Genomic DNA, 66,141 nt, shown 5'->3' with positions numbered 1-66,141 from the left:
TTTAGTACACATTCATAGCCCTTGGGTTGGACAGAGTCCATCATCACTCAATGGTGAAGCCTAATGGATGGATTCAGGGGACCACGATTGCAGGGTTCTGGAAGGACCCCTGGTGCATGGTCCCAGACTGTTACTGTAATACCGACCTCAAGTAAGTGAAAGGGGATGTAGAATAATCCCAAAGAAGTTGTGAAATTCCAAGCTCCTGTTCCAACTGAGCTAGAAGCCCAAAAGGGAATGGGAGGACAGAGTCAAGAAAAAGAAATCCCTCCTCCCACACACACACACAGAACTGGCTGACTAAGGGACACACAATGCCCCTCAAAGAGGTTAGAACAGGGCTTCCCAGACCTGTGCTGGTAGCCCCATAACTGGTTGGGTTTCCAGGTCATTCACAATAAATATGGCATGAGATTAAACTTAATTTAAGCACAACAGAGACTCAGCCTATACAAAAGAAAAAATAAAGATTTTTACAGAGGCTAAATCTATATAATCATGAGAGGACTAAAACGGGTAAATGTGAATCAGTTATTTACTCTTTCAGATAATACAAGAACTAGGGGGCACTCTGTGATGTTTGCAAGTAGCACATTTAAATCAAATTGGATGTAAAACAAATCAGATAATTTTTCTGTCAACAAAAAATTGAGCTCTGGAATTCCTGTTGCGACCGCAAGGCCTGCGGATCTCGATGTGCGGCCTAAGGATGGTGTTGAGAGCGCGGAAGCGCTATCGCTAGCTCATGGGAAAGCGTGAGCCCCTGGACCTCGGCATGACTCAGGGAGGAGCCCCAAGGCACTTCAAGGGAGGTGAGAGCATGCAAGCACGGACAGAACAGGAACAAATCAGGACTCGAACTAAGGCAAGGAACTCTGAACAGAAACCAGGCAGGCTCAGCCCTCCACTGGACCTACACGCATCAGTGTGACCCAGCAACGCAATGCTGGTCACAAGAGTAGCCCTCCGACCACTCGATAGCCCTTTCGGACCCGCCGCTTGGGAACGACGAGTGCGTGAGGCCAGACGGAGGCTGAAGGCAGGAACAAGACAAGACAGGAACTCAGGAACTTGGAAGACTTGGACGAAGACTCAGGATACTCAGAAGACTCGGACAAGGATTCAGGTTACTCAAAAGACTCAGACAAGGATTCAGGTTACTTGGAGGTCTCAGGCAAGGATTCAGGACTCAGGCAAAAGTACTGGGTGAGAACTGCATCACAGCACACCCTACACAGCCACCCATGGCTAGTCGAGGACCACGCTCAGCGTGAAGCAGACTCCAGGCGAAGAAGTGGAACTTGAAACTGGAACATGTCGAAGATTCAGTAGAGGCCTGCACCAGGGCGCACCCTACACAGCCGCCTGTGGCTGGTCACGGACCATGCTGAAGCGGAGCAGGTTGTGGCAGAGTCTTGGGCATGGATGGAAGCAGACACAAGGGACTCCGAAGTCCAGGACAGGATTCAAGACTCAGGATTCAAGACTCAGGATTCTCAGAAGCAGGCATTAAAAACAGAAGTCTTCTGGAGGCTTGCGCTGCAGACGAGAAGGAGGCAATGTGCCACGAGGCGCCCTACACAGTCCCCCATGGGCTGGTCATGGACCGCGATGGTGGCACACAAGGAAAGGTGGACACGAGGAATCTGGGAACTGGTTGCAAAGGCGAAGACGATGACATCAGGACCAGGACATCAGGAACACGGAACAACTGGACATCTGGATCATCAGGACTCAGGAACAGAACCACAGAACATCAGGACTTCTAGACATCAGGACCAAGGAACATCTGGAACATTAGGACATGGAACAGGTGATGAAGGAGCTCCGACAAAGGACAAGACCTGGAACATCAGGACGAGAAGATCAGGAACACGGATCAAAGCCATCTTAACAAGTTAAGACCACGGAGGACGTAGATCCGGCGAAGGGGATCATGGACAATCATGGGACCCAGATCGAAGTCCCCGAGGAACAGGAACTGAGCCCTTTTATAGGGCTGAAGCAGGAAGTGGACTGATACTGACATCTGGTGGGGCCGTGGGCTTTTCCTGCCGCTGGCCGTTTAAATCTGGTGAAGAGGGGCGGCCACGCGCCTAGAGGAGGGCCTGGAGAGCAAGAGTCATTGGCAGCGTCCTGCTGCATGAGAGGCCAGGCAGGCCGCGGCAGTGGCAGCTTCCCACCTCGGGAAGGCTTGGCAACAGCGGCTCCCTGCCGCGAGAGCAGAAGACATCGGGCGGGCTCCACCTGCCAGGAAGGACCAGTGTCAGCAGCGGCCTCCAGACCATGCAGAAGGAACTTGGTCGGCGGCCTCCGGGCCGTGTGAGGGATGGCATCAGCGATGGTAAGTCGGGGCCTGCTCGCGGGATTGCTCCACGAGCAGGATCCCAACAATTCATTGCCCGAGGATATGGTAAAAGCAGTTAGTGCAATTGGGATTAAAAAAAAAGAGTTGGACAAATTCCTGGTAGAGAATTGCATAAATTGCTATTAATGAAGTTCACTTAGGGAATAACCACTGCTTATTACCGGCATCAGTAGCATGAGATCTCTTTAATATTTAGGTATTTGCCAAGTACTTGTCTCCTGGGTTGGTCACTGTTGGAAACAGGATGCTGGATTTGATGGACCCGCCAGTATGCATATTCACTGTGAATGACCTGAAAACTCAACCAAATGTGGGGTCATGAGGTCAGCATGGGGAATCTCTGAGCTAGAACCTGAAGGGCAAGGAAGAGGACTCACAATTTTCCTACTTTCTCGTTTTAGTAACATCCTATTGTTTCAATGTCATACTGTTATATTGTTATATTGTTATACTGTATTTCCCAATTGAGTTCTATGTAAACCGGCATGATGTGTTTCACGAATGTCGGTAAATAAAAGTTTAATAAATAAATAAATAAATAAATAAATACTGAAAGTTATTTGATTAAGCATCCCGCAAGCCTCTCATTTGCATGTTTCACAAGCAATCAACTCTCATCTCTGGTGTCATTTTGTTTTGTGCCCCGTGTATGAGTATTTTTGAGTGAAGTTTTAGTGTATCTACAACAATCTCCCAAAAAGGTGAAGATCTGACTGTACGCTGGTCAGTTCCCGTCATATTTTTAAGTTTTACAGAAGCCATGATGGGCTCTCCAGACCCAGGCAGGACTTCATCACACCTTGCCTGGCTCTTTTGACTTAGGAGCTTCAATTCACACCTTCACAGTTCCTCTGACCCAGGTAAGGTCATATCCCTTCAAAGCTCTTCCACAGGATTTTCCTTGATGCTTAATTTCATTGCATGGATGGTAAGAGCGATGGCTAATTCAGGCATTTCTGCATTTCATCCTAAAAAGTAAACTGCTGTTGTCCTGGATAAAGTGCACTAACGCGGATCACTGCACTGACACCAGGACCTCAAGAGAGCAGGTGAGCACAGCATGAACTGGGCCCATGGATTGAATCAGTTACAGGACTTATTAGAGCAGTGAATTAATCACATGGAAGCACGATGAATTGATAATTCTCATCACGTTTTGGCCAAGTGCATTCGTAGGAAACACGTGCAACCACTGTCAGCTGTGCGGTGGCTGCTTCCTGAAGCCCAACTGAAACTAGCGAGCCAAGAACTGGATAAGGACTAACCTCGTGTGCGGCAAACTTGTCATTCCAGTGATGAGAAGCCACCAGCGACAAGTAGACCATCTTCTGATACTTTAAGATAACGGTGATAACAATGAACTCATTTAAAGAGATAATCTTAAACTGAGCAGGAAAGTGAATGGCCACAATTAATCTCCATCCTTAACCTTGGACAAGCATTCCAGTGAACAGAAGGAAGAAGTGAGAGAATCTACCAGCAGGTTCGGAGAAAAAAGCAATAACAGTTGCAAAATAAGAGTGGAAAAAAAAACAAAAGTGGCAAAGCACATATACAGTGGGAAATACAAAGACTCCAGCAATCACACTCGGATCAAAACCTGACGCAGGAATAGTTAAGGAGAAGCGAACTTAAGCTGAAGATGAGAAATTGATAAGAACATAAGAAATTTCCATACTGGGTCAGACCAAGGGTCCATCAAGCCCAGCATCCTGTTTCCAACAGTGGCCAATCCAGGCCATAAGAACCTGGCAAGTATCCAAAAACTAAGTCTATTCCATGTTACCATTGCTAATGGCAGTGGCTATTTTCTAAGTGAACTTAATAGCAAGTAATGGACTTCTCCTCCAAGACCTTATCCAATCCTTTTTTAAACACCGCTATACTAACTGCACTAACCACATCCTCTGGCAACAAATTCCAGAGTTTAATTGTGCGTTGAGTAAAAAAGAACTTTCTCCGATTAGTTTTAAATGTGCCACATTTTAACTTCATGGAGTGCCCCCTAGTCTTTCTACTATCCGAAAGAGTAAATAACCGATTCACATCTACCCGTTCTAGACCTCTCATGATTTTAAACACCTCTATCATATCCCCCCTCAGCCGTCTCTTCTCCAAGCTGAAAAGTCCTAACCTCTTTGCCTGTGCCGGCAGCCTATGCAACATAGGCTCAGTGCGTGCAGGGGGAGCTTGGGGCAGGTTTTTTTTGGGGGGTACGTGTGTATCTTATGCACGTACCCCTTTGAAAATCTGCCCCTATGTGAAGAGCTAAGTTAGTGAAAATTGCAATAAGTTTTTGCACTTTGAGATAAGTGCCAGACCTGTGGTATTTCATGCATACAACCACTGGGGGACCATGTGTGTGAGAGAGAGAAAGAGAGAGAGAGAGGCTAGCCATAATGCCCTCTCCCTAGATAATTATTTATATCCCTATGGGAGACCCACTTAGTAACTCGAGGTGAGGTTTAGGTATTAGTGTAGGGGGTTAGGGGCCACTTTGACATTCAAAGTGAGACGTACGAACAGAACAGTGGTCTCTTGTGAAGATTTGTTACCCAGGTAGAGAGTCCAACATTGCACAAATCTCATCTTTGGGTGAGTTTCCTCACTCTGAGGGTCATCAAATGTTCACAAGAGAGCACTGTTCTGTTCGTAAGTCTAACATTGAATGTCAAAGTGGCCCCTAACCCCTTACACTAATACCTAAATCTCACCTCGAGATACTAGGTGGGCCTCACATAGGGATACAAATACCTATCTAGTCAGTTTCTTTCTCTCTCTCTCCTATGCCCAGGCAGGAGCTTCAAACCTACTAAAACAGGCCTTTGAGAAGATTGTAAATCCCACCCCTAACTCCTCCTCTTTTTCAGATTTGCATCACACCATACAATATGGTGCTATCGCATGCGTTAAAGGGGCTTTTTGCATGTGATAACCCCTTAACACATGCGAAAATGCCTTAGCGCATTTTGATAAATGAGGGGGTTGGATTGGTGGTGGCAGTGATTGCCAGGGTTGAGGGAAAAGCAGCAACAGGGAGCGGCGCTGAGGAATTTTAAGTTCCAGCTCCTTACTCTGCACTCTTCTCAAGCAGCAAGCACCTGTGGCTGCTATAGAAAGCGGAGGCTTGCTGTGTCAAAGTTTTGGTGACACACTAGTTGAGAACCAATGATCTTGTCCATAATCTACTGCCCCTGTCTGCAATTATCAATTTCTCATCTTCAGCTTAAGTTCGCTTCTCCTTAACTATTCCTGCGTCAGGTTTTGATCCGAGTGTGATTGCTGGAGTCTTTGTATTTCCCACTGTATATGTGCTTTGCCACTTTTGTTTTTTTTCCACTCTTATTTTGCAACTGTTATTGCTTTTTTCTACGAACCTGCTGGTAGATTCTCTCACTTCTTCCTTCTGTTCACTGGAATGCTTGTCCAAGGTTAAGGATGGAGACTAATTGTGGCCATTCACTTTCCTGCTCAGTTTAAGATTATTTCTTTAAACAAGTTCATTGTTATCACCGTTATCTTAAAGTATCAGAAGATGGTCTACTTGTCGCTGGTGGCTTCTCATCACTGGAATGACAAGTTTGCCGCACACGAGGTTAGTCCTTATCCAGTTCTTGGCTCGCTAGTTTCAGTTGGGCTTCAGGAAGCAGCCACCGCACAGCTGACAGTGGTTGCACGTGTTTCCTACGAATGCACTTGGCCAAAACGTGATGAGAATTATCAATTCATTGTGCTTCCGTGTGATTACTTCACTGCTCTAATAAGTCCTGTAACTGATTCAATCCATGGGCCCAGTTCATGCTGTGTTCACCTGCTCTCTTGAGGTCCTGGTGTCAGTGCAGTGATCCGCGTTAGTACACTTTCTCCAGGACAACAGCAGTTTACTTTTTAGGATGAAATGCAGAAATGCCTGAATTAGCCATCGCTCTTACCATCTATGCAATGAAATTAAGCATCAAGGAAAATCCTGTGGAAGAGCTTTGAAGGGATATGACCTTACCTGGGTCAGAGGAACTGTGAAGGTGTGAACTGAAGCTTCTAAGTCAAAAGAGCCAGGCAAGGTGTGATGAAGTCCTGCCTCGGTCTGGAGAGCCCATCATGGCTTCTGTAAAACTTAAAAATATGACGGGAACTGACCAGCGTACAGTCAGATCTTCACCCTTTTGGGAGATTATGGTAGATACACTAAAACTTCACTCAAAAACACTCATACACAGTGCCCAAAACAAAATGACACCAGAGATGAGAGTTGATTGCTTGTGAAACATGCAAATGAGAGGTTTGCGGGATGCTTAGTCAAATAACTTTCAGTAGGAAAATTGCGAGTCCTCTTCTTGTCTTTTAGGATCTAGCTCAGAGCTTCCCAATGCTGACCTGGTGACCCCACATTTGGTTGAGTTTTCAGTGAACATGCAGAGCATAAAAAGGTGCCATACAGGTCAGACCAAGGGTCTATCAAGCCCAGCATCCTGGTTTAAAATAGTGACCAACCCAGGAGACAAGTACTTGGCAAATACCTAAATATTAAAGAGATCTCATGCTACTGATGCCGGTAATAAGCAGTGGTTATTCCCTAAGTGAACTTCATTATTAGCAATTTTTTCAGTTCTCCACCAGGAACATGTCCAAATCTTTTTTTAAACGAATGTACACTAACTGCCTTTACCACATTCTTTGGCAATGAATTACAGAGTTCAATTGTGCGTTGAGTGAAAAAAGTATCCGATTTGTTTTAAATCCAATTTGATTTAAATGTGCTACTTGCAAACATCACAGAGTGCCCACTAGAAAGAGTGCCCATCTGAAAGAGTAAATAACCGATTCACATTTACCCGTTTCAGTCCTCTCATGATTATATAGACTCAGCCTCTGTAAAAATCTTTATTTTTTCTTTTGTATAGGCTGAGTCTCCGTTGTGCTTAAATTAAGTTTAATCTCATGGCATATTTATTGTAAATGACCTGGAAACCCAACCAGTTATGGGGCTACCAGTATAGGTCTGGGAAGCCCTGTTCTAACCTCTTTGAGGGGCATTGTGTTGCACTTCCCGGCCGCGTTGGCTCCGCGGCTGGGCCTGCTTATCTGGCGCGACTCTCTACCAGCACGGCCTCGAGTTCCTGTTCTGTCCGACCCCGACCGCATCCTCCACGGGCGTCTCCGGCTTCCTCACGGCCTTCGGCATCGCAGCTCTCCTCGCGCCGGGGCTCGGCGTCCTCCTCAGTATCGGCCCTGCCCCCCTTAGCATGCGCACCCGTGCGAAATCAGACTGATTTAAAGTCCCAAGCGCGGGAAGCCCTCGGGTGGCACCCAAATCTGACGTCACTCATGCAAGGTATATACCACAGCCCGGCCCCTAGCTCGGGGCCTTGGCAATTGGGTCATACCTTGCCAAGGACTCGAGTCACGTCTGCTTTGAACAGCATTCACCCCAGATCGTGAATCCGGCTGTCCGCTCCCTGGGGTACTATTCCACCCGTTGGCCCTTCTCCTTGAAAGCTGGGATCTTGGTCTGGCAGGACTAACATCGAGTGCTGCCTCGGGTCATACACTCTGGTGTCTCTAGTTTGCCTTCCTGCGTTCCAGTGTCTTGCTCCTGTGTCTCCGGTTCCAGTCTCTCTGTTCCAGCGTCTCCTGTGTCTCCTGTTCCAGCTTCTCCTGCTCCTTCGTCTCTCCATTCCTGGTAGTACCCTTCAAACTGAACTCAAGATACTGACCTCTGCCTGGAACTCCGATTACTCTTGACTGCCTCCTGGAACTTGACCTTCTGCTTGAACTGACCACGCCCGGATTGACCTCTGTTACCGACCACGCCTGGCTGACCATTCTGGACTGATACATAAGAACATAAGAAATTGCCATATAGGGTCAAACATCGAGCCCAGCATCCTGTTTCCAACAGAGGCCAAACCAGGCCACAAGAACCTGGCAATTACCCAAATACTAAGAAGATCCCATGCTACTGATGCAATTAATAGCAGTGGCTATTCCCTAAGTATAATTGATTAATAGCAGTTAATGGACTTCTCCTCCAAAAACTTATCCAAACCTTTTTTGAACCCAGCTACACTAACAGCTCTAACCACATCCTCTGGCACATCCTCTGGCAACAAATTCCTTGATTCTCGCCATACACTCGGACACCATCTTCCGGCCTCCTGCAACTTCCGGACTTCTCTGTCTGAACACTGACCGCGCACCCTTGTTCGTGGTGGGCACTCCTTTGAACTTTCTCTCTCAGAGACCCTGCGAGGCCCTCCTAAGACCAGGCGGCCTGGGTAACCAAGGGCTCAACCTGAGGGAACCCCGGGTTGCTGTTGGTGAAGCTCCAGCTGCCTCTGTCTCCTCCTGTGCTCCGCCTCCTGGTGGCAGGCGCTCTCCGGGTCCAACCGGAGGGCCATACCAGTCCTGCACCAGGCCAAGGGTCCACTCCCAGCGCAACACATTGTATGTCCCTTAATCAGCCAGTTCTGTGTGTGGGACAAGGAATTTCTTTTTCTTGACTCTGTCCTCCCATTCCTTTTTTGGCTTCTAGCTCAGTTGGAACAGGAGATTGAATCTTTCACAACTGCTTCTGGATTATTCTACATCCCTTTCACTTACTTGAGGTCGGTATTACAGTAACAATCTGGGACCATGCTCCAGGGGTCCTTCCAGAACCCTGCAATCGTGGTCCCCTCAATCCATCCATTAGGCGACACCATTGAGTGATGATGGACTCTGTCCAACCCAAGGGCTATGAATGTGTACTAAAACCAGCATCCCCAGCCCTGGTCAGCCCAGGGAGCAGAAAACCTGAACTGTAAATAGAAGCCAGTGCTTCACACAAAGCCGCACACAGCACGGCCAGTGAGCCAGCAGGCTGGTCCTTTTCACCTCTTCTATATTGCACTTCCCTCTGTGTTATCACAGGCATTGCAGAAACCGTCCATAACCAGAGGTCACACATCAGGACTTCCTCTAGGACACACAAATAATAGGTCCTAAATCTAGCTGCTAGGTGTTGCCCTATGAACGCTGACTCCGTATCATCTCAAGCCCTGTCCCATCTGTGAATCAAACCCAGGTCTCCCATGTGCCACTGAACAACTGAGTCAGTCCAGCTACAAAGCTGCATGTGTGTGTGTGTGGGTGTGTGTGTGTGTGTGTGTGTGTGGGTGGGTGTGTGTCTGTCTGTGGTCTTTAATTCATTTAGCAGTTTGATTTTATCACACACTTGAAAACAGACTCCGTGGTTGATATCTTTATAAGCAGCTGCAGCTTTTAGATACCCATAGCCATATTTTTTCTCCTCTCTGAATGCTGAGAGGTGGACAACATCCAATACCGATTCCGCTGGCACCCTGAGTTCTGTAATAACTGAATTGCTGCAGGCTGAGAGATGAATCGATGCCTTCCCTTTCGGGTAACCTCCTTTCTGCTCTCCGTCCTTCTGGTGGGGCGGTTCCAGGTGGAGTCTGCCCCAAAAGCTGATGAGATCGTTGACCTCCCTGGACTGGACATGAAGTTGACCTTCCTACAGTACTCAGGGTATCTGCACATACTGGGGAAAATACACTTGCACTACTGGTCAGTGATGGCTTTATTGGTGTGAGTTCTTGAGCTTAATTGCTAATTAGTGGGGTTACAAGAAAAAATGTGACTGCCGTCAAATTTCAAGTTCCCCAAGGTGTTGGCTTTCTCTGCTGTTTCTGACTTTTATGCCTCTTGCCCCCAGGAGTTTGCTTGCTCAAATTCATCTTTCCAGTTTTATCTTTAGCAGATTAATAGTTTGTGCACTGGGTCAGACATCAGCAGAGCCGGATTTAGGATTACAGAGCCCATAGGCAGAGGACCAGGGGTGGGAGGTATCTCCCCTGGAAATCAGAGAGCAGCAGGCAGAATCCCAGGGGTTTTTTTTGGATGCCTTCAGAATTTGGCACCCTAAGCACATGTCTAAGTTGCCTGTGCCTAAATCTGACCTTGGACTCCAGGTCATGTCTCTTCCTAGCAGCAGAAGAGGCAAACATGGGAGATACCCCTGCAGTGAGGAAGCAGGGCAGAGGGATTCTTGTCCTAAAACAATGAAATAGTACAACATGGTCCACATGAAATGATGCTAAGCAAATCCCCACTGATTAATGACTTCTCACCGTATCCTACCAACCCAATGAGCCTTCTGTATCTTCTTTCGATACTTTTGGTGGAATAGGTGATGTTTGTTTTTAAAAGGAGGATGACTTGTTCCCTATGAGCACGTCATCCCCAAGGTACTGGTGAGCCTGGAGAGGTATAGTCCTTCCACTTTTGGGCATTTTTGGATTTCTTTATTTACCTTTCTAAATCAGAGTACAAAGCAAGTTACAATTGGGTACAGTAGATAGTCCCCTGCCGCAGAGGGCTTACAATTATACAGGGTCATTTATCATTTCGCGCTAGGGCCTTAACGTGTGCATTAAGATGTTATCACACGTGTTAATTCCCTAATACACCACGACAAATAATGCAACACAAATGCATATGCAAATTCCACATTGAGTATTCCAGTGGGAGGAGTTTGGGCGGAGTTAATAGAAATGAGGGGCATTAGCATCAGATGTGATACAGAAATGCATGTTTTAGCGCTAGAAATAACTACAGGTATTTTTCAGTGCATTGTGCTTGTGATAGTCTTGTGTTACAGCGAAAATATTTTTAGCGAATGGGGAGAAAGCCAGTTTTACACTCTCTATATATGTATCACCGTAAAGAGGCACTTTGAATCAGGGTGGGTTTCAGGAGGTGGGGGCAGGGCCGGCGGAACCACTAGGTGAGCTAGGCCTGTGCCTAGGGTGCCGAGATTTAAAGGGCGCCCCCACCGCTTGCGGCCACTTCAGGCGGCAGAATTTTGAAAGAGCAAAAAGTGCCCCTTCAAAATTCTGCCCAACCCCTGCCGATGACCCCCTGGCGTCCAGCGGAGGGCGCAGGAGCAAACTGCCGCTCCCGGGGCCTCGGCTGCCACTAACGAAAATGGCGCCAGTTGCCTTTAGCCCCTACCATGTGACAGGGGCCAACCAATGGCACCGGTAGCCCCTTTCACATGATAGGGGCTGAAGGCCACCGGCACCATTTTGATTAGTGGCAACTGATGACCCGGGAACGGCAGATCACTCCCGGGCTCCCCACTGGACCAGGTGTTTTGTGAGGTTTTTTTTGGGAGTGGGGGAGTGGCGGCATGTGATCCCTCCCCATGGAGTCGGATCTGCGACCGGGGGTGAGGCTGCGGGCGGCACGACGGGAGGGGGAGGGGGGCGGCGCAAGGCTGAAGGTGCCTAGGGTGCCCAATCCCCTTGCACTGGCCCTGGGTGGGGGTGTTTAGGACGATGGTGTTACAGAAACATTCTGAGGTATTCGTAGTAAAATTGACATCGCTAAAGATTTGTAGTCATTATAATGGATGAAAAGTATAACTAGAAGAGATTTGTGTTGTATGAATGTTTCTATAACATCACTCCCCTAAATCCACCCTGATTCAAATTGCCCCTCTAGTGGTATATATACAGAGTCTCTCTCTCTCTCTCTCTTGTATTAATCAGCTAGCGAAGTGATAAATTTATCGCACTTTGCATAAATTACCTATGCAATGTGGCAGCACAGGTAATTAACCTAACCACGCCCCTTTGTATCACGGGCAATATTTCCTCTGTATTTGCTGCATTTTGATAAATCTAGGGGTAAGTTTGCACCTGAAGTAGTGAAGGATGAAGGGACTAACCCCAAGATCCCAGGGAGCATCAGTGGGAGAGGCTTCCCTGGACATCAGCCCCAAACCTCTAACACCTACACTACTCTTCCACTTCATGCTCTTTGATCTATAGTCAGGGCACCCCCACAGTGATAATTGCATGGGGGATTTGTGTTACTTAGGGTGCCTTGAGATTCCACCTGAGAGGCAAATGTCACTCCATTGCAGTGGCTGCAGAGGCTTTGAAACTGGGACAGTCTTTGGTTTGTTCTCAAAAAGTCATTACCTATGTAAACAGTACAATCCTTACTTCACTTTCTTACTTTCTGGCAGCCATTTTAACTCTGTTCTATCATTGTTCATTTTATAAGGTTAAACTGTCAATAGAATGTGTGTACAGCTGGTTTTTGTACATTATAAGTAGGATAAATATGTACATTATAATATGTATATATATATATATATTTTTAAAGATGGCGCTGGCCGTCCATTGGATGGCTCGCGCCATTTTTAAAGATGGCGCCGGCCGTCCAGTGCTCCTACCATGTGACAGGGGCCGGCCAATGGCACGGTTACCCTGTCACATGGTAAGGGCAAAGGGCCATCGGCGCCATTTTTATTAGTGGCAGCCGATGGCCCGAGAGCGGGAGATCGCTCCCGGGGCCCACTGGACCACCAGGTAAGGGGGGTCGGGAGGGTGGCGGAGGCTAAGGGAGCGGTTTTAAAGGGTCGGGGTGGGTTTTTTGTTTATCGGCCGACAGCCCGAGCACGAGAGAATGCTCCCGGGACCCCCGCTGGACCACCAGGTAATTTTAAAATGTTTTTGGGAGAGTCGGGAGGGTGGTGGAGGCTAAGGGAGTGGCTTTAAAGGGTTGGGGTGGGTTTTTTGTTTATCAGATCGGGCGCAGCCGATAAAAGAAAAAATGATCGGGCCAGGAAAAAAAAAAATGCACGATTTGAATCGGAACCGGAGCCGAACCGATTCCGGTTCCGATTTATATCTCTACTCCTGTGTGCTGTTTCTAAAACAGGAGAAAAACTTGGTATTGTAGTGTGTAAATTTACATGTGTGTCTTTGTATTTAAAGGCAGAAAGAAAGCTGAAAGGACTTATCCATTTTATCTGAAATATATTCCAGATGGGCTAAATTTTTCTGAAGCATGTAGGGTTAAAGATGGTTGACAAACTCACTTTAATTATAAACCAACCAAACTGGAGAGCAGTTGTTATGTGGATCCACCAGTCTGAAAGCTGACTACTTAAATATACATCAGCAGAAAGTGTGTGCTGTAACTCTATTTTATTAACTTTCTTTTTTTTTTTAATACATATTTTAGCTCTTCTACTGGGAAAATCTCTCAGCAGACTGCAGGCCTCCTCTCCTGCTTTGCAGTTCCTGTCTTCCTGCCATAAGGGAGAAGTGGGATTAGCCCTGCTGATGCAGGGAAGAAGTGACCTCTTATTGAGGGGGTGGGGGAGGAGACGCACAGACAGGCAGCCCTGCTGGGACAGTCCGGCAGAACTGCACCCTCAGCCTGTGTGTCTCTCCTCAGGTTTGTGGAGTCTCGGGAAGATCCCAGGAACAGCCCTGTGGTCCTGTGGCTGAATGGGGGACCTGGCTGCAGCTCCTTGGATGGCCTTCTCACAGAGCACGGCCCTTTCAAGGTCAGGGACTCTTCATGGCTCGGACGTTGCCATATCAAACCTGTTTTGTAGTTCTCTAGGGCTACAGTTCTCCACCCTTGCAAAAGAGTAACAAGAAGTAGATCAGCTGGAGTCCGGTTCCCTCTCTTCCTCTCCGTCCAGTGAATATCTAAATGCTCTGAACTCTCCCATTTTCCTTTGGGCAGGTCATAGAAACAGACTGTAGAGTACATACTAGGGATGCCCCACCTAACCCTGGCTCCCCCTAGATATATAAGACCCTAATGTTTCCCCTCTCTGTCACCCAGGTTTCATTTTAGCAGACAATGAGACTCCTCTTTCCTTTTGCGCTCTCCGATGATCACCATTTTCTGTCTAATCTATCTGAGCTGATTCTAAGGACCTCTCTTCCTTTTCTTGTTTTAGATTCATACAGATGGCAGAACTCTGAAGCACAACCCCTATGCCTGGAACAAGGTGCGCCCCAGGAGTTCTCTTGCTGGATCATTCCCTTTTTCAGGAACATTAGGTGCCCTGCAGCTCCTGCTCCAGGAAGATAGCAAGCCCTAGTTGATGCTGCTGCAAGATGCCATGCATTGGAGAGGCTGAAAGAGGGTCAAAAGTCTCATTGAGTCCCAGCCTTTCTGAATGGAGGCTGCCATTAATGTCTGCGTCAACCCTCTAATGTCAGTGTTACAGGGACATAAAAAGTTCCTCAATTTTGTTTCTTTAAATTCTGTCTATAGATTGCCAATGTGCTTTACCTGGAGTCTCCTGTAGGGGTCGGGTTTTCTTACTCGGCTGACAAGAACTATGACACTAATGACACACAGGTGAGCTTTGAACTTAGCGGTCTGTAACAGAGAAGCAATCCTTCCCTGAGGACGGCTTACAAACACTTTACAGGACACAGATACTATACTTCTATATAAAAGGTATTCCTCTGTTTTATATTTATTTCACTGGGACATATCTCTAGCTGGAGGGAGGGGGCAGTGGTGTCTGAAGAGGCCTCAAAGGAGATAAAATTTAGGAGAAAATTTAGGAGACCCAATGAATCTCATCCGAGGAGAGAAGGGAAGGGTTTCTGGCAGAGAGGACCGTGATGTAAATTAGAACAAGTGATGTATTCCTGTCCCCAATCTGGGCTTCGCAGTATCCAGTGCCTGGTGCTGTGAGGGGTCCGGGAGCAGGGGTGCAGGCAGCAGACCCTCACTTTTGCTTCTTCCTGGTTTTCTCCCCGAATATAGCAAGAATGAGCTCTTCCTCACTGGAGAAAGCTATGGAGGCTTTTATATCCCAACCCTCGCTGTATTAGTGATGCAGGACTCCAGCCTGGACCTGAAGGTAGGAAGTGTCTGGAGAATGGGGTCCTACTGTTCCTCCAGCAGGGCCCAAGCACGCTGCTCCTTGGTATTTTCACTTTGCTGTTAGTGGGAGGATGGGTTAAGTTTCATGATATCTGCATGCTGCTGTCATACCAAACTGAGAAATCCAGTCACTTTAGGTAAGGAGATTAAAGAGGGCAATGTTTGACACCCTATGGGCATATTGAAAGCAAATTTTCAAAGGGAAACTACCCTTAGAGTTTTCCTTTGAAAATGTGGGTTTATGCAGATGGAAAGTCCACATGTAGATATGAAAATGAAATCTTTGTATGTACTTTCACTCTCCGTCCCCCACATCTCCCCAACTCCAACCCCCTGTTTGTTGTTTTCATCAGGGTAAAAGTGTGCGGGCTCTTTCACAGCACATGTCCCTTTACCCACCCTGAAGGGTAGCAATCTTCAAAGGGCCTTTTTATGCAGGTAATAGGTAAACAACATTTACTTGGATAAAGTTTTGAATATTGCCCCCAAAAAGAGTGCAAGAAAAAAAAACAAACACAAAAATAAAGCATTATTAGCAACTGAGTTGTGGAGGGGGCTGGAGAAAGCTTAGACAGGAACAACAAAATAGAAATAAACCATAAGATCTCCTTGTAGTTGCTCATACTTGACATTACGTCTTGAAGTGGATCTACCTCTTTGTGTGTGTTTTCTGGAGCCTCAGCAGGAGATGCACAGAGCAGCTGGAAGTAGGGTTGCCAACTAGCTCCAGATTTTCAGGACAGGTTGATCCAGTCTTGGATTTATCTTATTGCATTCAGGAACTTGTATGCTTATTTTTCTGAAAAAATGCATAGGTAAATCAGAACTGCAATTCACTGCATGCAATGGAGTAAAATCAGGACTGGGTCAACCTGACCTGAAAATTCAAAGCCAGTTGGCAACCCTAGCTGGAAAGTCTCACTCTGTTTTACAGCTCCCCACTTTTGCTGTTGGTGGTATTCTGGGCTAGTTTCTTTTACATATTTATTAGATCGGGGTGCAAAATGATTTCCAGCTGTCTTTATGATAACGTATACACTTTGTAGTCTCTCTCAATATCCCACTATCACTATTGACGACTTGTGTTGCAAGCTTTAGAAACTTGCTCACAATTTCTTTCCCCTTATCTTGAATATATTATAGAATGTACATTGGCTACCAGGTTATACTGAATCTGCAAAGGTATTTTTTCCCAACACTTTCTTTTTCAATTTGGTGAAATTATACAGGTAAACTGTTACCTTGTGATTTGCACTTCTAAAGGTTCCTCACAGATTACACATGAAGGAACATCCTCAGCTACTTACTTGGGATTCTGTTGGGTAATTTCAGTAGCGGTCTACTTTGCAGTTTACAGTAATAGTAGGGTCCTTGCTAGAAATGAGCACACACAAGGTTGTGCCCCAACTCTCAAGGTGCCCAAGATCCCACTCTCACCTCCTCCTCCTCAGCACCCCGGCTAGGCACATCTAACCTGACCACTCCTCCTGCCATTGGCACCTCCCTTCTCCCTCTCCGGTGCGGTTCACAGATTAGTTATTTGAACCCTGCAAGACTCCATAGATACAGAACACCACCTGATTCAAAGGGCTGATCTATGAACCATGCGGGCTGCATGGATTCAGCAGGGACAAGAAGAACTGCTGGGTTAGAGGTGCCATGCCGGGGCCTCAAGGGGGAGATGAGAGAGAGGTGCTGGTCAGCAGGAGCAGGAAGAGGCTCAGAGGTCTTGGGGAGGAGGACTGGGAGATGAGGTAGTGAGCGGTGACTCCTAGATTGAGTGGGGGTGAAAGCAGGGAAGCAGAGATTGGGTCGTAGAGCATGAGATGTGGGATTTAACTGAGTGCTTCTGTTTTGTAGGGGATTGCTGTTGGAAATGGGCTGATCAGTTATAAGATCAATGCAAACTCCTTGATGTACTTTGCTTATTACCATGGGCTCTTTGGATCCAGGTAAGGACACCTTATAACAGGGGGCTTACATTCTTGCTTAAACATCTGAAATTTAATGAGAGTATTAGATCTTCAACACAGCTCCTAACTGTGGCCCCAAAATACCGACCATGATCTTGAAGAGCTGCTTGTTCTCACCTAAGAGATGAAAGCCTGTTTTACTCTTGGAAGTACAGGAGATAGGGGGTGTGAGGCCAGGGGCAAGTCAGCGGGATCTCTAGTTGGAGGTGGTGATGGGGGGGATCCTTTCAGTGTGCAACCTGGGCCAGCTGCCCTTACACCCAAACTCTACGGCCTGTGTACTGGAGCTGACCTGCAGAGCTCCATTTTCCAGCCCACCATGCTTTTATAGTTTACTTCTGGCAGCCGCATTCAGCCCGTGGAGGCCTCCACGTGCGCAGTGGTGGCAGAAAGGTTGCCAATTTTTCCCAGGCCTCAGAAATGGAAGAAGACGTGTGTGGTGACAACAATGGGCTGCTGGGGTTCCCGGGTCCTGCCAGTAGTAGAGGAGCCAGCATGACTCATGGTGATGGAGAGAACAGGCCCCACTAGAGAAAGATAAAAAAAAATGCAAGAGATGGGGGGGGGGGGAGAGGGAGCATGAGTGAGAGGGAATGGAGGGGGAGTGAAGAAGAGTGAAAGGAAGGAAGGAATGAGGGGAGATCAGGGAAGGAGTAAATGGGAGTGTTGGGGGGATGAGGGAAGGTGAGAGAGGGGGTTTGCCATATACAATCTTCCCCCTCAGTTGCAGGGGAATCATGGTTGCCAACTTCTAAGAAATCCTAAAAAAATTGATTACTGACCTTTTACTATCTGCCACACCCCTGGGAACTCGGCCCCCTGCCTCCTTTCCCTCCCATGCTGACACCACTGAAAAGGACCAGACAAGCCTGCGTCCACCCCCACCCCCCTCGCTCAGCAAAGTCAGATTCTGTCCTCTCCCAATATGAAATGTCCTATTTGCTCCTTCCCTTTAAAAGCATGGGAACCTCTACCTGAGGGACAAAATGATCCATTGCCTTCCAAATAAACCATAACAAATGGAGAACCTTAATGATTTTGTTCTAATCGCCCACTGCATTATCTAAAACTATGTTCCTATTCCGGTTGCTTTTAACCTCAGCCCCAGGTAGCTGTGGAATTTGTAGCTCAGGATTTTCCAGGTGCACGCAGCATAGAAAGATGACAGAGGCCCTTTGTGCAGACAGCGGCACGCACTGTGCAGCTTCTTCTAGTGGGCACTAGAGGGCATCGTAGCCTCTGTAGCATGAAGTTTGCAAATTATCAGGTTGGATGTGGCAGCCTTTCATTAGAAAGAAGGAGATTAAGTTGTTGGGTGCCCTTTTTTGGTGTCAGAAGAAATATTGGACTTCATTTATGTGAAAATCGTTGAGAAATAGTTCACTTAAAACTGTTTAAAATACAAAGCTCTGCAGCCTTCCACCACTTAACTTCAATGTTTCCGTTCCCCGCACTGATGCCCTGGTGCTTCCTACCCCCGCAGGAAACAGCACTGAGAAGCTCACAGTGCCCAGTGGGATAAAGTGTGTCTCTGTATTAAGGGACAGGGCATCGGGGAGTATCTCCAGAGAATGCTCCCTGGGTGCCTGCCAGTAAATCAGATGGACTCAGAATATGCTGTTTGCAGCTTTCACAGTCAGCTTTTGTGCTGTTTGACAGCGAGAGCTGCACAGCCAGCAGCTAGCAGTGTCTGAAGGTGGGGGACTGGAGGGCGGCGGGGAGGGTGGGCTTTCCAGTTTACTCCATTCTTTTCAGGACTGGCCAGTCCAGCCCCACTTTTACCTCCCTGCATGCATACATGTGCAGCCTTGCTTCCTTACGGGGGGGGGGGGGAGGGAGTTGAACTACATTTCCATGCATGCAGTGGGGTAGCAAACCCAGGGTTGCAGAAACCTGTTCTGAAACAAACATTTGGGAAGCAGTGATGACCTGTGGTGGGGGGTATCTGTGCATCTGTGTAAGAAGTGTTATCGTAATGACTTCCTTGCAGCCTGTGGACAAGCCTGCAGAAGTGGTGCTGTGAGGATGGAGAGTGCAACTTTTTTGACAGCACGTCTATAATTTGCAATAGAAAAGTAAGTTTGATCCATGGGAGGGTAGAGGTGGGGGGAGAGCATATAGGAGGTGATGAGAATTGCAGTGGAGAGAAGGATAATGTGGGGATGCCCAGTGGTGGGGGAAGAAGGTGGTGATGGTGGGTCTGGGAGGAAGGGGCCTTGGTAGAGAAGAGGGTGGTGGTTATTACACAGAATGAGGGAGGAGGATTGATAACTGAAGTTAATTCAGGAGATTAAGACCTACACGTGTGGTTTACATGGAGAGCCCTCAGCCTGGTAGAGAAACGCAGATACAGTGTGCACTCAGCTAGAATGTGAGCCTGGGCTGCCACTATAGGGACCTTCGTTTTCAGTTTTTATCTCATTTTGCCTGGGAATTTCTGTGTTGGAACAGAAACAGTATCAGTGGAAAGATTATTTTTCTACTGATTTTTCTCCACTGTGTTATATTGGAGTCATTTTTCCACATTGAAATTCCCATGCAAAATAAAAAGTGAAAACGAAGGTCCCTGCCCATGTAGCAGACCTCTGCTGGCCATGAGAATGGGTCTCTGGGGATAGTTGGAACATATTTCAAGACCCTACAGGTAGGAACATTCAGTGACCGACTCTCAGAGCCCCGCAGAGAGTCCAGGAACGGATCTGTTCGTCTCTGCTCTTTACCTGAGAGAACGATCAGGCAAAAAGGCTTCACAGAAGCTAAGCTGTGATTATCATGCACAAGCCCGTCCAAGGGATTCTGGAATGGATGAATTCCTTTAGTTTCCGGTTGGGTAATGCAGTTACACAATATCAGAACTACCTTGGTCATGGATGCTCTTCCCACTTGGGTACAATTGTTGACTTATTTATGCACATTTGATATGCTGCCTTTTTCTACATAAGTCACACAGCGGTTTGCATTAAAGCTGACATACAGTGTGTGGTAATGCACATATAGAGACTCAACCTTATGACAGGAAGCAGACTGGAGTAGATACCTGTATGTAGATAAGATGGGTGGGAAGGGTACATTTAGGCCATTAAGGAGGAATAAAAGAATTAGAAAGTACAAGATAATTAATAATATGCACGAAGTGTTCAGTGCATACATAGACAAGATGAGCCCCTAGTGCAGGGATAGTAAGAACCGGATGAGTAGAATTAGCCTAGTGGTTTACAAAGGTTATTTATTTATTTATCGAGTTTTATATACTGTCGTTTGGTTTCGCCATCACAACGGTTTACAAAATTACGATGGTTAAGAAGGTTTCCAAAAAAGGTTCAAATGATTGTTAACATAGAGACATCAATTTGCAAAATTATTTTGTTGATTAGTTCTTACATATTTCGATTCTTTGTTATAATATAATCTTGTATTGAGTTGTGAGCTAAGTTGAACTAAGCAACTGGCAAAAAGCAGAATATCAAATGTTCATTAATAAAATTACTCTCCAAGCAGTCAAATCTAAAAAAAAATGGCTAATGCCCAGCTATAAGTAGATCATCCTCGAGATTTCACAGATTGGAATCATTGTAGCACTCTGTGGAAATGATTCTTCCAAGAAGCACTATCCCATAGATCCCATCAGCTGAATGGTATTTGTTTCCCAGCCTCAGATGTCCTAAATCTCTATTAAATTTGTTCCTTTAGTCAGATCAGAAATGTTACCTTTGCTTCTCTCTCCCTTTCTAAGGATGACTCTCTCTACTAGCACTAGCACTCTTTCTCAAGCATGTGCCATTAACTCCCCTGCCCACAGAGTGTCTAGGACTGGACCCTACCACTCTTCCCTTGCTAAGGAAGCAGTCCTATTAAACATAATGCTGTGATGCTATGGGCCTTAAAATGCTAGTGAAAACAGCCCATGCAATGCCCCCTCTTGCTCCCTGTTTTCTGAAGTTTATGGAAAGGGAGTGGGGTTAGGAACACCACAGCACCAATCGTGCATAGGGTGGCAAAACCCTAAATCCATCACTGCTGGAAACCAGGCCTGCTCCTGAGGAAGGAGGAGAGGGTGTCTGCTGGGAACCAGGCCTGCTTCTGGGGAGGAGGGAAGGAGGTGAGCCTGCTTGCTTGGGTACCAGGTCTATGCCTGGGGAGAAGAGTGATGGGTGACTCCTGGGGTCCACTGTTTGGTCCCTATTGGAGAGGAAAAGTGGAGTACCAGGTGTCAGGCCAAGAAGAGGAGAGGAGAGGGCTGCCATAAAAACTGGCCCCATCATTTCAGTTTTTGCTTTGGTTCCTGCTTCTTGGATTTGGAGCAGTGCTACGGTCCCCTGAATCCCGTCAAAGACCATGGCATGTCCATCGCATGTGGTAAAAGACAATTTCAGAGGGAGAGAACTGTGCAGCACACCATTTGCGATCTTTAGCAGGATAATTACCAAGCCATCTGGCACTTCTACTAATAATTTTCTTTTCATTATGCTTTTAGGTCTCTGAGGCAAATGGTATTGCGTACAATCCAAGGATAAATATCTATAATCTCTACAGCCTCTGTGAAACGGAAACACATGGAGAGATCAGGTAGGAACATCATCTCAGTGTGAGATTTCTTCTGTCATTGGGAGGTGGAGTCCCACAGAGAATTCTGATCTCAACCTTTTCCCTCGAGTTTCCGTTCAGTCTGGGTGCGCATTCCAGTCAAGCATGAGCCTGTATTATGTTCCTTCAGACCCTGCACGAGAAGCAAGACTCGCAATTCCAGCTTCTGTGCACAGGACAATCCTCGTGCTGTGGCAGCATTGGCACTCTCGGATGCTGTACAATGAAGGCACTCTGACTCCCCGAGCTGCAACAATCCAGTCTTGTTTCCAATGCAACACTTTTTTTATTCGTTTCAGATATATGAGAGACCTGAATGTCATCCATCGTTTTGAAAACCTTTTGTTAAAATTCCCAGAGCAGAAGAGGGTGGTGAGTGCCAATCTGTCACACTAACCCATGCCCTGAGATTGTAAGGGAGGGAGTGAAAGGGTTCAGGGTACCTATGCTGTATTCTGCTCTGAGAAACCCAGAGCACATAACCAAAGGGAAACTGTTTCTGTATCTAGCAGGAATAACCTCTGCTTTACACATAGAAACGTGGAACCCATGTTACACTGAATCCCTTTCGACTTGCCCATAGATTCAACTCCACATGGCCAAGTTCCAGAAGCCACTGAAAGGCGGCATGCCATGTATAAATGCAACAGCCTCCAGGATCTTCCTGAACAACCCTGAAGTGAGGAAAGCCCTGCATATTCCTGCAGAAGTCCCAGAATGGGAGCTGTGCAAGTAAGGAGCATGACAGAGGCCCCACACCGAACTCTATACCTAGACCCACCCTTCTCCCACATTAGCAATATAGGTGCAATATTGCAGTCCTGCTGGCAGCAGAGGATCCAGGAGGATGCCATTGGGTGGAGGGAAGGGAGTTGGTTTGTCTATACATGTTTCGTGGGGAAGGGGGGGAATCAGAGATGCAGAAAAGGCTAATGCACCAAGCCAGCTGTGCAGAGTCAGTGTACTATCCTTACTGCCAGCCCCCAGGTGGCCTAACTTTATTATGGCCATGTAAGCTTGATAAATGTTACACATTTTAGCATTCAGGGAGATAAGAGTGCAGTACTTTATTATTCCCCTATGTAAATCATGTGCAGTCATAGGGCTGTGACCTAGCATTGGTGAAATCCTGCTAAAAGTGGCTTAGCTTGTGAGCCAACACATGCACCCTGCACTGTAGTGTCTTGGCCCCTAAGAGTCACTGTGTGCAAATCATGCTGAAAGAGCGTCTTTAAGTACAGGCTGCTTCATTAAGAGATAACGAGCGCACACATACGTGCTGTTCTGGATCAAACAGCTCCAAGTGCGTATCCTGCTTCAGAGTGGGAGGGATGGATCTGGAGATCCCCGCAGTTTGCACGCTTGTGCATTGGGGTTTAGTATACTATAGATGTCCGAACTTTTTCTTCACAGTGATGAGGTGTTCCGGAACTATGATAGTCTGGTTGAAAATGTGACAGAGCAGTATCTCAAGCTGCTGAGCACGAAGGTGAGTGGAGAGATAGCGATAGCCCACAGAAGGGTGGCATGACTGATTCTTTTCTGGGCAGAGAGCTTAACAGGAGTGCCACTTCTCTGGCTAGGCTATGTGATAGGCCAGGGATGGCCAACTCTGGTCCTCGAGAGCCACAAACAGACTAGGCTTTCAGGATATCCGCGATGAATATCCACGAGAAAGATTTGCATGCACTGCCCCTCCACTGTATGCAAATCTATCTCTTGCATATTTATTGTAGGCATCCTGAAAACTTGGCCTGTTTGTGGCTCTCGAGGACTGGAGTTTGCCACCCCTGTGATAGGCGCTTGTTTGCCTCTGACATAAGGGATGAGGTTCCCAGCCCTTCTTGTGTGGAAAGAGACGAGGGCGGAGGGGGAAGGCTGTGAATGGCCCTATCTGGCCACCGGCCAGGTGCACTGCAGAGGGGAGCCAGCAAAACCTGTACGGCAGCTCACAAATGTGCGGCACATCGAGCACATCAGGACAGATGGATACGGGTCCGTCCATGTGTCAGACGCTCGGAGGCATAAAAAGGCTCCTGTAATCTCACATGTTGGACATGGGGATTTTTTTTTCTTGCTTTTCTTCCTTTCTCCTTTTTTTGATTCCAGCTCAGTCAAAACCATTTTAATAGGACCCTCCCTCCCAATGTTCCCACTCTGGTCAATGCAGCAATGGTCCTCAGGCTGGGAACCCCATATCATGGGCTCTAAACTCAGCCGCCAGGTATTACTTTTCATAGTGACCCCAGGGGCTATGAATGCTGCCCCCTCAGCATCCCCATCCGACCCAGCGTGCTGAAGGCCTGATCTGGGAACTGAACTGTGGACCTTTGCATGCCACTGCAGTGCCTCCGGGCCGGCCACCCCATTCTCACTGGCACTACAGTGGCCGGAGAAAGAGTTAAACCATAGACCCAGTAAACAAGAGGAAAAAATAACCCGGTGCCATCTTCTTTTGGCCGCTGCAGGGACTAAACTCAATACTTGCAAAAGAATCGGGAGAAGGTTTTGATGAAAAACAATAAAATCAAACCAGTGCAAAAGATTGCAGTGCAGCAGCTGCTGCCAGAGCTGTTTTAGTTTTATCAGGCGGTCTGGATCATAGTCTTTCTATGCCAAGTATCAGAGGTCCTTTCCTATATCCAAACCTGTTTGACATGTCCGATCTGCTGGGCCAAGCCTTCTGCATACCTGCGTTCCTCATTATTCTGCTTTTGTTTCTGGATTAAGGGTGGAACACAAACACTCTTCTGCCCTGTGCTCTTGTGATAACCACCTCACCTCTTTGCTGTACTGCTCCCTGTCTGACTCGGAGAAGGCCGGAGCTGTGCAGTGGAAATATCTGCGCTGGGTGAGGAGCTGCAGTGGTGGGCCAGTGCAAATGGTTGGGGCAGACCCTCTGCTCTGGCTTATTTTACCCCTCACTCCTCTGGGATTAGCTCTGCTTATGTATGAATTTTTCCATTCTGTCAATGGTTTTGTATGAGTTTCAGAAACCAGGAAAGCATTGTGGCTTTCCTCCCGTAAAGCCGTGTTTGTGTGTGCCTCTTACTCTCCTCAGAAATATCGGATCCTGCTGTATAATGGAGATGCGGACATGGCCTGTAACTTCATGGGAGTTGAATGGTTTGTGGACTCTTTGAAGCAGAAGGTAAAGGGGGAAATGGATGGGATGGGACCTGGGGTAAGGCTGGTTCCTTCAGAATAGAGGATGGGCAGGATAAGCTACAAGATGAGGTGCCTCAGGGTGTAGAGAGGGATAAGGGATGGAGGGAGACAGACAGGAGCAGGTGCCTCAGGGTGTAGATAAGGATAAGGGATGGAGGGAGACAGACAGGAGCAGGTGCCTCAGGGTGTAGAGAGGGATAAGGGATGGAGGGAGACAGACAGGAGCAGGTGCCTCAGGGTGTAGAGAGGGATAAGGGATGGAGGGAGACAGGCAGGAGCAGGTGCCTCAGGGTGTAGAGAGGGATAAGGGATGGAGGGAGACAGGCAGGAGCAGGTGCCTCAGGGTGTAGAGAGGGATAAGGGATGGAGGGAGACAGGCAGGAGCAGGTGCCTCAGGGTGTAGAGAGGGATAAGGGATGGAGGGAGACAGACAGGAGCAGGTGCCTCAGGGTGGAAGGTGGCAGGCATCCAGGACCTTTGGCTTGGCTCTGAATCTGAGCTCCTGGATAGTTGCAGGGCACACGCAGAGCCTGGATCTACAAGGATGGGAACGAGACCCAGATTGGAGGCTTCGTCAAGGAATTCACCAATATCATGGCGCTCACAGTCAAGGTAAACGTGCTCTGTTGAGGTTTTGGGAGAAGGAGGCCTGTGGACATGAGTCTTTATTTCCCAGCCCAGCTGTGTCTTAAGTTTGACAGCTTGGGTCTGAGTGTAAAGTGAAGACTCCAGACTTGCTGCCTCTCTACAACGTTGCACAGTGGTGGGCAGGAAGTGCTCATCCTGGAAGGGGAGCCTCCAAGACTGCCAATAATGCACATTTCATACTGTTTGTGAAACATGGAGCATTGTGCATTTCTTATATTGTATAAATGCTGAGTAATCATTAGAAGCTGAGTAGAGGTTCTCTGGGTAGAGGTTCTCTGGTTTTGTCTGCTCCTGCTTTGCAGCTGCCGGAACAGCTGGCTGCCTCTGCTCCTGATTTCTCTAGGAGCAGTCGGCTGTATAACCCCTGTGCTAATTCTTCTCTTTCACAGGGAGCTGGCCACATGGTGCCCACTGACAATCCCAGATTGGCCTTCATTGTTTTTAGCCGTTTCCTCAAGAATGAGCCGTTCTAAGGGGTGCAGGAGTGGAGGCTGCTGCGATGACGGCACGCCAGACCTACTTACCAGTCCAGCTCTGGTTTATTTTGGATGATTTGCTGCTGCTTCCTTTCTTCACCTCTCCTGCACACATTCCTTCCAGCACTTGTGGCATTGTATGAGTAATTTATTCATAGAACTGGCAAAAACCAGGAAAGCCTGCTGTAAGGTAGCATTCTTGCAAACCATGGAGATGCAGGTTGTGAATGGTTAGAGCACAGAGCAGGAGTCCAGACACAGGAGCTCTCCTCTCAAACTCATTCCCCTAATCTTTCAACCAAGATGATTGATCAGGGAGATGCTCCTTGCTCTTATAGCGAGATAAGGGCTGGTTTTGGATCTCTTCTTGCTATTCAGCACCTTGGTTGCAGCTGCTGCTCAGGGCATATTCCCTTTCCTCCAGATGTGCCCTGACTGGTTGTCAGGCAGCTGCAGGGCACAGTGACCGTCACAACAGCTGTTTTTCCAGTCTCTTACATGTGTGTTGTAATGTAAACCCGGTCCTCTGAGGCAGAGAGAATGCAATAGGAAGGGAACAGTTTGCTCTGGGTTGCTGTGACTCGAGAGCACATGTTAGAGGGAATAGAGTTTGACCCAGATGGCTATTTCAACCCTGTAGGCATGTGATAAATGAACAAAAAAAGCAAAATAATTCCACTAATATCTCCATGAATTAATTCAAACAAAAAAAAAGTGGGAAGAAAACTACTGCCATACACATTAACATCTGTTAGTGAGTTAGTTTGATTTATTTGATAAATTGCATTTCTTCCATTTAAATCAACATGAGGTACAATGAAAGCATTTAAAATAAACAAGAAATAAAATAGAAAGCATATACAATAAAATGAACATAACATAGTGACATCAGGCAGGGTGTTAGGAAGGATGCAAGAAATACAATTAATAAAAAGAACAAAACAAAACTTAGTGGGTCCTTATTTTACTTCTTAGATAAAGAAGCAGAGGCCATAGAGCACAGTGGGTTCAGAGAGAACTGATGTGACTTTATATGCTGTTGCTCCTAGCTCTGTATCAGACTTATGCAACCACTTCTGCACATTGCAGCCATGTTCTGATTGTTTTCCATCTTTTGATATTGGATCTCGCTCTAAGCCACTTGTAGGCATTGCTTGGGCCGTGCTTTGTTGCCCAGCACTGTTCTTTCTGAGCGTTTGTTTCCAGGTATAAAAGTGAGTCCCACCTGCACTCTGGCACAGTGTGCACTAAATGCAATACTGCGGGGGGGGGGCTGTAAATAATGGGGTTCAGAGGGGAGAGCAGCAGATTGCAGCATGCACTGGCCAGGCACAGTGGAACCAGAGGTGGCAGATGTTGGTTCCCTGGGTTCTGGTTCTGACTCGGGTGTACAAGTTCTGCTGCGATCTTGTCCCTTGACACTGGTCTACTTGAGCACATGTAAGCGCTGGTTTTAGTGCTTGTTGATGTTTATAATATCTGTAATCCTTATGTTTGATTTGGAGGAATATCGCCTGCAACGAGCTTAGGAATTTGCTCCATATTTTAGAATAATGACTATGAACCTGCTGTTATAATAAAAGAAGATTTTCCTTTTAAAATGGCTTCCATGAAAGACTGAATTATTTTTCGATTGTGGTATTCTCACTGTACACTGGTTGGTCACTCTTAAGGCAATAAGAGTGTGGGAGAACCAAAAGCAGTCATGAGGAGGAATAAGAGACATCCCCTTGTCCAGAATTGATAGGGATGGCATCGGCAGCACCCTGGAGTGGTTTTATTTATTTATTTTTTTTTTAGGACAACAGTTTCGTTCTGCTACAACCCACCCTGAATACAAGGGTTAGGCAGCCAGAACAAGTTTATAAAAAGAAAATACCATTAAGGCAATCTCTCCCCACACTCATTTGACGCCCTCTTCATGGTCTTCCCTGCAGTTTCTCAGGCTGTAATATTAGATGCAGCCATAGGCGACAGCTTGTTCATGGATTCTATTAATCTGACCAGTGCAGGTCTCAGTGCTTTATAGGGCCCATCTGTGGGGCTATAATCTAGGGAAGTTGCTGGGTGGGGGTGGGCTCTCTCTATCCACACGTTTCCTTTTGCCCTCCACTTCTTGTTTTCTCTCACTTCTCACACTTTTCCGTCGCTTAAGATGGAACGGACCCAGTGACTCGGGGCAGGACTGGTTTAAGGCCAGCCGATGCCCTAAGCACAGCCCAACAATGGTGCCCCCTCGGCCCTTCCATTGCTCAACTGACAAGACATTAAGACTCAATAAGTGCTGAAGGTAAAATAAGAGATTCAAAATTCAGTTTTCTTCCAGGCCAGACCTCACAACCATATTACATATGAACTTTTTACATTTTTTTTGTATTTAACACTAAATAGAAGTAAGCAATGTAAGCAAATTATTTACTTATAACTAGGGGATAACAGAAAACCTGCAGAATGGTTAATCCAGGCCAGGCTCGGGGGTAGTGCTCTGCACTGACTCGCTTTGTGGGAGCTCCAGGTTGGATCCCTGACTGGCTTTTGGCCTTCAGGTCAGTTGGGGCTGGGGGTCTCTGTGGAGCCTGGATGGGGGAGGGTGACCCAGTCCATGGCACACCTGCGACACCCACCTGTTCGGCTATGAAGGAGTAGTGGGCCATGCTGGCTAGCCAGACAGAGCGCTGACACTGCAATGACTGGGCTAGAGGGGAAGGGGAACCACTATAGCTGAGCACGATAAAGGCTTGTGGTGCTGTATTCTAACATCTACCGGCTGGTTTCAACATGGTGGGAAGCCCAGATGAGGAGGAAGTTGTTGGTCCAAAAAAACCAGAATCTTTAGTCACAGAGAAAAATATGCTCTGTCTCACTCATGTGCTGGAAGTTTTATGGAGGTGTTAGCAAGCTCCATTTGATATAATATGCTGGAATTTTCCTTCCCCCAAAGGCTCTTAATGAAACAGTGCTATAATAAATACGAAAGAAAAGGCCTCATGGGTCAAAAAAAGAAAACAGAAGGTGATTTTTTTTTTCTCATAATGGACAAAGGCAAACAGTGCTCTGCATCAACTTGTCCTGGGACCAAGTTCAGTATATTCTTAAATGATCTGGAAAAGGAATAAACGGTGAACTGGTAAGTTTGCCAGATCCTACAAACTGGTTCCAGATAATCAAAACCAAGGCAAATGCTGAAGAGCGCCGATGGGCACTAATATTGGCAGTGAGGTTCAGTATGGGTAAGTGCAAAGTGAGGCATATGAAGCAAAAGCCGTCCTGCCACTGTCGCCACAATAATGAGCTCTAGTTTGGCTTTTACTATTCATGAGAGAGATATTGGAGGTATTGTGCATGCTGGCCTCCTGTTTTCGTGATGGTCAAAAGGCTTCTCGACTGATAGCAATTAAGAGTAGAGATTGGTAGCAAGTTGTGAGCACTTTTAAAGATCAGCAAAAGATGTTATAGCACATGAGCTTTTTCAGGCCCCCGCGGGCCTCTTCCCACAACACAGCTAACCCACAGAACGCTGCCCCAGGCTGCTATAGAAGCAAATAGTATGATTGCGTTCCAAAAGGGATTAGACAAATGTATGCAAGAGAGATCAATTGCAGGCCGTGTAACGTAACAGGGGTCACTGCGGGAACCTGGGAGTGCAGGACAGCAGATGGACATCTCTACACCTGCCCTTTCCCTCATCCACATCCTTCACCTTCATGCTGTTTGCCACTGTCACAGAGCTACATGGACATTTTTAGTTCGACTTCTGCTACTCATCGGGAAACCATAGACCAGCGATTCTGACTTCATTGCTGGGAAAAATCGTGGAAACTATTCTAAAGAACAAAATCACAGAACATATACAAAGACATGGTTTGATGGGACACAGCCAGCATGAATTTGCACAAGAGAAATCTTGCCTTACCAATCTGCTTCATTTTTTTGAAGGGGTTAATAAACATGTGGATAATGGTGACACTTTGGATGTAGTGTATTTGGATTTTCAGAAGGTGTTTAACATAATGCCCCATGAGACACTCCTGAAAAAAATATAAAGTCATGGTTTTTAGGAGTCAATGTCCTATTGCGGATTGTAAACTAGTTAACAGATAGGAAATCGAGAGTAGGAATAAATGGTCAGTTTTATTGGTGGAGAAGGGTAAACAGTGAAGTGCCTCAGGGATCTGTACAGGGGCCAAAGCCAAATTATCTGGAAAGGGATATGACGACTCCGCTGATCAAATTTGCAGATAATACAAAATTATTCATATTAGTTAAAGTACAAATGGATTGTGATAAATTGCAGGAGGACCTTGCGAGACTGGAAGATTGGGCATCCAAAAGGCAGATGAAATTTAATGTGGACACGTGCAAGGTGATGCACATGGGGAAAAGTAACCCACACTGTAGTTACACGATGTTAGGTTCCATATTAGGAGTTACCACCCAGGAAAAGGACCTGGTGTCATAGTGGTCAATACTTTCAAATTCCCGGCTTAGTATGTGGCAGCGGTCAAAAAGAAAACAATGTTAGGAATTATAAGGTAAAGAATGGAGAATGTCATACTATCTTTATATCGCTCCATGGTGAAGCTGCACCTGGAGTACTGAGTATAGTCCTGGTTGCCGCACCTTAAAAAACATATAGTTGCATTGAAACACGTATGAGGAAAAACTAAAGAAGTTAGGACTGTTCGGCTTGGAGAACATGGGTGAGGGGGGGGGGATATAAAATCATGAGTGGAATAGAAAGAGTAAATGTAAATCAGTTATTTACTCTAAAAAAATAAAAAGACTTGGAGACCTCCATGAAGTTAGTAAGTAGCACATTCAAAACAAATCGCAGAAAAATCTTTTGCACTTAGTGCACAATTAAGCACTAGAATTCAGTGCTGGAGGATGTGGTTAGGGCAGTTAGTGTAGCTGGCTTTAAAAAACGTTTGGACAAGTTCCTGGAGGAGAAGTCCATAAGCTGTTATTAATCAAGTAACATAGGGGCAGATTTTAAAAGCCCTACGCGCGTATATCCAGCTGGATTTACGCGCATAGGGGCATGTGCCAAGCCTATTTTGCGTGTGCCAAGCCTATTTTGCATAGGCCCAGCGACGCGCACAAGCCCCGGGATGCGCGTATGTCCCAGGGCTTTGTGAAAGGGGCGGGGGCAGGACCGAGGCCTCCGGCACAGCGGCCGTGCTGGGGGATCGCGCGCCGGCACTTGGCTGGTGTGCGCAAACTACGCCTGCCCAGAGGCAGGCGCAACTTCCAAAATAAAGGTTAGGGGGGGTTTAGGTAGGGCTGGGGGCGGGTTAGGTAGAGGAAGGGAGGGGAAGGTGGGGGGGGGTGGAGGGAATGGAGATTTCGGAGCGGTCTTGGAGATTTCGGAGCGGTCTTGGAGATTTCGGAGCGGCCTCGGAGGGAACAGGGAAAGCCATCGGGGCTCCCCTAGGGCTCAGCGTGCGCAAGGTGCACAAGTGTGCACCCCCTTGCACATGCCGACCCCGGATTTTATAACATGTGCACGTAGATTTGTGCGCGCACGTAGATTTGTGCGCGCACAAATCTACGCCCATGCATAGGTACTAAAATCTGGCCCATAGGGAACAGCCACTACGTATCACTGCGCGATAGCAGCATGGGATCTGTTTACTGTTTTGGATCTTGCCAGGTACTTGTGACCTCGATTGTCACTGTTGGAAGCAGGATATTGGGCTTGATGGACTCTTGGTCTGTCCCAGTATGACAATTCTTATGTTCTTATGTAAATAATCCAATGCATATCAGTTACTCTAGGAACCCATTTCAAATGCATGTAAAAAACAAAATTAAACAAGAACTGTATTGTGCTGCTCTCCATATATTCCAGAAAGCATACACATGTTGCAAACAAAGGATTACCTGCAATCAAGCATATGCATGCTTAGTACAAGGAAATAGCTGATAGCTTTGAGTCATTCTAAAGGTTAATCTGGATAGTTCTTCATCAAGAACCCCTATCTGCATGTATTAGGTCTGGAAACAGCTTTGTAATGTTCATCTATACTTCAGGAACACTGCCCTAAGGCAGCACAGGAATAACCTCTGCATTGCTCAGCTCCCATCTTACTCCACCTTTTGTGCACTGTGCCACAGTTAATTGTATATTTTATCAGGCAAACTTACAGACTGGAGGGTATTTTTCTGCTGGAGATGTTGAGAGCATGAGCTGCTCTGACAGCTCTCTAACAGTAGCACGTGCTCTTATGAAGGAAGCAGGACAGAAGGATAGGAGGGTATGGGAAGAGGTGGAGGATGCAGAGATCCAGAGGAAGATGGTCCTGGTGCAGGAGACCGACGAGGCACCGGAGCTCCAGATCCTCAGTCTGAGGCAGTGGGTTTGGGGGTGGGAGGCGTACGGTACTTCTCAATCACCTCCCGCAGACTCTTGGAGAAATGGAGATCTCCTCCAATGACTATAAAACCCTGCGAGGAGAAGAAAATGTAGTCACAGAAAAGATCAAGGCTGAGTGCTTCCTCCTCCAGCATGCAAAGCTGTTAGCTAACAGGGAGCTGCCAAGGGCGAGGGGGACACTAGGTATCTACCTGAGGAGTTTCAGTTAGAAGTGTAAAAGAGTAGATGTAGCTCATGAGATAACTCAGGGCAGAGTTCGAGGACAAGTGATCCTGGACAAAACTGTATTCCTCATAGGCCATTAAAAATAACTTGTATTTGGCCAGCACGACCAGGTTGGGCCCCTCTTAAGATGGGTGATCTTGACTGCCATTGCTCTGGATAATTTCTTATGTTGGGTCAGTGTAAAATAATGCTCAATAAATCTGAATTGTAATTTTGCTGCTGCTGCAAAATTTAAAAATGTGTATTTCAGTACCAGGACCTAGCCCCCTTTCAAATCAGAAATCTTAAATCTGAGTTCCAGTCCTACCCCCCCCCCCCCCCTCCCCAGACTATACTACTTTCTTCTCAGATGAGGATCAAAATCAGCTTTTTTCCATCCTTCCTTTCCCCCCTTTTTGAAAGATTTGTCGTAACCTATAAACAAGAAATGAGCTACCATGCCATCTCCTCCTGAGATGGCTGCTTGTATAATTTTGAAAGTTTTGATGCTAAATAATTACAGACTGTCGCTTATAAATAGCAAATCTGAGGTAAGGGTTACATTCAATGCAGTCCCATTAAGATCTCTCTCAGGTCCTGACTCTTAACCCCTATGACTGTATCGTCTCCCGGATCAATTTGTATAACTGCTTTACCATGCCTAGGACTCCCTCCCTACCGGGTGCTGTGAAGCTATTTGGGTGTTTCATACCATTGTCATAAAGGGCCTCGGGACCAGCCTGAGAGCAGCGTTGGAAAAATAGGGTCCCAGGAACGTGACTTCATCTTCACCTCTTTTCAGCAGCAGCCTAAAGACCTCAGCAGGCCTAAACACCTATAGCAGGGGTGGGCAATTCCAGTCCTCGAGGGCCACAAACCTGTCGAGGTTTTAGGATATCCTAATGAATATGCATGACATAGATTTGCATACAACTGAGGCAGAGTGCATGCAAATCTCTCTCATGCATATTCATTAGGGATATCCTGAAAACCAGACTGGTTTGTGGCCCTCGAGGACCGGAACTGCCCACCCCTGACCTATAGTACGCTCCGACCCCCATGAGCTAGAATGCCTACAGAGCAGATGATTTAAAAGCCTGGTCTTAAAGTGAAATGTCTTTGATTAAGGTGGTTGGGTGGTGGACAAGTTTTACCGCATGGTTGGTGACGGTTTCCTTGGTAAAGTCCATGCCTTCGGGCAGTGGGATCTGCACACCTCGCTTTGTTTTTTCTATGGGCAAGGAAACGGGAGCAAGAGTTTAGCAAATGCTGACAGGTTACAGCCAGGAAATCATTTCCTGTACTGGGGGGGGGGGAAGGGTCTTACCGTTAACGATCGGCATAACGACGAGCTGCAGCAGGGTCTTCACAGGACTCTGCAGAGGGATCAGCTGTGAGTGGAAAGCAAGATGAGATCCCGATCAAGCAATGAGCGATGGAACAGCAAGCCAAGGACTCCAGATAGTTACTTTTGCTCGCTCGCCAAGCAAGTCCAATTGAAAAACGTTGAAACTGACTATTAAGGCATTAAAGTATAAGAGACCATGTGATTTAAAAAATTCTCGTTCCCATTGAATGCATTCTCGTGTGATGGGATCTGCTTGTAAGGCCCAACTTGATGTCCCTTCACCGAAGGCCATGAGATTAGATGAAACCCCTTACTGGGGACCTTGCCTCTTTCTAGTTGGTTTGGGCACCCCGTATTCATTATGCCAGGAATGCACCTTTTTGGTGTGTAGCGCTTTCCATGAGGTGTATTTATCTACGATCTTGAAAGATGCCTGTGTTAATTTTGTAAAATTTTGCCATTAGTGATACTGGTCTCATAATATTAATATGAAAAAAAGGCAAAGTCTGAACGAAAATGACCATCTCATTTATAGAACAAATTAACAAAGGCTTGGCTTTTCCATTGAGCTTTTGAATCTTGTACCTTGTTGGCACTAGATGACATTTTTTAGGGGTCAGACTGTTTCTGCTGGGTTTTATCATTCCTATATTCCAATAGTAATCAGAGTTGGGATTTGTTTCTGTGGGGTTTTTAAGATTTTCATCTGATTGTAATTTTTAGGTTAGTGGAGTTGTTATTTTATATATAGATTATATTATATAAGCATTATTACTTAAATATTTTATGTTTTGCTGTCCCCTGCTTTGATCACAAATTTGAAAAGGTGGTTTAGGAAAAAGTGCATGCATAAATAAACTAAAATTAAAAAACAAAAAAAAACCGATCCCCGACCAGCACGGTACTCACCGCGAGGGATTCCAGTGCTGACTTGTTCGAGTACATTCGGAACCTGAAAGGTAAGGAGAATGTGAGCACAAGGAGCCAGAATTCCAATCTGCTGAATAAAGATTTATTTGTTTTGATTTTAGAACATGCAAAGGACCCTGGTTAAGTGAGGGCAGAGCTATCAAGACAGAGCTTGTGCAGCTAACTCTCACAAGTTCTGGTATTCTGACCCAGGAGCCTCGGGCCATGCTGCTGCCTGCCAGCACCTGCTCTGCTTCCCAGGCACAGCTCGGGAGCTAAATGTTTTGCCATGAAATGGTAAAATAATGCTCTATCTATCTAATCACGTTTAGTCTAAGGAATCATGCTCCCTAGTCTCCTGGGAAGAATTTACAACAGCAACTCAGTGAGTTCCGGCCTTCTGAAGCAAAGGCACCTGCACTCAGCCAATAACTGGAAACAAATACATTTCTGAGTATAATTTAAAATCGAAATGATTGCTTATGGGATACACGAAACATGGGGAAACTATCACTTGGGTGTGAATTGTATAAATCTTTATCATGAAGACCACAAGGTGGTTATCGGTTTAAGTGTGAACTACGATGCACTACAGCATTTGGACAGTCACCGAGTTCCCGTCCCTTGCCTGCCGCCGGATGTTTTGGCTTCTTTGGTACTTCTATCTTGTCTTTACTTGTCCTTTCTAAGGAACTAATATGAGGGACTTTGTTCAGTGGGTGGGTTTTCCAAGGATTATTTTGCCCACAGGAAGGCCGGATATCAGCGTGGCAAGGGTTGCATGCTGTGTTTGCGCCAGTAAATGTAATTTTGCTTTGCTTGGGCCCTGCAGGCGCCTGCTCCTGCGTGCTGCTGCTGCGCCTTCCCTGCATGGAGTTACCAGAACGCTTCTTACTTTTTCAGGTCCATCTGCACTTGCAGCCTTTTCCCCTTCAAGGAAACCCTGGCATTGAGCTTCAGCTCCTGGATGGAAACAAGAAGAGCATTGTTCTAGCTTCTCGAAAGCCATCCCCTCATCCAACCCTCCTCTCCCTCAGCCATCTCGCACCGGCTTCATGTGCGCATAACTAGCAGCAGCAGCAGCAGCTGAAGGGCACGAGTCAACCCAACCAATATTTATTGGAAAAAAAAGAATGGTGTAAAACCTTGCTGCCTACAGGCTGCACTTGAGAAGCCCCTTCTTTCAATGTGAGTAACGGGCCGTGAGCCCTGCACACTGTGCTTCTCATGACGCCCTTATTTTGGTGCGAGGAAATATGCTAGGCACTACCATGGTCATGCTGGACAGCTGCACTGGCGGTAGATCTGCGGGCATTAAGAAGATGTCCACGGTGGCGGTGACGGAGACCGTGGTGCTGAGCGGCTTGATGATGAAACGAGGTGGTGTGGACACCTGGAATTCCAGCTTCAGCGGGGCTTTGGCCACATCGGGATTCTGGGAGAAACAGGACAGGATGTGAACACAGGGAAGGTTTTTTCTGGCCACGGGCGCCAAGGGAAGAGCAGGCCCCAGAGAGGGTCAGCGAGAGGAGGAGTGAGGAAAACGAAAAGTCTAGACCAGAGCCTTCCTCATAACCCGTTGCTCCCTTCCTCCTCCACCAAAAAGCTTCTCACCAGCAGCATGATATTCCCAAAATATGTTGTCCTGAGCAAAACCTCCAGATTCTTCGGCATCTGCATTAAAAAAAAAAAAAAAAAAATTGTGAGGGATAAAGTCTGATATGGGATTATTTCCTGCAACACTGGCTCAGAGACAATTGAACTAGCAAACACCTTCTACACCTCCCCCCCCCCCCCCCCCGCCCCAAGAAAAAGAAAAAAAAACCCTCAGTGGTTAATGCCGTTCAGGCAAGTGGAAGACCTGAGCTTCAATTTCTGTTCCATTCTTGATCTTTGCTCTGGTGTGGGCTGTGACTGCTGCTGACATGGCCCCGATACTGGAGACGAGGGCCGAAGCCAAGTACTGCCACACAGTAGGAGACATGCAGCCTATTAACCTTGCCCCTGAGGAGCTGGGGTAAAATATTCTAATCTATCCTTCATTCTGCGGTTCATACATGCCTTCACCCATTACTGCCACCAGCCAGCCACGTCTGGTTCTTTCTTGGCAACCTAGCGAGAACTTGCCTCAGTTGAGCATTGAGAGTCGGATCTTATCCCCATTCTGTCAAATGTTTGTGTGGATTTCTTTTTTTTTTTTCTGGGCCCAGCTCGCCTTCCTGCACCCCTCCAAGATTTTCCACCCAGTTGGAACCAGCTCCACTCCTGCTCACAGCTGTTTATGATGGGGGCTGGGGGCTGAAGCTGAGGCACCACCAGCCTTCATGCATGGCCACCAGGCGATTCCCCACAATAAGGTTGCATCCTCTTCCCTCGGTAACCCGGCCATTACAGTGACCAGTCCACAGACCGAGACTCCCTTCAGGCCCTGGAACACGTGCACCCTGACCCCCGCCCGGGGATTTCACAGCTGTGGGATTGCCTCACCAACTCTTCCCTCTCTCCCAGCTGAAGCTCATGAAAGCCGCCATTGCAGTAGCCCCGGTCTGTCAGCCCCGGGGACAGAAGCAGAGCTCCCTGCACGGCTTCATGCAGCTCTGTCACAAGGCCCATGGAACAACCCCCTTGTTTCTCTAGTTTTTTTTTTTAATTCGTTTACCTTTGAGATTAATATTTTTTTCATGGTGGTGGTGGAGGGTTGGGGGCAGCAGTTTCCTCTTGGTCCTTTGGTCTTTCCAGCTGAATTTGAATCGGTCTACACTGGGCTAACATTGCCAGGACCCTTCATTCCTAATTATCCCAGGGCTTCTTCTCCTATTTTGCTCTCCCTCTCACAGATCAGCCCGGCCATCGCAGTGACTAGTGCTTGGCCCGGGGGCCACAAACCGTTGCTCCTTCCGGAACCTGGCCAACGTGGAGCCCAAGTGTGGCTGCTGGATTGCATCATTGTGCAGTGGTGGTGGTGGTGGTGGGGGGGGGGGGGGGGGGGATGCCCTGTCCTCCCCCATCCCCTCCCCAGGGGCTGTGGATGCTGGGGAGCACAGGTCTGGCCTGGAAGTGGAATGCAGCTCTTCTGCATGGCAGCGCACAGCACTAACATGGGGCAAACGTGCTGATCCCTTTCACTTTCCACATACGTTTGATGAACAGTGAGGATACACCAGAGACTCTGTCCTCAATATAAAGTCATCCCTAACGAGGAGGTAGCAAGACGACGAACATAATGTTTGGACTAGCGGCTGCGCCCGAAGGGGTGCAATTCTCAAACTGTTTGCACTAGGACCAGGATCAGGTGCACTCCCCATCTGTGAGATTTGTACCAGTTCTGAATGTTTAAGTGTGCCGTGTACTTTTCACCCATGAGCTTTGCACCAGCTCTGAAAGTGAAAGTGCACTGTTCACTTTTCATCCTTCATGCTTTGTGCCAGTGCTGAAAGTGAAAATGCCTATGTACTTTTCACCCACAAACTTTGCACCAGTTCTAAAAGTGAAAGTGCACCATGTACTTTTCACCTGATAGCTTTGTATCAGTGCTGAAAATGAAAGTGCAGTGTATTTTCCATTTCTGAGTTTTGTGCCAGTTCTGAATGTGAACGTGTGCATGTACATTTCTCCACAAGCTTTGTACCAGTTCTGAAAATGAAAGTGCACCATGTTCTTTTCACCTGTGAGATTTGCAGCAGTGCTGAAAGTGAAAATGCACGTGTACTTTTCACCCATGAGCTTTGTATGAGTTCTGAAAGTGAAAGTGCCCTGTGTATTTTCACCTGCAAACTTTGTACCAGTTCTGAATGTGGAAATGCACTGTATATTTTTCACACTAGAGCTTTGCGCCAGTTCTGAAAATTAAAGTGCACCATGTACTTTTCACCTGCGAGATTTGCACTACTGCTGAAAGTGAAAATGTACATGTAGTTTTCACCCATGAGCTTTGTATGAGTTCTGAAAGTGAAAGTGCACCGAGAACTTTTCACCCACGAGCTTTGCACCAGTTTTGAAAATGAAAGTGTGTGTGTGTGTACTTTTTGCTTGCAAGCTTTGACCAGCGCTCAAAGTGAAAGTGCACCGTGTACTTTTCACTCGCAAACTTTGCACCAGTACTGAAAGGGAAAGTGTGTGTGTAATTTTCACCCACAAGATTTGCAACAGTACTGAAAGTGAAGGTATGCCATGTATTTTCAATTTGAAACTTTCCTCCTGCTTTCTCTGTGGGTAGATTTTTGCATGAAGGTTTGAAAATGCCATCTACATGTGTGCGTTTCCTCTTCCAATGTAAACGTGCCCCTGGAAATGCCTCCTCTCTATGTGGCTAAATGTACATGCAGTGTTCCACAAAGCGTGACCTTTTAATGGCATTGGCCTCTCCCATGCAGAGATGATAAAATTAGACAGGTTCTATCATCCAGCCCTTAACCCTCTCCTTTTTCCAGAATACCTGACCAGTCCCAGGGTCCGTGACCTCCCCTCCTTGCCCCTCCGCAGGCTCCCCACTCACCTTCTCTTCCGTAATGTTGATCTGCAAGATATCAGCTTTGTAATAGGCATACATGGCAGAGTCAAAGAAGTACTCAGACAGGCCCACGTACACCATGCGTTCCTGCTCCTTTATCACCGGTGAGACCGCCAGGTTTGGGAGCGTTTCGTTCTCAGTATTTAGGTGAAAGAACATGCCCTGGTGGGGGAGACAAGCATGGAGTATGATGAGACATCGGCTTTACACAGAAATTCTACAACAGCAGCAGGTGCCACTCACTTCCCCTGAAGGAATGAATTAAGAGATTAGAAAAAGACCCTCTCGGAGGTCCAGAAAGGCCTTGGCCACAACCAGTGTTTAAAACCCCTTCTCATAATTAAAAAAAAAAATGACAACACACGAAAACAAAATTAGAAAAGTTTCTGAGGCCGGCCCCCTTTGAACTTAAGGCCCGGGCTAAATAGCCCTCCAGCTCCACCCCCCCCTCCATGACTGGCCCTGATTAGAAGAAACACAAAACTCTGAGACTTAGGGATCAGTTTTCAAAGGGCTAATTAGGATGCACACACATATAACAGAAGGAGTGAGGTAGCTGGATTTCCAGTCGTCTGTAAGTGCGTGTGCACTTTCACCACCTGCGGACTATTAGCCATGTTTAAAAGGCATTTTGGGGAGGTGGGAAGCGTTTCCGGTAACATACTTCAAATCTACATGCATGCACTTAACTTTTCAAAATGTACTTGTGTGGTGGGCATGTTGCTAACAGGCGTAATTTTCGCCATCGTTCATCACTAATTAAGAGTATGTGACCACTTTTCACCACGTAACTAGCTGAGCATCAGACACAATATGTACGCATAGCACTGTGTGCTTGAAAAAAGTCCGGATTTATGCAGGCTGAAGAAGTAGGCCCATGGCCTTAGTGAGGCATCCTCTTACAAATCAGAAATACCGATCCCTGAAATCGTCCTACTGCCCCTTGCGCGGGAAGATAGGTTTCCCTTTATTGCTACTGTCCACCGAGGGCCTGTCAGCTCCTTCCCATCTCTACCCCTCCTCCCCAGAGTGGAAGAAGGGAATCTATTTCAGTTTTCTCCCAGGTGATCGCTCGGTAATGAGAAGACATATCCTGGGTTCCCCAATCCTGGTTCTTGTCTTTATAGCAGCACTAAGTACTCAAACCTTCCCTTCCTCGAGATGCAAACCATTACAGACCGGCTCTCAGTGCATCTCACGGCTTTAGACTGGCCCCCTGACTCCCCAGTTTTAAGCAGATCACCTTGAAGTTCATATCCAGGCTGTCCTCTGTAACATCAGGGTCGCTCAGGAGAGAGTAATCGATGCCGATGTGCTCATCCACAGCGCTCCTCACTGCCACCAAGAAAGGCATTGCTTTAATGTAACGTTTCATGACAACACTGGACTTGGCTGACAGTTCTGACACAGGAATCTTGTACAATTGTAACAGCATTTCTTAGTTCTGCAAACTATTTCCTGCCAGCCGCTGTCATCTGTTTCTGCGACTTTAATCTTTTTCTATATCATTTACAGAAGGGAAAATAACAGATGCAGCCAACACTCTTTGTGTGCCTCCTGCTCTTAGTACTATTGGGGTTTCTAGCCCTGGGAATCAGAGATGGCCACCTCCCTGACTCCCATTTTATCGCTTAATAATAAATGTGGATAACACTATTTGGACCTCCATTTTCTCTTGCCCGTGTGATTGCAATTCACTGGGTTGTGGGACTCCCCCCTACACCGTAAATCACCATCTGCCACTCATACACAACGCTGCAACCTGCATAATAATGAGGGTACATAAATTCAACCACAATACACCAGTCTTAAAGAGCTTACAGTGGCTATCATCTCTACCATATCAAATTCAAAATTCTGACCCCGACCTATAATTCCCTCAGTGACCTGACTCCAGCTTACCCCTGCAACTCCCCTCCCCCTCACTATGCTTACTGACTCAATCCAGGGCTGGGGCAAGGGTCTGTAGCGCCCTGGGTAGACCAATGTGGCCCACCCTGAGTCAAATGTGCCCTTTGACAGTGGTAGATCTATAGCGTTATGGTCACCCTCTTACAGCGCGCTCTCTCTCGCCCTCTCTCCTCCGTGACTGCTGTCGTCTCCTTCTTTTCATGTTCTGAAAATGGCGCCCTTGCGTGCCCCGGTGGCGCCCCACCCACTGACGCCGACCAAGGCGGCCGCCCAGTCCTGCCTACTGGATGCTCCGGCCCTGTCTCGATCCCATCTCCAAGAACTATGCGCCTCGCAAACACCAGAAGCAGGACCCTCACAGGCTCTGCCCCAACCCTTTCTGGAACTCCCTACCCCCCTTCACACTGGCCTTCCCCAGATATTTATTTATGTATTTATTTACTTCTGTTCCACCTTTCAGACACTTCAAAGTGAATTACATTCAGGCGCTGGAGGTATTTCCCTGTCACCACAGGGCTCACAATCTGACTTCATACCTGAGGCAACGGCGGGCGAAGTGGCCTGCCCAAGGTCACAAGGAGCAACAGTGGGATTTGAACCCTGGCTTCCCTGCTTCACAGCACACTGCTCTGATCCCTAGGTTACCCCTCCACCCAGACCGCTTAACCCTGGGAAAACTGGCAAAAACCTGGCTATTTCAGGAAGCATTTGGTGCTCGCCAAGAGCTCTGCACCTTTCTAATACCTTCATGCAGACGCCTGACATCCATACTGCATGGGGCCTGCTGACGCTGCCTCTATCCCCCCCACCTACCTGTACAGGATATTTAACCAAACACAGTGTGAAGCAGCCTACCCCAGTGACCCCAACCTGCTCGGCCCTTCCCTTCCCTTTCTTCAATAATGAGATGTGCTGAAACGCCCCCTCGAGGGATCATGCAACTCAATGCCACTGAACTGCACGGGTTCGTGCCTTGTTGGCTCACTGTATCCGATTATTCCTTAACTGACTGCAACTCGCTTTGAACTCTCTTGGTGTCATAAATAAATAATGATGATATGTGAAGCCATCAGGAAACTTTCAAGAAACCTAGAAGAGGATAAGGTTTTGTATTTTTATGCCTTGAACATTGGTCTAGGTCCTCTTTAACACTTCAAACAAATTCAGCATGAGTTTGGCTTGTGATACTCGGTTTCCTTCTATCCCGGACCTAGCATTGCCCCCAGTACTTTCTCCGTTCTCCTTCTTTCATCTCAATGAGAACCCAGGCTTGCATTCTGGCACCTCAGGCCTTCATTTGCAGCTGCCTGAGGATTTTCTCCCCGAGTTTAATAAACCTGCCCTCCTGCTGTTCCTAGTCTGGTCATTGCTGCAGGGTTCCTGAGGCCAAGAGCCAAGCACCATGGTTTCTTCCAAATCCAGCCACCGAGTGTTGCTCTTATCCATGAGCGTGACTGCCTCCCACAGAAGGGGGCTGTGAATATGTGGCTTTGCAGCATCCCCAGCTGACCTGGAGTGCAGAAAGACCCCAATTCTGGAATCAACAAGAGGCCCTGGATCAAAACTTAGCAATTCCAGGGTTAACGTGGACCGTGCTGTCTTGTCTGCGGGTGTTAACACAAGTGGAAGGGAGTCTAGAGAGAATGTACATTCACATCTGCATTAGTGGTGCGTATGAACGCAAGTCAATCCAGTTCCGGGGCTCTTGCATTGAAATCTAGGCCTTACTGTGTCTCTAATGCCCGCAGCCAGGATTCTCAGACTGTTACATAGTATTAAAGTTGCAGCTGATCAAAGGTTGTTAACCAGAGACCTGCTCTCTACACCCTGGCACTGGAGACCAGTCAGTGTCCTGTCACTCAGCCACTGGAAAACAGGAGAATTGAAAACACAAAGGAATCCTGAAAGTACAACTGCAAACAGAGTTCTCTGTGTGTTTCCTAGCGAGGGCTGCACATTACTCCAAACACCGGAAGATGAATTCCTTTTTTTGTGGCCACCTTGGCTGTGGTAGCCGGGCCGATGCTGAATCAGTCTGGGAGGGAGACTCACCGGGTACGGTGTCCAGGAGAGAGTTGAGCAGCACCAGCCCTGCGTGGTTCAGTAGTGGGCAGATCTAAAACAAAAAGGCACAGACTGAGCAGCACCCAGGAAACGGATGGGGCAGAGACAGAAGGGGAGGGGGGACGGGATTCTCATTGTCATAGTTCCCCTCTATAAGGCGCTCTATACATTTGAGAATCATTTCCAGTCTATTGGCGCAAAATCGGACCTAACGTTTTCTCCTTCCTGCACCCGCTCACCTGCTCCCCACACATACACCCGCCCCCCCCTTACTCTTCTTACAGCTCTGGATTTCTCTTATTCTGCTTGGGACATGAGCCCAGGGGCAGTGCCAGCCCACGGGGAGCTCTATGTCAGGATGGTGGAAAGCAGAGGTCTGGAATGTAATTAATAATAATATAAAGTGAGTTAAGGGACACCAATGAGCTGCTCAGGGTCCTAAGGAATTGTGCAGTTTGCTTATACCTAGTGCTGGCTCCAGGCCTTTTTTTCCTGCGTGAAACCCCCGCAGCGCTCACACAGAACTCACCTGCTGGTTTACAAGGAAACGTATTCCAGAAGTAAGAAATGATCCCAAGAAATCGTATACAGTCCTGTAACCAGAAAACGGATTCATCAGGTACCCTCCATAACGCTGCAGTATTGGCCTTTGCCACAATCATTTTCCTGGGCTTTTCAATAACCCCAGCCTATCTCATGGTTTAGGCTTCATTCTGTTTCCAAGACAAAATAAATGTTTTCTTTCTTTCTTTCTTTCTTTTTTTTTTTTTTTAATTTCCTCCTCCTTCATTATGGGGGCTCTGCCATGCTTTCATCAGCACCGTCTGAAAAACAAGGGCTGAAGAAAGGCCCTCGGAGGCTATGGCTATGATAAAACCTTTTATTTCAAAAATGTTAAAAGAAGTATCAAATAAAAAACGAGGACTAGGTATAAGACAAAACCAAGAGAGGCACTTGAGCCAAGAAGCAAACACATTCATATTTTAATGAAAAGAGATAGCATTGCGGAATGCGGCTTTTTAATAGCGGCAGTGCTTGCTTACACGCGGGACGATTCAGTAAAATGCGCTGGAGAGCCGGCGCTCCGAGGCGAGCGCCCACTCTCCTGAGCGCGCGATTCTCTATGCAAATGAGGGCCCGCGGTAAAAAGGAGGCGCTAGGGGTACTAGCGCGTCCCTAGCGCCTCCTTATTGGCAGAAGCAGTGGCTGTCAGCGGGTTTGACAGCCGACGCTTAACTTTATCGGCATCGGTTATTGAACCCGCTGACAGCCACGGGTTCGGAAAATGGACGCCGGCAAAATTGAGTGTCTGTTTTCCAACCCGCGGGAAGATTTTTTTTTTTAAAGATTTTTGATTTTTTTTAATTTTTGGGGCCTCCGACTTAATATCGCTATGATATTAAGTCGGGGGGTGTACAGAAAAGCAGTTTTTTCCTGCTTTTCTGTACGCTTTCCCGGTGCCGGCCGAAATTAACTCCTGCCTTTACTGAATCGGCCTGACGGTTAGGCGTATGCATTATTAGGCTGGAGGCTCTCATGTAAGGAAGCCCCATTCTGATCCAGTGGGGAGGCTATGGGTATGGGCCAGGGCTGTGTACCTCAGGGTGCCACCGAAATCCGCCTGCATTTTAGCAATGGAGGCTTTGCAGGTGATGTTGGCAATCTTGAGCCGGCCAGCCATGTCCTTAGCCATTTTCAGCTCCGTTTTGATGTCGACACCTTCAGCGGAGGCGTTGATGCTGCCTACATCGTAACTGGAAGGCAACAAGTTAATGAACATGGGGAGGAAAGTTAAAGCAGAAGACAGACAGCATTAATGACACCGTGAAAGGTTATAAACTAACTAACACGGATAATTTAATGTCAACGATTCTTACCAGGAGAAGGAGAATTGCTCAGGGAGAGGAAGCAGTGCTCACAGGAATAAAAGAGAGAGGAAAGAGTGGGGAGGCTGGATGTGGATCTGGGAAAGGAGTGGAGGGTAGTAGGAGGACTGGAGGTCAGGATGGAGAAAGCCTTACAAAAACCAGTAGAGCAGTTTGCGTTGGAAGGAGAGGCTGATGGATGCATTGTTGATGTCAAAAACAAGGTCTTGTAGGGGCTGGAAATGGAGGTTGGAGAGCGAAAGCTGCAAATGCGTCACCATCACACTGTAACGAGAAGAAAAAGTGATGCAGGACCGCCCCGTTGTTTACTTCCCTAATATATAGTATTTACAAACCTCTGATGGGTTCAAGATTGTTTTTGTTTTTACAGTCTTCTGAAGTGCCTCCTACTCTGTCCTCACCACCCTATTGTAGCTCACCCCATGTAGCAGGACATGGGACTATTAAGCCAAAACAACATCGGTTTGCGGAGATGCCCGGGATGGTCCCACCCTGACAGAGAACCCGATTCTTAGAGCTGGGGGTGGAGGCTGCTGGAGAAAGTCCAAAGCATGACCTCCATGAATACCTTTTAGCTTTTCACAGCTGGAAGCAGCCAGCAAAAGGTCTCCGACTAACTCGTAGCACAGAGGAACCGGCCAAGCCGGAGAGTGAAAACTCGGTGGCTCATGCAAGGAATCAAATCTCTCTCTCTGGCCCTGAAACCTGCCTCTTTATGTAAGAGCAGCACCCAGCGATTCCCTTTCAGTCTCTTTACGGCATATTCCTGGATATTTTCTCTGTTCAACAGACAGCAGGTTTCAGAAGTCGCAGCCGAAAACGTAGCAGCCAGAGTCAGCAGGGGCTGCCTTTCCAGCCCTAGCGAGGCATTCTGTGGCATCATGCCCTCGGCACTTATGATTGGACTCGCTTACGAAATGAGATTTCGTTCTGACAATTTCCTAATCCAGAGTTCCAACATTAAAATGATGACAAAACCCCCAAAAGTATTTCTTGGAGAAAAAGTAATTTCAGAAATATTTTATTACATCACCTAGATCAGCCAGAAATATCACTTGTATAAAAAAACCCCCCAAAAAGCATGGTAAGCATGAAAGAGAAAAGATACTGCTTCCCTTGCTTCGCCAGGAGATAGGGACCCCCCTTCAAGGCATGGCTGGAGGGAGGGGGGGGGGGGGGTGGAAGGCACTGCACGAGTTTATGACCAAATAAACACAGAGAGTCCTAGTGAGATACCAACTATGTCTTGGGAATAAACTGGGATTCAGCTTTCCAGGATGGTCAGTCCTTGTAGACTAAGGAGTAACATTTGGAAGCATTTCTCCAAAAGAAAGGCTGGGTACATGGAACACCTTCCCAGTGGAGATGATCAAGGCCGAGCAGTATGAGAATTCAAGGACGCTTGGCATAGGCATAGAGGATCCTTAGGCACGAGGCAGTGAGGGTACATCTTGAGGTCAGGCTGGCTCTGCAGCATTAAGAACGGGCAGACTAGAGAGGCCTTCCATACACTCTCTACCTTCATTTCTATTTTGCTTCCCCTGGAGATGCCGTGGATCACTAACAGCACAGGAAATATCTTTCTGACCTGAACCCAAATACCCTCGGTTCCCAGAAGCCTTGGGATCGGGCTGTGAGATCTCACTTACTTGCTGATCTTGTACTGAAATTTTCCTTCATTTCCTGACAGATCTGGAATGGTCAGATTCTCCAGTTCCTGTTCCACAAACTTCAGGCCTTCCTGTTTGACTGCAAAAAAACCCAAAATGTTATTCTTCTGACTTTCTTTACCAGTAATGAGGAGATCTATATTCTTGGATTCCTACATTTTTCTGTGTAGAGTGACCAACATTCAAAAGATAATTTGATAGATATGCTGAAAAGTGTTTTATGGATGATGGACAGTCATAAAAATCCACTGAAATGCATTAGACTAGAATAAATGTGTGTATATATATAATAATAATAATTATTATTATTATATATATTATTCTAGTCTAATGCAAATCTATATATATTTTTTTTTTTACAGGTGTGCAACAAGGTATGTCCCAGAGAGATGGAAAACCAGTGATTTTTGCCCTGGTGTCAGTGTCCCACAGAAATGTGATCATGCTCTAGAAGAAGTATGTCCATCTAGAGTTGGATTTTGGTGCATGCAGCAGTGTGCATGAGCAGCTGCAATGAGTGAGGCTGAAAGACAGAAAATCTACAGACAGGAACACTGGGAGAGAGACTGTCAAGCTCCTGACAGCAGTATGGAACCCCCGCCTATGAAAGTTTCCAGGCAGAAAGCAATAGAACAGTGAGTAAAAGTGAATCCTTCCAACCCACTCACACTTTAAGGAGAAATTAATTTTTATTGCTCTCCATGCTACCTCTGGAACAGAAAGGATTCATTGGTTAGTACCATCTAGGAAAGAGAAGCATTCAGCAGAGAATGAGGCAGAAGATCCATTCCTTGGGGAAGCTAGGGAGTAGCTACATGCTTTAAAATCCTGCAGCTTTGCTCTGATTTAGCATATCTAAAGCTTGAGTAAGATCTATCAGTGATTTGTCTATTGGATTGAAATCTGGAATTCCAAAGCTCCAAGTTAAAGCCATACTCAAAGAGAAGGTTTCAAGGAGAAGAATCTGCGAAATTTGTGATTCATGAAATGGAATATTGAAATGGAACCCACTATGCTCGTTACAGATAATTAAAATCTGGGTACACTCAAATTGTGCCTGTGGAGCAACTTGTACATAGTTTGCTTGTAATTAAAAGTCATATCAGTTGTAAATACTGCTGTTGGAGTGTCTGAAGTCACAAATCAGGGCTGCCACAAACAGGACTTTGTCACCCTTGCTTTTGAGTGCTTTCACCTATGGTCTACTACACTGCCTTCTTGCAAAACTTTAACCACCCCTAACGTCATTTAGGACATCCTCCCTGACCACAAGGTTACACAGGACAGAGAGAAATGGCGACTGTGTCTCCAAATGAAGAACAGGTGACCACCAAGCCCTGCTTTTTAATGTATTACTAATTCAAGGAGATAATCCAACACATGAAAATTAGAGAGTCATTCAGTAAGAGCCATGATTTCTTTTTATCCCCTGTCAATATCCAGGGAAGTTGTGTCAGGTCAGTCGTGAGGAGGTGACCATCGCCAAGCAAGTAACGGCAAGTAATTCCAAGTTCCTCCTCGTTCACATCAACTTAGAAGTTGGTACGCAGGGAAGCCATCCATAAATCTATAAATGACCCTGACCAATATTGCCAGTAATTTTTGTGTTATAATATCCACACCATTATAGTTTTGTCTCTCATTATTCCATAAAGAGGCACTTCATAAAAACTCCAAGCATATGTCAAAACTAATAATAGTTGAGGTTTTTTGTTGTTGTTTTTTTTAATCTTAATTTATCTTGTTATTTTACAGGTGAGTGTACAAGACAATTTTCCAAAACTGAGTAGATAGGATGTGGTAGTGACAGAGCAACCCCACGCAGGTCTCATAGATACTTGATGCATTGTTACTTTAATGCATTACGTTCCTTAGAGCAGAGTGTATGAGTGCGCACAAATACAGCGATATTCAAACACCCATCTCCACAAACATTGCCTTACCAAATTCCAGGCCCTTTGTGGTGATGCGGATTTTACATCCAGGGGCTACATCTGTTGCTGCAGCGACCAACCAGGGAAGAAGCAATATGAGAAATAATTGGTGTAGAGCCATGATTCCTCACACCTGCTAGAGCAGAACACAGAAGTGGATGGGTCAGAAATTTACACTGTAAGGGTCACGGAATCGCTATGTGTCTCCCCCCCCCCCCCCCCCAAGACCACTTTGTTAAAAACTGAAACTAGCATTCTAGATCCATTTGGAACCTTCCCGTTGTACTCTGGATTTCCATTGGCTGAAAGGATCCCGTCGTTGCAGGAGACATGCTCATTCACTTCTCTTCTGCACTTATTTATTTATACTTGATTACCCATTATTCCTCTACAAAGCATACAGCAGTTTACAATCCAAAACTAAACATAAAAGAGAATGTACCCAGAATCCTCCCCAAGTTCCTGCTAGAGAAGGACCAAGATTCTGTGAGTACCCACTTGGATCTCCAGCTTATGGGACCAGGACGGGCTGGGTAATCGCAAATAAACTGGACTCAGCTAGGACTTTTCTGTGTTTGAGGGGACCCCTCCAATAGGATTCCCATTTGGTCCACTGGGAAAGATTTGTGCACTTTAAAATCACCATGGGAAGTTTTGCCCGGATACCTGAAGAGATAAAGGACACCTACCCAGAAGAGAAAAAAACCCGCCTTTGTACATCAGTTAGCAGTAATTTCATCTTTATTGAAAGTGGACTTTGATTTAATTATTACAGAATCTGTAAACATTTAATTTATCACCCAGTACTTTGTCCTGCCTGGTTTGGCCCAGCATCTCAGACTCTGGGTTGCAAGACTGTCAAGACAAGGGAAGGTTCAAGGCAATCTGCTGCCTGAGGCAGGCCCGGTGCAACCGGATGTGCAAACTGTGCAATTGCATGGGGCGGCACACCCGATAGGGTGGCAGCTGCAATGTAAGGGGGCCCAGGAAAGGGATCAGCGAAAGGCCTATGTAGCTGCCGTTGGACCCTATCCCACCAGCGGCGGAAGAATACAGAGGCCCATGCAGTCACTGGCGGCAGCAGAAGAAGAAACAGGGAGTTCATTCTGCGGTTCCTCCTCTTGTGCTGGCCAGCCCCCCACGGTACTCAATACTCGCAGTGCTACTACTTCCTGTATAGTCATATTGCGATGCCTGAGTTGAGCATACAGGAAGTGCTAGCACTGCCAGTGTTGAGTGCTGTGGGCTGGCCTGAACACGTGGAGGAGCAGCAGGAAGGATGCTTACAGCTCTGCGACATAATGAATGATCCTTTCTTCCAAGGAATGAGGCATTGGGTGGCAGCAGCAGCAAGAAAAACCTGTGGATCCTGCCTGCATAGAGATTGTGTGTGAATGAAGCCTGCCTGGTGGGGGGATGGGTATGTTTGTGTGTGAATGGGAACCTGCTTGGGGGGATGGGTTTGTGTGTGTGTATGAATGGGAACCTGCCTGGGGGGATGGGTGTGTGTGTGAACGGGAACCTGTCTGGGGTTAAGGGTTTGTGTATGTCTGTGTGTGTGTGTGAATGGGAACCTGCCTGGGGGGATGGGTTTGTGTATATGAGTGCATGAGAACCTGCCTGGGGGCATGGGTGGGTGTGAGTGACTAGGAACTTGCCTGATGGGGTTGGGGGAATGTGTCTGTGTATATGAATGAAAGCCTGCCTGGAATGAGTGCTTGTGAATGGGAGCCTGCCTGGGATGGAGGGGGGAGGGGCTGGTCATGAATGGGAGCCTGCCTGGGATGGAGGGGGGAGGGGCTGGTCATGAATGGGAGCCTGCCTGGGATGGATGGGTGGGTGATGGGTGGGTGGGTAGTAGGTTAGTTGGTTGGGTGTGAATGGGAGCCTGCCTGAGTTGGGAGGATGGTTGGGTGTGAATGGGAGCCTGTTTGGGATGGATGGGTGGGTAGTAGGTTAGTTGGTTGGGTGTGAATGGGAGCCTGCCTGAGTTGGGAGGATGGTTGGGTGTGAATGGGAGCCTGTTTGGGATGGATGGGTTGGTGGGTAGTAGGTTAGTTGGTTGGGTGTGAATGGGAGCCTGCCTGAGGTGGGAGGATGCTTGGGTGTGAATGGGAGCCTGCCTTGTGGGGGAGGGGCAAAAACCTTTTGCCACTCCCACTAATCTACAACAAGCTCAAGGTGACTGAAAATCAAAAGTTTTCAGGTATGGGAAGCGAGGTATTTTTCTCTTCTTGGTTTAATTATTAGGCGTTTGATATGTCTGCTATTTTGAAATATTTTATTACTATTTGGAAATTTTTAAAACTTTTTATATGGGTTCTTAAATATTGGATGCTCTTCTATTTGTCATCTTTTTGGTAATATTCTTCTTATTAGTATGGCTTATTATGATTGATTAATATTTCTTGATGTTATTGTTTGATTTATGAGGATTGGTGATGTTTCTGTTTTTCCATTTCTTCATAATATACAGAGTCTAGCATGCTGGAGTTTCCAGTTCAGTTTCGGTTGAATTTTAAAATGGCCATGCATGCAAATATCGTCACTTACGATTGTGGCCGGGCCCTCCGCACACCATGCGCATTTTCAAAAGGGCCCGGCCACACGCGTAAGTGACGATATGCACACAATTGCCGGGCCCTGAAAAGGGGGTGGGCCAGGGGCCGTGGTCTGGGCGGGGAGGGGCGGAGTGAGGCAGAAGCCAGCCGGCACAATGGCCATTAGCCGCTGTCCCAGGGAAGTGCGCGCCAGCAGTCAGCCGGCGCGCACAAACTACTTCTGCTCCAGGGGAGCAGTAAGTAGAAAAACCAAAAAAATGTAATTTTCTGGGATGGGTTAAAGGGGTGGGGAGGAGAGGGGAAGAGGGGGGGGGGTTTATGTAGTGGGGGTAGGAAAGTTCCATCCCAGTCCGCTCCTTAATTGGAGCAGACTGGGAGGGAATGGGGGAAGGCCCGATTTCATTGCCATGTATAATCTACTAAAATTCCCCCCCTGCGCTGCAGGGAACCACGCATACATGGATGCACTCACCTTTTAAAATCTACCCCTTTCTGTCTACACACTTCTATTTATATTTATGGTCTCTTTATTCTCTATTTGGTGAGGTTCTGTTTGTGTTCTGCATGTGTAAGTGAGGCAGTGGCATAGCCACAGGTGGGCCTGGGTGGGCCATGGCCCATCCACTTCGCACTCAGGCCCATCCACTCAAAGTTATCCGGCGCCTGAGAAGAGAGGCCCGATACAGGACCATCGCGAAACTCATCCAGAGTGGCCCGAGGCCTGACATGACCTTCGCAGGGCCGTCACGGAGCTCATCCCTCGCGGCCTAATAAGAGAGGCCTGACCAACAAAGGGCTGTCGCAGTGTTCATCTTGCACAGCCTGAGAAGAGAGGCCCGAACGTCAAAGGGCCGTTGCGGAATTCATCCCACGCAGCCTGAAGCCTGAGAATTGGCCCAATTGTCGCAGGGCCATCACAGAGCTCATCCCACATGGCCCGCGAAGAGGCCCGACCGTCACAGGGCCATCACAGAACTCATCCTGCACAGCTCTACTCCTAAGAAGAGCCCTGATCATCGCAGGGCCATCACAGAGCTCATCCCACATGGCCCGCGAAGAGGCCCGACCGTCACAGGGCCATCACAGAACTCATCCTGCACAGCTCTACTCCTAAGAAGAAACCTGATCATCGCAGGGCCATCATGGAGCTCATACCTCATGGGCCCAGAAGAGAAGCCCGACAGTTGAAGGGCCATTGCAGAGCTCATCCTACGCGGCCCAACACCAAAGAAGAGGCCCAACAATTGCAGGGCCGTCACGGAGCTCAACCCTGTGGCCCAATACGAGGCCCAACTGTCAAAGGACCATTGCAGAGCTCATCCCGCATGGCCCGAGAAGAGAGGCCTAACCATCATAGTGCCATAGCAGAGCTCAACACACATGGCCTACGTGTGCGACCTGTGAGTGACAGCATGTATGTGAGAGTGAAAGCCTGGAAATGAGAGAGAGTATATGAGAGCGAGAGCCTGTATGTGAGAGACAGCATATAAGAGTGGGAGCCTGTGTGTATGTGAGAGAGAACATGAAAGAGTAGGAGTCTGTGTGAGAGAAAGCATTTGTTTGAAATAATGCATATGAGAGAGACTCTGTGTGTGTGTATGAAGGAGGAAGGAAAGAAGACAAGAGGAGAGAGAAAAACAGAAAGAATAAAAGAGACCCTGAAAAAGGAACTAGGAAAAGACAGACAGGAAAAGACAGACAGGGGGAACAAAGAGACTGGAACCAACTGATTAGAAAAATAAGATCAGAAAACAAAGGTAAAAAAAAAAAATTTTTTACTTTCAGCAATTGGAATATGCCATATTTGGGAATGTGCATTTCTCATAAATTTTATTTTGCTGTTTCTTCAGTATTTCAGTGTTCACAGAGGCTGAAGCTGGTTTCTCAGGCTTTCCATTTCAGTTTTGTCTGTATGTTTGCTTCTAATTTGCAGTTCCTTATTCTGTATTAGTGCAGTATTTAGTGCAGTATTTTGCCTAGTGTGTAGTTTCCCAGTAGGGATTTATAGCAGTTCGGTTTGTTCTGTATGCCCACTACGTAGTGTATTAGTGTTCTAGGGCTTAGTGTACTGTCTGCCTTTGCTGCCTTTTTTTAGATAAGGTTGCTACTATTTGAGCCCTGAGAGTTACAGCTGTTATGGTATGGCATGGGAAGGTTCTAGGTGTTATTTTTTTGTAGGGATTTATCTTACTTCACAAAGTGTTTGGTTTTGGAGAAAGTTTGTGTTGCTGTCACTGAGATGGCACCAGCATTTGAATATATATTTTTTGCATGTCCTAGTCCTGTTCTGCCCCTGTGCAAATCTTAAGTTCTTATGATGATTATTATGATTATTGCTGATTTATTGTACATTGTGCATTTTTGGAAAGAGGATTCATAAAAGAATACATTTACAATTGTTTTATTTCATAATTGTATCTGATGTTTCTGTTAAACTTCTGTTACTTTTTACATGATATGTATTTATAAACTGCAATAAATATAAAATAAATTAATATAGATTAATAAGATATTTTTAATACTGGTAAGTGCTTGAAATAATAGAATTAAAATATTTTAAAGCAATACTCATGATAAAACTACTTAGAAATCCATTGTTAGATGCACTCTAAGGCATTATTTATTGATAAGAGTACAAATAGTAGGGCCTAGACTTGTATGTCAACTGCCCACCCATGTTAACCTTGGGCCTCCCCAAAAATTCATTTCTGGCTACGCCACTGAAGCGAGGTGAGGTATTTTGCTAGTATGTTTAGTTTCTATGTAGGAATTTAGAGCAGACTGGCTTGTTTTGCCTTCTTAATAGGAGGTGTTAGGGCCTGGTGTAATATTTGCCTTTTCATAAATAGGGTAGTTCCTGTGAGTGCTTGCAGTTAGTACTGTTTTGGTATGGGATTTGTACCATGTTGTTGTCTGTCCAAGGGCCAAACCCATACCTATGACGCATTACAATAGGCCTAGTACTATATGGGTTCCAAGTGTTGGGTTTTTAGTTTTTTTTTGCAGGGTTTTCTGGTTGGCACCACAGCAGTGAATGTTTCTCTGCACAACAAACTGGTGCCAGCTACAGGGCCCAGCCGGAATCAATTTTATGGACCGGTAGGAGGGGAAGGCGCACCTGGGGATCATTCCTTCACAATTTAGAAATTTTGGACCTGTGGATGGGGTAAAATAGGGTTCGAGGGAGTACGTTAATGTTCATAATTTTGATTGCCGGAAGGAGCAGGGATTTTTTTTTTGCCAGCGGAAGGGGCATTGGGACAGAGCTTCAGACTGACAGTTTCTATTGCGAGCTGAAATGTCAGGAGTCGGATGGCACCTCATAGACTTAGATTTATTTATTAAATCATATTAATTAAATCATATTTATTAAATCATATTAAATCATTTATTAAATCATTTATTAAATCATTTGGTTACTACCCCAAATCAAATAAGCCTGATACTTCACTTTCAATGCATATACAGCATAGTTCTCTGATTCAACGGCAGGGGAGAAGAAAAGAGGGTTCGCACTCACAAATCGGGGAGTAGCTGGCTTGTTACGGCGGTTACTACCCCAAACCAAATGGGCCTGATACTTCACTTTCGATGCACATCCAGCATGGCTCTCTGCTTCAACGGCATGGGAGAAGACTTATACGTCACGCATATCCAGCATAGCTCCCTGCTTCAACGGCAGGGGAGAAGAAAAACAACCAATAAGGGCTAATAACATAGTCTGGGTAAAACAAATAAGCATGGGTGCAGCTTGCTTATTGCGGCGGCTACTACCCCAAACTAATCAAGCTAGATATTTCACTTGGATGCAGCTCCATCACTGCTCTCTACATTAAAGGTGGGGATGGAAGGGAAATAGAACCAAGAGCTAAGAGAAACAGATAAGTATGAGAGAAAATATGTGTGAAGCTTGCTGGGCAGACTAGATGGGCCATTTGGTCTTCTTCTGCCGTCATTTCTATGTTTCTATGTTTCTATGTTTCTATGAGCGTTCGAGGACAGTTCACTTAGTCAGATGCACTGTGTGTTGGTGATTGGGGGAAACAACAAAAATGTTGTGTTAATAAAAAAGAACGGGGGGAGGGGGAGGGGGGGTGCAGCACTGCTAGGACCGGCCCTGGCCTGAGGCCAGAGTTATGATATGTAACTTTATTTTTCCTCTCTCTTTTTTTTTTTTTTTGTATATGAAATTTTTTATTGATCACATTAATCAGGCAACATGTCAAAAGAATACAATGTTCCTCTCTCTTTTTTAAGGTTGTACACCCTCAGTTATTTGTAAAGCGATGTGATATTCATTTGAATGTCGGTATATAAAAGTTCCAAAAATAAATAAATAGATGATGCTGCTCTACCTCCCCCCACAAGGCACTGGACAGGTTAAACCGTCAGGCGGGGCAAGTGGACCTTTTGGTGATTTCCAAGGCTGTGCTAGGGAGGGAGAAAGGGTCAGAGTTCCCAGAGGCGTGGCAGATAGGGTGTCAGTGAAAATGCTTCTAGGAAGCTGGCGACCCTGCCACACTCCCAGGGATCCTAAGACCCGCCTCCCACCTTTCCCCCAGCATTTTCCCCTTGAGAAGCGGGAGATGGGTGAATGGTTGGGGGTCTTTGTGTGGCACACTCTCTCTGGGTCGGTGCAAGGGCAGTAGTCAACCTAGGTGAACTTTACAGCCCTGTACCTGCAACCCCCCTGCCCTCACCAAACACAATTAAAGATTCTGCACGTATAATAACCAATTTAACGTCGAAAGCATAGTCTTCTGAGGTAAAAATATCACAACCATGCAAAAAAAGTAAAAATCCCATGTTGGGTGTGGGCTTTGGCCTCAGAAAGCCCCGAATAAACTGAATTACAATTATACTATAGCAAACCTCCCATACTAAAAGAGCACTAACTGCTAGCACTCAAACAGTAAAAACCCTAAGAAAAGGCAGCTCTGCAAATATTACACCAGGCCCTAAACACCAATACACTTCCTATTAGGAAAACAGAATAAGCCAACCTGCAATAGATCCCTACACAAAAATTACATGCTGGCAGAATACCTCACCTTGGTCACAGACAGACCCTCACCAAATACAGAATAAAGAGACCATAAAGTATGAACAGATACATGTAGACAAAAACTGAACTGGAAACCATAACAATCCAGACTGTGTGCAGTGCAACAATGGAAAAATAGAAAGACCATTACTCAAAACAATAAAATCAAGGAATAAAGCATCCTTCATAACAGTAGAAACATACTAATAAAAAAGTATAAATATTTCAAAACAGCTGATGATAGAATAACAGCCAATAATTAAAAATTCATATATAAATAATAGAAAAGCTCCCAAATATCAATAAAATATTTCAAAATAGCAAACATAGCAAATAACACCCAATAATTAAAACAAATAAAGATTAAAAAATCCCCGCTTTCCAAACCTGGAAACTTTTGATTTCCAGTCACCTTGAGATTGCCGTGGATTATTGTGGGGAACAAGGAGGGGGAACTTTGTCCTCTTATATATACACACACACACACACGTTCATTCTGTCTCACCTACACACACAGATGTTCTCAAACATGCTCTCAAACACACAGATGTGTTCACACATGCTCTGTCACATATACACATATAGATGCTCTCGCATACACTCTTTCAAACACACACAAATGCTCTCACACATGCTCTTTCACACACACATAACATATGCTCTTTTATACATGCACATACTCTCTCACACATGTATGCATCTGCATTCCCTCATACATATTACACACATGCTTGCTCACAGACCCAATCTCCCTCTACATCACTCATACATGTTGTTGTCGGGCTGTCTCTCCCTTTCTTTTTTGGCTGTAGGTGGGATAAGTTCAGCAGGCAGTCTGGCCTCTCATTTTCTCCTGCTGCCGGCAGTCGCTGGACCTCTATGTTCTTCGGCCCGCAGGTGGCTTGGGCTCCACTGGCAGTCCAGGAGGGCCTTCTCTCATCTTTGCTGCTGGCGGGCCATGGGTCGTTCTCTCTTTTTCACCATTGGTGGCACACAGGAGCCTCATTTCTTCTTCTCTGCCGACAGGGCTCCACTGGCAGCCCACAGGGCCTCTTCTCTTCTTCAGCCACTGGGAGGTTGGGCTCTGCCAGTGGTCCACAAGGCCTTCTATTTTCTTTGCTGCCAGTGGGTTGGGCTCCACTGGCAGCCCACAGGGCCTCTTCTCTTATTCAGCAATCAGCAGTTCGGACTCCACCAGCGGACCTTGAGGCTTTCTCTTTTCTTCACTGCCTGAGGAGCCTCTTCTGGTTTTAGGCACCAGCAGCTTGGGCTCCACAGGTGCTTCATTTCTGTGCACTGTCGCGAGACTCCTTTTTCTGGCCCGGGGAGAGGGGGGTGGGGAACCCCATGGGCAGGTCTTCTATTTGCGCCGTGGGCTCTTCTGGCATGTCGCTCAATATGCGCCTGGCAGCAAGGTGAGGCGGCTGCCGGAGGAGCATTGGGGGGGTGGGTGGAATTTTGCTGCTCCAAGATTTTTGCCACCTGAGGCGACCGTCTCACCCCTGCTTCATTACAGAACCGCCCCGGTCAAGAGAAATATGCAGATAAAGAGAGATAACACCCTGGAAATGAATAAAAGCAGCAAGGAGACAGGAGAAACAGATACAAATTCAGAAATGTACCAGAGAAGGGGAAAAAGAAAGGGCTGAATGGAAAAGAAAAAAAAATGAGAGCAGGCAGAGAGCTGGGGAAAGGAGTGTGAGAGAGCTGTGCACTGCTGCACATTCCCCGGGCTCCTTCCACTGCAGCAGAGTCACGAGGCTGGCAGGAATCAGAGCCAGGCAGCGCTGAGAGGCATGTCGATCACACAGCCAAATGCTCCACTTGCCTTTCTTCCTCAGAGTCTCAATGCCAGATGAAGGGCTGCCCTCCTGGGATAAACCTCACCAGACTGCGTTGGTCTGCAAAGCCCAAAAGAGGCAGGGAATGGGAGGAAGGTGGGGGAGGCGGAGGTGCTGACAAATGGCTTTCTCTGCTGTTCAAGGACCCTTCACTGACCTACTTCTCTTGGACACTCTAAGCCACATCTTATCTACATCCTCTCTGGCGGGAAGGTGCTGACATTCAGTAAAGTAACAGAACAAACATTTTATTCTGGGCTGTTGCAGGAAGCATGAATCGGGAAGAAGTTGCAGTGAACTTGGAGCAGAGAGGGAGGAGGGAAAGAAAAAAAAATAGAGGATAGTGAACAGAGAGGGGAGGAGGGAAAATGAATAAAAGATACAAGAGTACAGTCAGGGAGGGAAGAGAGTCCCAAATCGTAATGCAAATAACTTCTAAAGCTGCACACAACTCTGGACTCTCGGAACAGCTATTTCTACATTGCAGCATGTTACAATCCCAGGGAGCTTTTCAACTGAGTTTATTTTGTGGCTCAGCGAGGCTGCACGTCTCTTTGGTACAGGTTCTGGAATTGAAAGTGTCCAAACTAAATGAAGAGAGCTGGGGACTGAGAAAAATCAAACTTGTTGCAAGACCAAAGGCTTTGGATAGCTCCTTGTGACCTTGGGCAAGTCACTTCACCTTCCATTGCCTTAGGTAGAGACTTGGCTTAGAAACTCTCAGAGGACAGAGAATGTTATGCTCAGGCTTGTGAACCCTTGGACCGACGGGAGGATGGTATACCTGAGGAGGTGGATCCGTAGGTTCTCCCGTCGGGTGGCGAGGCAGAGCAGAAGATGTGACCAGCTGACCCTCGGCACTGGAGACTGAGGTGACTGTGGAGGCAGACGAAGAGTCGTGACGTCGAGAAGAGGAACGGTGTCTTCGCCACTGGAAGCCCGCGGTCCCCCCAGGAGGAGCCCGTAGGGACCCGGACCGCTGGGACTTAGGTGGACCTTTGAGAGGTCAAGACGTCGAGAGATCGGTGCAAGGACTAACTGGAGCTTCACCCCTGGAAGCCCACGGTCCCCCCAGGAGGAGCCTGTAGGGACCCGGGCCGCTGGGACTTAGGTGGGCCCTTGGAGACGATGGTCCAGAGGAAGTCCAAGGTCAAGTGCCAGAGGGTCGTCGCTTACCAGTCCGAGGTCACTAACCAGGAATCACCACTTGCCAGTCCGAAGTCACACACCAGGAATCACCACTTGCCAGTCCGAAGTCACACACCAGGAATCACCGCTAGCCAATCCGAAGTCAGGAACCCGGAATCGCCACTTGCCAATCTGAATTTAGGAACCAGGAATCACCGCTTGCCAATCCGAAGTCAGGAACCAGGAATCACTAAGACGAGACAGGAATCAAGAAGCAAGGATCCGAAGCACAAGAAGACTCACCGAAGCAAGCAGACCTGACCAACGTAGGACGTTGCCAAGTCAAGGAATGACTGTGGAGAGCCTCCTTATATACTTCCCTGTGCCTGACCCGTCAGGCACAGGTGAAGTCAATTTAAAGGACGAGGCCCCTTTAAATTCGGTGAGGAGGCGCGGCCTCATGCCTATGGCGGCCATCTTGGTTCCTGGCCGCAGAGGAAGGGCAGCCCGACGCCGTGAGGGGAAAGCAGGGTGCTTCCCCTGCCGGCAGCTACCATGGAGGCCCGTGCCAGTGTAAGGGCGAGATGGGCCTGACTTCCCCGGCTTCCTCGATGCTGCCGTGGCGGGTTCGCGGCCACGGCCGTCTGCAGCCGCAGGACACACAGAGAAAATACGTACTGTACCTGAATGGAACTGACCTTGAGTTACCAAGAAAAGGTGGAGTTAAATACAATTTTTATTTTTCAATATTTTTATTGGTAATTCAAGAACCACAACATAATGAAGAGATTTAAACACTTCTCTCTGCCAGAATATACAACGGGACTCAAAATACAACTTTTGATATTTTCACCCCTAATGGGGCATCCTCTTCCCCCTCCCCATCCACCCTGATGGCCATCTTGTTCAATTCCAATAAAATAGGGAGCATCTTTACACTCTTAGCTCTAGTTTCAATGCTAAAGAGAAAAGACAAGTTATGTAGACACATCATTCAGAATCAAGCTTCGAACATTAGGAGGCAATACTTGTAAATATTTATCCCATCTCTTCAAGAATATGCACCTTCTTTGTGACCAATCTACCTTCTCTGCCAATTTTCCCATAATACATTTCTGGTGCACCAAATTTCATAATTGTGTCAAAGTCGGAGGCTCTGTATCCAGCCAGCATTGTAATATGCATTTTTTCGCCAGTAGTAAGACTATCTAACCACAGCTTAGTATGCTTAGTATCAAATTTAAAGAAGTCATGTAAATCATCCCACAAAAATATCTTAACATTGAGAGGGAGCCGTATCCCTGTGACTTGACAGAGAAATTGCTGTACCTTACCCCAATAACAATGGATTGCCGCACAAGTCCATTACTGATGACCCAACATGCATTCACTTTCCCCATATTTTATATTTTTGTCAGTGTCGGTCAGCCCAATTTGGCAAGCACATTGTGGAGACATGTAGAAGTGATGCAGAAATTTAATTGAGTTTTCCTCAGATTTACATTGGTAGTGAGGGCTCATAACCTCGAAAAACATCTTGCATAGTAGTCAACAGTCACTGAGACACCCAACTCCTGTGCCCAACCTTGGACAAGATTATCAAATCGTGAGATAGTAAGTTGCTTCCGTAAAAATCTATACCAATAAGAAATATTATGGCGACTAGGGTCCTCCAGGTCAAACTTCTCAGAGAAGTAATCCCATGGGGGGGGGGTTCTGATAGTCCAGAAGATGTCATGAGTGGATATAGTGTCTGACTTGTAAGTAAGCATAAAACTGTGCCTGTGGGATATTATATTCACTACTTAGATATTGGATTGAGTGTACCCGATTGTTACTATCAATCATGTGAAAAATGGTCTGGAGTCCTTTTGCATGCCATTCTGAAAAACTTCTAGGGCGCATCCCAGGGATAAAGTCTATATTTCCTAATATTGGTAAAAATTGTGAAACAGCAGGTTGAGGTCGCAATCGCGAGCAAAAACAATGCCGAGTTTTGAAAATTGTAGGTGGATTGGCAACACGTTGTGATATATGTACTTATCTTAATTCTAGAGGACTGACTCTAGCTCTTTCTGTCTCCAAAGGAGAGTAATAGCTTGAATTCATGAGCCAATCCACCAAACACCTCAAGCTGCAAGCTATATTATACCATCTGATATTAGCTAAACTCAGGCCCCCTCATCCCAAATTTTCATTAAAGTTCGGAGAGCTATACATGGTTTTGAATTTCGCCACACAAACTTTCGCATTTGACGTTCTAACCCTGCTACTTCTTCATGTTCCAATAAGTGGATATCGTTTGCATAAGATATAACCATTGCGGGGATATTATCATTTGAAAAAGTGCAACCCATCCTGCTATAGAGAGAGGGTGTGCCATCCAGTGTTGCAGTTGTTTTGTGGTGGCTTCTAAGGTAATTTTATAATTAATTTCCTGCATCTTACTAAGATCTCTATTCAATTGAATGCCCAGGTATTTAAATGAATCTTGAGCCAAATACAATTTTTTAAAAAGTCTTTGAAGGTTGTGATACCTTATAACCCTCTCCCCCCATACTCCCCCAAAAACAAAACAAAAAGATGTGGTAGTAAGTGAGCTTTAAAAATTATACAGATCCCTTCTTCAGATGTAACTCACAGGGTACATTATATCTAAAGGCAGGGCCTTCCTGCTCTCAAAACTCACCTAAGAACATAACAAGTTGCCATACTGGGTCAGACCGAGGGTCCATCAAGCCCAGCATCCTGTTTCTAACAGTGGCCAATCTAGGTTACAAGTACCTGGCAATTACCCAAACACTAAGGGGTAGATTTTCAAATAGCGCAAATTGGCCTACTTTTGCTGGCGCATCAGGCGCAAGCAAAAGTACGCTGGATTTTAGTAGATACGCGCGGAGCCGCGCGTATCTGCTAAAAACCTGGATCGGCGCGCGCAAGGCTATTGATTTTGTATAGCCGGCGCGCGCCGAGCCGCGCAGCCTACCCCCGTTCCCTCCGAGGCCGCTCCGAAATCGGAGCGGCCTCGGAGGGAACTTCCTTTTGCCCTCCCCTCACCTTCCCCTCCCTTCCCCTACCTAACCCACCCACCCGGCCCTGTCTAAGCCCCCCCCCTTACCTTTGTCGGGGGATTTACGCCTCCCAGAGGGAGGCGTAAATCCCCGCGCGCCAGCGGGCCTCTTGCGCGCCGGGACGCGACCTGGGGGCGGGTACGGAGGGCGTGGCCACGCCCCTGGACCGCCCCGGGCCATAGCCACGCCCCCGTACCCGCCCCCAAAGCACTGCCGACACGCCCCCTAAACGCCGCGACGACCGGGCCCGCCCCCGACACGCCCCCCTCGGAGAACCCCGGGACTTACGCGAGTCCCGGGGCTCTGCGCGCGCCGGTAGGCCTATGTAAAATAGGCTCACCGGCGCGCAGGGCCCTGCTCGCCTAAATCCGCCCAAATCCGGGCGGATTTAGGCGAGCAGGGCTCTGAAAATCCGCCCCTAAGTAGATCCCATGCTACTAATGCCAGTAATAGCAATGGCTATACCCTAAGTCATCTTGATTAATAGTTTATGGACTTCTCCTCTAGGAACTTATTCAAACCTTTTTTAAACCCATCTATTCTAACTGCCTTAACCACATCCTCTGGCAAGGAATTCCAGAACTTACTGTAATTGTGTGTGGAATGAAAAATAAAATTCTCTGATTTGTTTTAAATGTACTTCTCGCTCACTTCACAGAGTGCCCCCTAGTCCTTGTATTACCTGCTATCAAATCTTTTTGTTGGTTTCTTTTTTGGTAATCCTTTGAAAGGTGTCCCAAACTCCACTGACTCCAGTTTTCTCTAGGATCAATGTAGCTATTAGCTCCCTGCATTTACATTCTCCACACATTTACATTCTCAACTTTTTACTGTTTCTCAAATTACATTTCCCTTTCCTCCTGCCTGCTGAACCCTGTCAGCAAATTCAAACTCTTTGCTCTGAACCCTGATGTGCCCATCCAGCCCCCCCTTTCTCTGGCTCCCTCTTAACATGGGTGGAGTCTCCCAGGATCATCGGGCTGTCTCCTGACATGACCTGCAGTGGCTAAACCCATCCCTCCCTCCCTCACTTGGATGCCGGCAGTGGACTGAAAGGGACAGGTTTGAATTGTTCACTCCATGGAAACCGTTACCCAGACTCCAGGTCATTCAAACCCTAAAGCAAATTCTTTTCAACTCCATTTTCAAAACCTGTATTGAGGATGGGAGACTGCCCCTTTCACTTTTGTTGCTTCTGTCCCAGACAAGAGGCTACAGCCACAAACAAGGGATAAAGGCTCCCACCATCACTCTGCAAAGGGCTTGATTCATGTCCCTGCTGACACAGGGGAGGACTTTCATCTTCCCGGCCTTCTGCCCTAGGGAACCCTCTTATCCGCAGCAGAAATGGGAGTGCCTGTCTTCCAACAGCAAAGAAACACTCCCAGTCTGAACAACTATCAGTTGTAAGAGATCTCCCCTCACCCCCTCTCCTACTCCCCCCTCTCCACCAGCTCCTGCTTCTGTCGGAGATGCTGCTGCCACATTAGAACAGAAGGAACCAGAGGACTCTGCCAAGCTACCAACGTTTTATTCTGCTCCTCTGCCAACTCTTTCCTTTTTTCCTTTAAAAAATTTTTTTTTTTTTTTTTTAGAATAAGCAACTTTGGTCCAGATTTGGCAAACAATTTTGCCCCAGGCATGAAAAAGGGAATCCTTTGATAAAGCAAGCCCTTTTTATGTCCCAACGGAACTCCTGTAAATCCCCAGCATCCCCCATGGGCTGAAAGCTTTGCTGCTCTCCTGTGGAATTCCAAAAATGTGAGCGAATTAAATCCCCGACTGGTGTCCATTCGTTCAAAGCTGAACCCCAGGGGGGGCTGGAAGAAGAAACGGATTTTGTGTGCTGAGAAATCCAAGCAAGCCCAAGAAGCAGCCACAGCTTGGGCAAAAAGGAGAAGGCTGAAACGCAGACAGAAGGTTAAGTACAGTAAACGACATAGGCAGGCAGTGGGGACCACGAGTTTTACAGGAACCAGCTGCACAACAGAGAAAGCCCTGTTGACTCATACTTGTTGTTAATGCTTTCATTTTTCCCTCTTTTCCAGGGTTTGTGGTCTAATAAGGTGTTTGGTCTAGGCAGTCCTTTTCCCATACAAGAGTTAAGCTGAAAGTAAGCAAAACTGTCCATATATTCTGCTCCCATTATAGGTGTCTCTATATAACCAAAACGTGTAGTAAGAAGTCCCTGGAAAACAGAGAAATGTAACCCTACTACCTGTGTAGTGGTAAGAGCAGTGGACTAATTCAGGAGAGGTCCTGGGACATGAATTCAGGATTCCCCCCTCTGTCTCCCATTCTCTGTCTGACTTTGCACAGTTCCCTTTTTCTCCCTGTGCCTCCGGGATCCAGTTGAAAGCGAGACATTAATCTGGGTTTCTGAGCCAATGCACTAATAAAAAAAAATATTCCCAGCATTAAGGGCTCTTCCGAGCTGCTTTGGAAGGCGCTTGGACACCACTTGGCTACCTATTTATCCCTCTAGCAAGGCTGGATAACCCTTTTTACTAGTAAAACATCCGATTCACTTACCTTCTTCTCTTTTGGCTGTCCTTAGATTGTAACGTTATCCTGAGCTGAATCACAAGGAGCGAGCTGAACCTTGGCTGCAGAAAGAAACTTCTGAGGGGCGAAGCTGAGCCGCACTGGCTTTGTACAGTGTGAGAGTGCCAGCTGCTTCCCCCTCCTCCCTGGACCAGGGCTGGGTGGAGACCGAGGGTTACAAGGATGCACAGCTCTGGCTTTGCATTCTAGGGTATAAATGGGAAGAGAGACACTTGCGAACACAAATTAGTAAAGAAAATAAAGTACATTTCAAGGTACATTCGCGCATCCTGTACAAGTCTGACAGAGCAGCAATTTTCAAAAAGGCATTTACCCGGGTAAAACGTGCCTCTCTGAAATCTGCTGTCTTTTGTTCTGCACAGCAGATGGGCTTTTAGTCAGGTTAAAAGGTGAGTGCGCCTGTGGGCCTGCTTGTGGGTGGGGGGAGTAAAACAGTATGCTTATGCTTGATTTTCCAATTTTCAAACATATGTTGGTACTTTCAGCACACCTACAATATCTCTAGCTGAATTTCAAAGAGAAATTAACCAGCTGGCTTCTCTTTCAACATTAATTGCAAGTACAAATGGTAAAAATATCCTAGTATTTTGCAACAAGAGAGGACCAGAAGGCTCATCTGCATATTCTACCCAGCAGCCCCCAGTAGAGGACTCCAGAGGTCACACCAAGCGGACCCAGGCTTTGAACTCCACAGCCCCACCCCATTTGCAGCAGAAGATGACTGAAAGGCTCAACTGCATATTCTACCCAGCAGCTCCTGGGAGAGGACTCCAGAGGTCACAACAAGCGGACCCAGGCTTCAAACTCCACAGCCCCAGCTTCTAGAGGCCCCACCTCGTTTGCAGCAGAAGATGACTGAAAAGCTCATCTGCATGTTCTACCCAGTAGCCCTGGTAGAGGACTCTAGAGGTCACAGTGAGTGATCCAGGCTTCGAACTCCACAGCCCCAGCTTCCGGAGGCCCTGCACCACTTGCAGCAGAAGAGGACCGGAAGCGTGCCTAATGGCGTACATACCTCAAACTTCCTTACTGTACCATATCCATTTACCTTGCTATACCTTATCTGTTTACCATACCTTATCTGTTTTTATTTGATTTTACATGTTTTTATTTTACATGGTAATTGTGTTTAGTAGGAGTAATTCAAAACAAGAGTTAATAAGTCGGGTAATTAGGAAGATATAGGTA

General features: G+C 46.8%; 2 protein-coding genes across 5 annotated transcripts; one reads left to right on the top strand and one right to left on the bottom strand.

Moving 5' to 3' along the window:
• Positions 1–9,669: 9,669 nt before the first annotated feature.
• Positions 9,670–26,645, top strand: LOC115097260 (lysosomal protective protein-like). Its single transcript, XM_029612926.1, has 14 exons — positions 9,670–9,934; positions 13,622–13,733; positions 14,139–14,189; positions 14,459–14,549; positions 14,914–15,059; positions 16,943–17,034; positions 19,046–19,130; positions 21,530–21,621; positions 21,939–22,011; positions 22,223–22,371; positions 23,053–23,128; positions 24,701–24,790; positions 25,318–25,419; positions 25,845–26,645. Exons 1-14 carry the CDS (start codon positions 9,747–9,749, stop codon positions 25,926–25,928), a joined length of 1,431 nt encoding a protein of 476 aa, XP_029468786.1. The 5' UTR covers positions 9,670–9,746; the 3' UTR covers positions 25,929–26,645.
• A 4,753-nt stretch (positions 26,646–31,398) lies between these two features.
• On the bottom strand, positions 31,399–65,114 carry PLTP (phospholipid transfer protein). Of its 4 annotated transcripts, none has more exons than XM_029613648.1 (16): positions 64,921–65,114; positions 48,753–48,879; positions 46,789–46,888; positions 45,275–45,403; positions 44,852–45,007; positions 43,783–43,846; positions 43,242–43,305; positions 40,522–40,613; positions 39,264–39,440; positions 36,383–36,442; positions 36,039–36,203; positions 35,664–35,731; positions 34,769–34,811; positions 33,839–33,902; positions 33,666–33,742; positions 31,399–32,378 (listed from the first exon to the last, which is right to left on the bottom strand). In XM_029613648.1, the coding sequence occupies exons 2-16, from the start codon at positions 48,862–48,864 to the stop codon at positions 32,274–32,276; spliced, it is 1,476 nt and encodes a 491-aa protein (XP_029469508.1). In that variant the 5' UTR covers positions 48,865–48,879; positions 64,921–65,114; the 3' UTR covers positions 31,399–32,273. The 4 variants fall into 4 exon arrangements, with proteins under 4 accessions (XP_029469508.1, XP_029469506.1, XP_029469507.1 ...); XM_029613646.1 differs by having other exon boundaries at positions 48,753–48,876; positions 64,921–65,113; XM_029613647.1 differs by lacking the exon at positions 64,921–65,114 and adding an exon at positions 58,177–58,324 and having other exon boundaries at positions 48,753–48,876.
• Between the last annotated feature and the right edge of the window lie 1,027 nt (positions 65,115–66,141).

Source organism: Rhinatrema bivittatum, chromosome 8, assembly GCF_901001135.1.
Source record: "Rhinatrema bivittatum chromosome 8, aRhiBiv1.1, whole genome shotgun sequence".
NCBI classification, from domain to species: Eukaryota; Metazoa; Chordata; class Amphibia; order Gymnophiona; family Rhinatrematidae; genus Rhinatrema; species Rhinatrema bivittatum.
Note: the sequence above shows the minus strand (reverse complement) of the source record. Positions and strands in the feature narration are given on the sequence as shown.

Bases quoted from the DNA above. Each gene is read 5' to 3' on its own strand.
- LOC115097260 (XM_029612926.1), top strand. From the start codon at position 9,747: ATGAATCGATGCCTTCCCTTTCGGGTAACCTCCTTTCTGCTCTCCGTC. The intron at 17,035-19,045 runs GTAAGGACACCT...ACTTCCTTGCAG, and splicing joins CATGGGCTCTTTGGATCCAG to CCTGTGGACAAGCCTGCAGA. The intron at 22,372-23,052 runs GTAAGGAGCATG...TTTTCTTCACAG, and splicing joins CCAGAATGGGAGCTGTGCAA to TGATGAGGTGTTCCGGAACT.
- PLTP (XM_029613648.1), bottom strand. From the start codon at position 48,864: ATGGCTCTACACCAATTATTTCTCATATTGCTTCTTCCCTGGTTGGTC. The intron at 36,204-36,382 runs GTGAGAAGCTTT...TGTTTCTCCCAG, and splicing joins TTGGGAATATCATGCTGCTG to AATCCCGATGTGGCCAAAGC. The intron at 33,903-34,768 runs GTGAGTACCGTG...TTCCACTCACAG, and splicing joins CAGCACTGGAATCCCTCGCG to CTGATCCCTCTGCAGAGTCC.